Source organism: Phoenix dactylifera, chromosome 3 (genome assembly GCF_009389715.1).
Source record: "Phoenix dactylifera cultivar Barhee BC4 chromosome 3, palm_55x_up_171113_PBpolish2nd_filt_p, whole genome shotgun sequence".
NCBI classification, from domain to species: Eukaryota; Viridiplantae; Streptophyta; class Magnoliopsida; order Arecales; family Arecaceae; genus Phoenix; species Phoenix dactylifera.
The window spans coordinates 9,072,151-9,138,634 of record NC_052394.1 but is presented as its reverse complement, the minus strand read 5'-3'; the positions used below and the strand labels follow the sequence as shown (position 1 = coordinate 9,138,634).

At 40.5% G+C, this 66,484-nt stretch overlaps 4 protein-coding genes and 1 long non-coding RNA gene across 18 annotated transcripts in view; 1 reads left to right on the top strand and 4 right to left on the bottom strand.

Annotated features, from left to right (window-relative positions):
- The window catches only part of LOC120110065 (DNA-directed RNA polymerase subunit beta''-like), a 5,308-nt gene extending 5,225 nt beyond the window's left edge, over positions 1 to 83 (bottom strand). Inside the window, exon 1 of the mRNA XM_039124009.1 lies at positions 1 to 83. This exon is cut by the window's left edge and continues 616 nt beyond it. The gene's annotated coding sequence lies outside the window, so the exon portion shown is untranslated.
- Positions 84 to 11,942: 11,859 nt separating this feature from the next.
- LOC120110211 lies at positions 11,943 to 20,875 on the top strand. Of its 3 annotated transcripts, XR_005510978.1 has the most exons (3): positions 12,076 to 12,309; positions 15,704 to 15,975; positions 20,575 to 20,875. It is a non-coding gene; the product is annotated as an uncharacterized LOC120110211 (long non-coding RNA). The 3 variants fall into 3 exon arrangements; XR_005510976.1 differs by lacking the exon at positions 15,704 to 15,975 and having other exon boundaries at positions 11,943 to 12,309; XR_005510977.1 differs by lacking the exon at positions 15,704 to 15,975 and having other exon boundaries at positions 11,948 to 12,309; positions 20,595 to 20,875.
- LOC103715310 (beta-glucosidase 22-like) lies at positions 15,471 to 27,651 on the bottom strand. 2 transcript variants are annotated; one of them, XR_005510975.1, is made up of 13 exons: positions 27,380 to 27,651; positions 27,201 to 27,264; positions 26,096 to 26,154; positions 19,303 to 19,378; positions 19,147 to 19,218; positions 18,382 to 18,469; positions 18,041 to 18,296; positions 16,953 to 17,068; positions 16,660 to 16,880; positions 16,550 to 16,578; positions 16,348 to 16,467; positions 16,059 to 16,152; positions 15,471 to 15,958 (listed from the first exon to the last, which is right to left on the bottom strand). XR_005510975.1 is itself a non-coding variant. In XM_039124551.1 (13 exons), the coding sequence occupies exons 1-13, from the start codon at positions 27,524 to 27,526 to the stop codon at positions 15,730 to 15,732; spliced, it is 1,554 nt and encodes a 517-aa protein (XP_038980479.1). In that variant the 5' UTR covers positions 27,527 to 27,637; the 3' UTR covers positions 15,471 to 15,729. The 2 variants fall into 2 exon arrangements, 1 of the variants encoding a protein (XP_038980479.1); XM_039124551.1 differs by having other exon boundaries at positions 16,365 to 16,467; positions 27,380 to 27,637.
- A 9,002-nt stretch (positions 27,652 to 36,653) lies between these two features.
- On the bottom strand, positions 36,654 to 38,295 carry LOC103715299 (phytochrome A-associated F-box protein). Its single transcript, XM_008802885.4, has one exon. It carries the CDS (start codon positions 37,961 to 37,963, stop codon positions 36,962 to 36,964), a length of 1,002 nt encoding a protein of 333 aa, XP_008801107.2. The 5' UTR covers positions 37,964 to 38,295; the 3' UTR covers positions 36,654 to 36,961.
- A 2,772-nt stretch (positions 38,296 to 41,067) lies between these two features.
- Positions 41,068 to 54,829, bottom strand: LOC103715300 (serine/arginine-rich-splicing factor SR34). 11 transcript variants are annotated; one of them, XR_605368.4, is made up of 16 exons: positions 54,719 to 54,829; positions 54,236 to 54,327; positions 48,691 to 48,756; positions 48,455 to 48,529; positions 48,263 to 48,371; positions 48,133 to 48,179; positions 47,996 to 48,053; positions 46,541 to 46,590; positions 46,124 to 46,180; positions 45,910 to 46,019; positions 45,733 to 45,837; positions 42,436 to 42,524; positions 42,196 to 42,362; positions 41,810 to 41,922; positions 41,653 to 41,739; positions 41,068 to 41,557 (listed from the first exon to the last, which is right to left on the bottom strand). XR_605368.4 is itself a non-coding variant. In XM_008802886.4 (14 exons), the coding sequence occupies exons 2-14, from the start codon at positions 54,320 to 54,322 to the stop codon at positions 41,543 to 41,545; spliced, it is 900 nt and encodes a 299-aa protein (XP_008801108.1). In that variant the 5' UTR covers positions 54,323 to 54,327; positions 54,719 to 54,828; the 3' UTR covers positions 41,068 to 41,542. The 11 variants fall into 11 exon arrangements, 1 of the variants encoding a protein (XP_008801108.1); XR_605370.4 differs by having other exon boundaries at positions 41,810 to 41,843; XR_605369.4 differs by having other exon boundaries at positions 42,264 to 42,362.
- Positions 54,830 to 66,484: the final 11,655 nt, after the last annotated feature.

Here is a 66,484-nt window from a genome sequence, read left to right as displayed (position 1 = left end):
CGGTGTTTATCAGTGGTGGTATACAATCGGATTGCGCACCAATGAGGATCTTTATACAGGAGCTCTTTTTCTATTATTTCTTTCTGCTATATCCTTAATAGCGGGTTGGTTACATCTACAACCCAGATGGAAACCAAGTGTTTCGTGGTTCAAAAATGCCGAATCTCGTCTCAATCATCATTTGTCAGGACTTTTCGGAGTAAGTTCCTTGGCTTGGGCAGGACATTTAGTTCATATCGCTATTCCCGGATCCAGGGGAGAGAAATTCAGGATGCCGCAACTTCATCATCCCCTGAGTCACAGGCAGTCCCACGACAGGACCTGAAAATGAATGACGACTCCTCCAGAAAAACGAAGTTATTCAAGTTCTTTTTACCAAAGAAGTCCCGCTCTGACGGCCCGATTTATCATTCATGGACGTTGATAAGATCCTTCCATTTAGCAACACCTTAGGATGGCATAGCCTTAACGTTAATGGCGAGGTTCAAACGAGGAAAGGCTTACGGTGGATACCTAGGCACCCAGAGACGAGGAAGGGCGTAGCAAGCGACGAAATGCTTCGGGGAGTTGAAAATAAGCATAGATCCGGAGATTCCCGAATAGGTCAACCTTTCGAACTGCTCTCTTCGTTATGGAATTGGTATTTATCCTGATTGGATAAATACCAAAAGTGGAATTTTGATACCTAGGTTGAGCTTTCAAAGCGGGATCGTTCCAACGCGCCCACGCCTTACTGCTTATTCAGGGGCGGGCGAAAGCGCCTATGGGAGTTCAAATTTTTGATACTTGATGCTTTAGTATATTTGGAGGCTTGGTAGGCACAATAGGAGTTATGTTGCCTTGAGGGGCTGCGTGGAGGCAGTTATGGTGATGTACGGAAGCACGTCAAATTCTTGCTCTTGCTCTGCCCTTGTTTTTTCAGAACAAAAAAAAAGAAAGACATTAAGAAATGGAAGAAGTCCTAGACACAGACCCGAAACTTCAGGATCTGTTCGATGTTCCGGTTGTTATGAGGGACTGGAAGAAGCGTCCTGAGGAGAGTATTCTCTTTAGGTACGGTTTCCTCTCTTAGGTTCGGGAAACTTTAAAGATTTCTGGGGAAGGGAAGGTTTCCCCTCCCCCGAACCCCCTCCCCTTCCTATCTTTTATAGGATATTCTTACCCCCCTTCGGCCTACGGCCTCGTCCCCCTCAGGGGGAATCTTCCTATACTCTGAAATCCGGTTTCCCGGATTTTCAGCTTTAAGGAAAGGGAGGAAAGGAAACAGAACAACAGGAGAAGTATTCGGACAATTGCCCGGATACTGGTTTATTCCTAAGTTCGGGATAAGAAATCTTTAGTTTTTTTCCATACAGTATCCGGTGGTGAAGTGGAGAGAGAGAGCCCTCGTCCCTCTGTTAGGTAAGTAGAGGGTATAGATTCTCTACTTCTTATTAGCCTAGGTAATTATCACTAAAGGAAAGTTTCTTAAAGGAACAAGCAATTGAGAGAAAACCACATGCAGAACACATCAGCTGCATATTGTTTGAGACCATGGGTACCTACTACTGCAGATCATAATAGAATACCCTTCAAGATACCAAAAGTAGGGAAAGATTCCTATTTAGTTCGATCTCCAGATCGAAAGATAGGATTGGCAGATTCGGGGAGAAGGACTCGATTTTGGTACCAATCCATAACGGTCAAAGTCGAATCGCGAGCCTATTAATGAAGCAAATTCAATGAAACAACAACTGGTACCATATAGAAGCGGCCATAAACTAGAGAGTCTTGACCAATTCGAAAGATCATTCGATGTAGTTGAAATAACTGAATTGGGATGCTATTGAGCCTAAAAGAAAGAGTAGGGTCCCATTATGGAAGCGAAAAAGCAAATAGAAAAGTCTTTTAACAGAAGGGAAAAAACCTCATGGGGAGTTAGCTGCGCCTACGAATGATATAAATACTACTGTTGCTTTAGCTTTACCCACGTCAGCGGCATATTTTTATGCGGGTCTTACCAAAAAAGGATTGGGCTTGCTTCAGCAGAATGTGTTGTACAAGAGCATAGACACACTTAAGGCTGAGTATACTCCACTGTTGAGTTAGCATCAAAAATAACGTTTTAGAAAAAAAAAAGACCGGTCGGATCTGAGGCCGGTTGAAAACCAGAAGCAAGTCCCATCTAATTTTGCATTTCATTTTGTTAGTTATGGATGTAGCGCAGCTTGGTAGCGCGTTTGTTTTGGGTACAAAATGTCACGGGTTCAAATCCTGTCATCCCTACCTATTACTTCTCTTATGGGCAGTAACGAGGGATTAATATTAATTAAGATCGATTGAAATTGGACATACCAATGAGCTGGTTCGGAACTTTCATCTTTCTTCTGGTGCTGCCAAGGCCTCCCTTAGCTGCTCAAGGCAAGGCATTACAGAATAGTCTTCGCCTTCCTCGTTCGGCTGCCTCACTCGCAGCTCAGTAGGATATGAGGCCGAGTCTCCAAGCAAGGCAAACAAATCGTATGCTTTAACAGTAAGTAGGATTGTGTCTACATACTGGACTTCACTTTCCCTTACCGCTGTCCTCGTTCAGTCTACAGAAGGAAGGAGAAGAAGTCAAGAAATGATCAAAATTGAAATTCTTTTCAAATCCAATTTTTTTATTTTATTCCAAAATTACTTAAATATAATTTAATTTTTGAATGAAGTTACACGACACAGTTCTTATTACTATTACTTTACTCAACAAAGGAAGCATGAACCTCTTCTATAGAACCATTTTTTTCTTGGTCCCAATTCAATACTAAGCAAGTCCGAACTAATTGAATACTTGTGTGATAAATTCCTCGAATTGACTTGCCATTTCCATAAAGGATATAATTGACAACTCTAAGTTGGACATTATCCTTTTCCTGCAAGAGATCCCGAGGGAAAAGTGTTGCTAAATTTATCCCATCAGCTATTTCATATGTGACTACGGACCGAACCGAAACAAAATACTTTTTCTTGGTGGGTGTGATCCGTTGGACATAGATCCAATTTTTCAATTTTTTTGATTTCTTAGAATTTTTTTTTTTCGTCTCTGGTGGTATCAAAATGCCGCTGTGCCTGGATATCCTACTTTTGGTATTTATGGATTTTCCTTCCTTTTGCCACATTTCGCGACCTATTGCTTTAGTGAGAATGCATGGCAAACCAAAGAATTGTTGAAACGGTACATGCTATTCTTAGGGAAGACTAAATTGTGAGGAAGCATTGCATGCAAGTCGATAAAACCTAAAGGCAAGATGCGAAGATACGAGCTGGAAGTGTAGGACAAAAATCCACTGAAAATACATACATGTTAGTTAGTACCTCAAGGGCCGGACAGAAAAGGAAGTCGTAGGAATATCATCTGTTAAAGCTGCTGCGATTTTTCGACTGACTCGAAAGGTGGGTGAATAAAAAATGGCTCTGTTGGTGCATGCATTGGAATAAGCTGATTTCGAAAAACAAGTTAGCCATATCAAGCAATGAAATAAAAGAAGCAATGCTGGTTTACCCATTTTACCTGTAGAATGGGTGTTATGTTCTTAGAAACTGCAATGCATTATCAGCCATTGGTTAGAGATCAAATACTGCCTCCATCAACCTATTACCAGTGAAAGGGAAACAAACCTGTGAATTCAGCAAAGATATCTGCATTAAAGTCTCTAAGACCTGTCCTGGAATCATTGTAGTTGTCGCTGACATATGCTGAAAAATAGTGATTCAGACCAATGAAGTCAAATGAACCCTTCACCTGTTTGGACTGGTTTTTGATGAAGAGTGGGAGCCTTGAGCCAGCATTCTTCTTCACGACTTTCTGGGTAGTCCCCGAACACCAGGGGATTCATAATCCTGAAGTGGATGCCATGAGGTCAGTTGCTTGTATTCCTACTACTGTAGGTAGTATATATGCCTCGTACCTACCAGCCTATCATGAAGTCTAATGCTCTTTGGGCTGCTTCAACATCTACTGTTGAGTTTGTAAATGGATAAGACCAGAAGGTGTACACATTCAAGCCTATCCAGCCATTTTGTACAGCCTGCATTTAAGGATGTTAGCAATATTTTGTCTCTTCCTTCCCGATCTAAAGCTTGTGTATGGTGTAACTCTGGTCGATAATTACATGGACATGTTCTTCAAATAAAATGGAAATGTTGTCACATCAGAACCAGGTAGAAAAGGTATTTCTGTACATTATCTGAATGTGTGTCTGAGAGAGAGAGAGAGAGAGAGAGGTGATAAGAATTTTAAGCAAAGAGAAGAAAACCGTAGATAATGTTGGCGAAAACTGTGAAAGAATTTCAAGCGAGTTGGGGATGATGGGGGATGTAATATATTACTAAAGAGTGAAAAGATAACCAAAATTTTCCGTACCAGTTGGTACCAAACCGGTATGCAGTATCGTACCGTACCGACACTCGATATGCCTCGTCGTCTTATACCGTACCATGTATTAATACTGTAATAGGATGGTACTGTTCAAGATGGCGAATCTTAGTGAGAACACATAGCGGACCAAATAAATAAGGACTTGAGGCTTGTTATTTATGTTTAGGTTTAATGGACATTGTTAAGCCTTGCAATTCATGCCCACCAAGTAGATGTTGTCAAGTCTAATCATTGCAGATTACTTTAGATTAGGATATGACATCTCAACAACTTAAGCATTTCCCGTGGGAGATAGGTATCGGAGCATTTTTTGATGTGAGATATGTTGCATTCCGTATGGTACCAAATTCAGCATTACTGCAGTTGAGCATTTTCTGTGAGAGCTGATGACCAAGTGTCAGAGATTCTTGACAACAGACAAAGAGATGTTGAGAGTGATGGTGAATTCAAACTTATGAATAACGAGTTATAGTTTGTTGCAGCTCAATCTAATATTCATATTAGTAGATTATTCTACTTATAAACAATACAGTGCTTGTGTTATCGACAAATGTATACCTCTAACCCTGTTACTAGTATGCATGTGCATTGTACAGGTAGAGTCTGTATATGCACAAATATTTCCCATAGGACATATTCTCTTTGCAATTGTTTGTACTTGGCATTATACCCTAATGGCATCAAAAACATTCCTCCAGCACTTCCACTTTTCTACCTTAAGATTACATGCATAATGATGCAAACTTAGCCCCTTGGAAAGTCATTAAAGCATATGATCAACATCTAATTTCACAAATATAATCAATGATTTGAATAAAATGGCTTACTTGATATTTAGTCCGATATAGTTTGACAACTGATGCATGTGCTAAGAGGATGTTGTGAACTGCAATATATGGCTCTGTGGTGGAATTGCCAGCTGTGCAAGTGATGCCAAATGGATAAGAACATCGACTGGGTGGGAATTTTCCAGTGTCATTCGAGGCAATTGCCATAATGTTGGGTTCAGTAATGGTGGTCCAGTGGGAAACCCTGTCACCGAATTCCCAAAGCAGACATCTGCATATGCTGTGAAATCATCCCTGAATAACAGTTCTATATCTTAGAAGGTTAGATCATGAGTATTTGAAAGCAAAGCTAACTATTGAGAAGTGAAAGGAGTACACTATCTTAGGGCTCAACCATCCTCCATCTCATCTTAAAGTACTTGGGGAAGATCTAGATGATCGAGCGTAACATGTGGCTGAATTCCCAGTTCATTTAAAATAAAAAAAAATCAGAAAAGGAAAAGAGTTTTGCAGTAATTGTATTGCAAAGATATGCAGCTCTTCACGTGAGCGCAAATTCAAACTTTGTCATACTGTGGAGTGATTGATTAAAACCCTACTTGATTTTGATGAGCTCAAAGCATTTGAGTATATCTTTTGTTTACTAATGAATTCAATTGAGTGTTTCAGTGAAAATCTTGTCTAAGTGTTTCTAGACTTGGTTCAAGATATTTTGGATAAGTTAAGAAGTCAGTTTGAACCAAAGTCTGAGACTCGAGTCGACTCCGGGATATTACGAGTCGACTCCAAGCGTATCAGAATCACTGGCACGGGCTCGAGTCGACTCCGGATCATTACGAGCCGACTCCGACTGAGAACTGACAGACGAACAGAAAGACTCAACTCAAAACCTGTCAGCGAGTCGACTCCTGAAGTGCGCGAGTCGACTCCGATGATTACCAAGTCGACTCCGGAGTAGTATGAGTCGACTCCAAGGAGTTACAGACAGAAAAGTCAGAGAGCGATTTTCGACCCTGAGATTCGAGTCGACTCCTGTGGAACGCGAGTCGACTCCGATGGTTGGCAGGTCGACTCTCAGTGGTACACAAGGCAAAAGTCAGAGAGCAGTTTTCGGACTCTGAGATCCGAGTCGACTCCCGCAATGCGCGAGTCGACTCCGAGACAGCGCGACCCCAAAAAGACAGAAGACCGAATTATTGTCTCTGAGAGCCGAGTCGACTCCCAGACAGCTCGAGTCGACTCCAAGGCAGCGCTACATCAAAAAGGCAGAAGGCTGTGTTTCGGAAACTGAGAGCCGAGTCGACTCCGGAACAGTTCGAGTCGACTCCAAGACTGGACGAGCCAAAAGACAGAAGATCGGGAGTTCGGGCTCTGAGCGCCGAGTCGACTCCCAGGATTGTCGAGTCGACTCGAGTGGGCCAAGTTGAAAAATTAGCTCCATGGACTTCATGGGATGAGCCGACTCCGAAAATGGCAAGTCAGCTCCAGAAGTTGGCGAGTCGACTTCGGGTTAAGTCGAGTCGACTCCCAGTCGCGGAGGTCACTTTAATTCAAATCCGGAACAGTTGCCGAGCCGACTCCAGAAAAGCATGAGTCGACTCCCGCTACAGCCGAGTCGACTCCAGATCGCGCGAGTCGACTCCGACCCCAACAGACATATTGTCAGGATGTGCAGAGTGTGCAGAACGGGCAGAAAAAGGTGTCTAACGGCTAGTTTCCGTGGGGGATGGCTTAAATAGCCACAGAGGACTGTAGCAAGGCAGAGAAGCACCATTCCACTCAAAGAAATCAAGCATCCTATCTCTGCCAACTGGTTTTCAACAGAAAAGAAGGAAGAGCGCCATTAACTCCATCCAGCTACCTCTTCCCAGCATTTAAAGAAGTCTCCTCCTGCCTTCAAGTCGACCAGACATTCAAGAGGAGACTCACAGTTCAAGAAGCCCTTCTCTACTCCAACTCAAAAGTGTTTGAGGGCTCTTAACTTCTCTCTAGTTTATATTGCTATATATCTGCTTTTTAGAAGCTCTGTTTTTCTGTTTGTCCTTGTTCTTTCCATCTTGTCTTTGCTTGATTCAATCAGGGGATTGAATCAAGAGTGTAGAGGTTGGTTGGTGAGCCGAGGGTAAAACCAACGTGTAAGGGTTCGATTGTGATCCCGGAAAAACAATCGGGGTGGTTCTAGTCGGTGAGCCTGGGAAAACCGACCGAGTTCGTTGTGAGCTCGTAAAACAACAAGTTGGGTTGTGAGCTTGTAAAACAACCGGCTGTAATCCAAGGGGTTATAGTGAATTCCCAAGTGAGACTTGGGGAGTGGACGTAGGAGCAAGGGTTAGCTCGGAACCACTATAAACATTGTGTTTGTGATTGCTTGTGTCTCTCTCTCTCTCACTCTCATTTCACTCACAGCACATAGCAACTAATTAATCATCTTGCAAAAGTATTAATTAGTCATCCTCAAACGTTTTAATTGCAAAATTATTTTAAAACCCAATTCACCCCCCCTCTTGGGTTGTCTATCTGGGCAACACATACTAAGCTTGGCATATGACATTTATACTTTAAGAACTGATATGAGGTCTTGATCTCTCATAGCCGTGCATATGGATTGAGATAGGTTTCACATGATCATTGCTTGGTGTCTTTTTTACCCCTTCCTTTTAGTGTGCTGCAATGATGTTTAACCTCTCTTTTTAATGTGAGCTTATGGTAGATTATGAAGCTTACATTTTTTACTGCCCAAACAACTTCTAAGTTTCACCAAAAATCCTCTCTTGACTGGAGTTACCTTGTCCAGAAACTTAGAATCAGAGAGAATTGACATCAGGTTAAGAGTTGGTCTTAAAATTGTGGATTTCACCTCAGTTAATCAATTAATACCAGCTTGGAAAATTAGGCTTCCTTCTAGATTGATTTCTTTGATGATACTCTCCTTCAAAGGTAAAAGATAACTGTTCAATGATGTAGCTAATCTATCAGGAAGTTCATGTTTTACCATTCATGTAGAGGCTCGGTAAGCTAAAGGGCAGCTGATAACTTGATTCAGTACTCTAGATGTATTTCCTACAGTCGATTGGTTATGCCATCTGATTGTAAATTTATGCAATAAAACAAATATAATTTGGAGCATTTCTCCTTGTTCATAACTCAGAATTTTCATATATCAAATAAGCATAAGGATAAGAATAAAGCAAACTGACCATGCTTTAGTAGGTCATTGATGAGATTGTTGTAGAACTCGAAGCCTTTTGAATTGAGAGCGCCTCTCCCATCTGCAAAATCAGTTGCATCACATAAGCGAGGATTTTTTCCTCTACTTTGCAAAGGTAATGAGATTTTGAGAAGCCTTGGATAGTCTGTCATACTAGGAAGAAGCCTTGACCAAGAGATGGGAATTTGTAGGCCTCTAGTCCTGTATCTGTCATAAGCTTGACATCTTCTGGGCAAAGCATCGCTCTATAAGTCAGGTAAAAGCTAATGAATGAATGAAATTGTATGTCTTTAATGCAGATTAGTTGATACATGATTTTATGTTTACACTTTAGACCTTAGTGACCTTAGTGATCCTTCAGTTTATCAACATTTTTGTTTAAAAGAGTACAATCTCAGTACTTGAAAGAGTTGAGAACCAACAGGTCACCATTATGGACTGTGATCTTGCAATAGTACTATATAGGCCTGTATCAGGGAAATCAAGCACAACATATGATCAAGAGAGAGAAAGCTCTATCTATTATCAGATTAAGATTTGAAGTCCATTCATCACAAATTTGTTATTGAATTATGAAAACATAATGCTTGGGCATATCATGTACTCAATGACCACAAGCACATGTAAAGATGGGGAGGTCCAAGGGAAGCAATAAGTGAGGGTGCGAACTAGCGGAGTTGATAAAATCTCTTATTTTGACTCAAGGGGCCTATGTTCGATCCTGGCCTCCATCCGGTATTCATCCTTCCTCTAGGTTGCTAGTGCTCAAAAGAAAGAAAAATAGAAAATCTGAATGGAAGATGTAAGGACAAAGATATGATTGTAGTTGGAAATGGCGCAAGCAGCAAGAGTATTGATATCTTCACTGATTCACTGCAGAAGTTCCATGTTCAAGTTTCAAATGGGTAGTACAAGTTAGGAAGGAAAATGTTCTTCCTTTTTTAACGTTTTCTTTTGCTGCTTTTTTTTCCTGTCAATCTATTACCTAACATTTCTTTCAAGCAAGCTGTTAAACCTGATGAAATAAATATTAATAGATTATTGCTGGATGTGCATGTGCAACATTCATGTACCTGGTGAAATAGTACGAACGCAGATAACTGCTGTTATTTTTGTTATAATGAGCAATTATAACACTAAATAACCCACTGTTTTCCTCCATTATTATATATGTAATAAAATGGAAGCGGCCTGAAACCAAAGTAGAAGTGTTCTAAGCCTCAGTTCCTCTCTTGTGCAGGGTTCTGAATGAATCATGGCTGGAGCTTGCTAAGTATATAACATGGTGCCTCTCACAGCAGGTATAGTTGCCCTTTTTCTACAATACGTATGTATCTGATACCATTTACACTTACGTTGGCAAAATATTACTCAGCAGACCAGCGTCCGTCGCTATTTCCCCCTGTTCAGCATATAGGTGGAATTTAGTGTTGTCAAACCCTTGAAATTGCAGGCTGCATTTTGCTCCATTGTAGCTTATTCTATGCAGGGTTGGAGAATCAAAAAGTTGTTTGTTTAGTTATCAGATGAAGTTTTGGTCCCACGATTAGATCGTAGGTTTTGGCATCAACCTCCTCCCTGGACTGGATAGATATACTTAGGAAATGATGCTTAACTGCATTCTGAAAAAGAAAGAAAAAAAATCAAATAATGTAAAATGCAAGTTGGCAAAGTTGATAAAGTCACCAAATCAGCTTAAGGGAAAAAAAATACTCGAACACAGACATGCTAAAGACAATAATAAAGGAGAAAAAAGTGATACAATTTTTTTTTTTTTTTTTTTGGTTTGGCAGAATTTTTATTCTGATTAGAACAGCTCTAGGATTTAGCATACTTTGTCCATGCAAAAAGAGAAGGGTTAACAAGAGCCTTTTTCATAAGTAAGATTAGTGCAGCCCTTTCGGAATAAGAATAAGTAGGTTTGATTGGAATAAATATTCTTGTTTTATTTCTACTTTCCTTAACCCATGTGTGAGGAACAGTCTTATTCTAGACCTACTATTGTTTTATGTCTGAATCAAATGGAACCTTAAATCATGTATGCAGAACTTCTTGTAGCTTAGTAAATGCTGCTTAACTTTGGCTGGCAACATCCACCAATGGATGCACCAAAACAGCTGACGCTGAAACAAGCCGAAACGATATAGTGGGGCTTGCAAGGTCCTTCTTGGCAACTAAAGTTTCTGGATTTGTATATTTGATAGTGCATTTCCAGGTATTTGGATCTTGATCATCACAATACAGAAGAGTATGCTCCATTGCTTTCTGAAGAAAACAACAAAAATAGTTCAACCAGCATCTAAAATTGACCACACATAAGAAATTTTTCCATTAAGGTATTGTTATTGGCTTAAAAAACCTGCAGCCTTACATAAATAAGGTCTGAATTGCGCATTGGCCCTGTGATCATGTCGCTCAACTAACAAATGAAGATTGTTATGATATTCTTTTCTTGTATTGAGACCTGGACGCTATCCAGTTCTATGGTTTTTGGAGCAAACATTGCCTACTGACTTATCTTGTTTTGTGTCCACTAGCAGCTCAACTTGGGTCTTTTATAGACATGCATAGGTAATATAATACTTATAAGAAAAAGAAAAGAAAAGGTATTTTTTTTTCATGAGAGACAGCCAAGAGAGTTTTTAGTAGATTAAATAAATTTAAATGGTTAAACAAGTTAAGCAATTTGGGTTAGATAGGATGGAAACAAATTAAACAGATCTTAAACAAGTTAAATGGATCATGTCATGACCAGATCTAATTATTAAATAGGTTAAAACATATTAAAATAGATCGAAAGTGTAAACTTAAACTTGATTTGTTTAATAAATAGGCATAGATAGGTTGATCCATTTATAACCTAAGCCTATTTATATCAAATTCAAACCTATTTAAAGTGGGTTGTTTGTGAATTGAGTTGACAAAATTATAATTGCCATCCATAGTTTCTAGGAGGACCTAAAAATAATTTATCTTTTTGCTGCTTCCTCCGTATTGCATTTTTAAGGGTAGAACATTGTAAGCTTTTTTTTTCATTAAAGGTTTTTTGCAAAGGTAAATAATCACTTTTTGGTAAATTAATATGTACATTGTGGCTAGGGATGGTATGTTTTGTGCGGAAAAATAAAATTCATCCTCCTTCACACGAATCTATCATGAAATCATTTATCTCACAATTCATAAGATATTCCAAACTCGATCATGACACGTTGATGATCATTGGCAAGATAAATCCTACTTTCCACGCATAAAATACACCCCAAACACGTACATTATACAGGAACCTACAAGATTTTATTTTATTTTATGTTCTAGGTTCTAACTGATTGCAAAAGAAATTGTAGTGTTTTGCGGCCTCTTTACGTAGAATTAAGGCTGCAAATGGGTCAGGTTGACCCAGGAACCAACTTGACCCGACTCGGTTAGATTCGATCCGACCCATTTTAGAGGACCCATGGGACCGGGTTGGGTTCTAAAATTGGATCCGTTCTATTTTTCGGGTCGGATCTAGGTTTACTGAATCTGGACCCGGTCTGGACCCGACCCGACTCATTGTTTTTTGGATCAATTTTGGATCGTTTATCCAACGACCCGATCCAACCAGATTCAAACCCAAATTATCCATTTCGGCCCGCAGGCCCATATGTCGCAGCCGTAGGAAAAATCGCTCCACTCTTCATTGCTTCAAGCTTTTAGGCTTAGCCAGTTAGCCATTTGATTTTCCAAGTTTCCCTTTTCCACTTGGCATTCTAGTGCCCCTTGTTGGAGTAATGATAAGGGTTGCACAAGTTCTTCAAGAGTTTGCTCGATGTCGAGGTCGTCTGTAGATCCTCCATGAGTTCGATCGGATTCGAAGCGATGTTTGGATCGAAGAGAGTTGACGATGAGATGGAGCTCAAGAAGGAGAGAACCGTAAGGTGACTGCGCGCATCTTTATTATTGTTCTTTCTGAGCAAGACCTAGTTTTTTTTTATAAAAAAAGAAAAATCCAATCTTGATGCGGTTCTTAGCTTAGGAATTGAAGCTCGATAGAACTCATCGGTGATTTCATTCTTTTCGCATCTAGAAATGAACAAAACCCTTTACTTCTCTTGGATTTATACTTTTACGAACTGAGGGAGATTTGCAAGATAACAGTAGGCAAACCCTTGTTGCTTTCCTTTTTTGGAGAAGACGCGGTTAGAAAGTAGATATTTGATGTGGCTATGACATTGGGATTTAAACCCCAACAAAACCTGTTCTCTTAGTGCTATAGGCTTTGCTTGAATTTCTTGACTTTGTTTTACAGGATGAACTGAAAATTTGAAGAACCTTTATTGAACTGCTAATAATTTTATGGGTTCATATCAGTCATTTGATGTTTTTCCTAATGCAAATACAGAATGAAGCAAAAGACACCATTGTTGTATCTAACTCATTGCCAAAATTTAAGAACTCCCCCCTCTCTCCCTCTTAACAAGTCCATTTACCATTGTTGTAACTAACTCATTTGAGAAAGGTAATATTTCCTTCGATATTCTCTCCAGTTCATCTCTCCATATCTTATTTTTTCCCTCCTTTCTTTTTATTTCTACAACCAGGATGGGCGCAGGAATGAATCTAAATGTATCGTGCCTTATAATCCACCTGTATGGTTTAATCATCTATTATTTGTTGTACATCTTAATATAACCAATAAATGAACCATAACAATTTTAACATAACTCCTCATGCTAAATGTTGTAGTAGATTATATGCGAGTGGATGATAACCCGACCCGACCCAGATCCGAATTTTTTTGAGTCGGGTCCGGGTTATACATGGACCAACCCGACCCGATCTTTTATTAGGTTGTGTCTAGGTCCAAAACTAGAACCCGAACAAGGAACCGGGTTGGGTTGGGGTTACTCATGACCTGATCTAACCCGACCCCATTGCACCCCTATGTAGAACGTGCAACAAAGGGATCTGCAAAGAAATGAGAACCCATTTACAGGTCTGAATAAAAAAAAGTTTCTTTAATTTAACGCCCTCCCCAAGTCTAGGCTCCTCTTCGTCTTCCTCCATTGACGAGACCTGGGCGGCGGCGATCCACCCTCCCCCCTCGAGGAGGCCTCTTCGCCACCGAGGACGCGGCGGCGCCGCCACCTCCATGGACGAGGGAACAACGCAAGCTAGCCGGTGTGGAATCCTCTTCCCTTGGGTCTAAAATAACAACTTTCTCCAAAAAAACTGAATTTTCTGGTAATTTTCTCTTCGCCAAATGATTCTCCGAATTATCCTCAGATAAACAACTAATTTGATAATTTTTGGTAATATATTTCTATATGTTTGTGGGATTATATATTGGATTTAATAGTTGAGGTTTCTTTGTACAATGATCTTTGTGATTTGATGCTTGGTATACGAAATAGTAGATGTACGGGGTCAGCTGATATCATGAGAAAAGGAAATCACTCATTTAAGGTGAACAAACAGGGGTTTTACGGAATTTAAAGCAAAGATTGCATTACATAAGGTTGAAATGATTGCAATTTGGTCTTTGTCTGGACACTAGAGTTAAGAGCTTAATCTGAAATCATGACCAAGTCATAGCTATGAGAATATGTTTTTAAACTATATTTATTTTGGAGTACAAATATGTAATGCTAGAATATGCCATAGATTGTATATATTCCAAAGGAGATACTGTTTTAGTGACTCCTAATTTTTAGCAGATTCTGCCATGCAACAAGGGTTTTAGTGTCAAATATTTGGATTCAAGTTATGTCAAGTACAGGTTTTGTCATGAGAAAGCCATTCTCTGATGCTGGCCCTATGTTTGTATTTATGTGATTGAGGTTTTTCAAGGCTCACAATCGCATGTAGTTAACTAATTTAAGCATTGTCTGGGCATACAAAGTTATAAGCAAGGTTGAAGACTTTATAGGTTCATTGCTAAAATTTGTGAATAGTTGTAGGTGTCACCATTGTTGAACTTATCATGTTGGAACATTGATGACAAAATGTCATTAATTTGTCGGATTTTTTTGCAGTATTTTGGACAATACCGGGCTTGTAGCAAGCTGTTTCTGTAGCTGGAATTATGGATTTGAGCTTGAAAAAATATTGATGCTTGAATCGAATAAGAAACATAATTAAATTGAGATTTGTATATAAGTTGACGCATCTTAACTTCTTAAAAAAGCTCATATCTTTAAAATGCTGTGCTTGGGGTAGAACAAAAGTTTTGACTGTTTGTGTTAAATTTAGCAAAATGCCAAAAGAAAGTCATGCGGAAGTATATTGTTGGGCATGGTACAAGACAGATGTGTCAAATAGTGTATGCAACTATGCACTTTGTTATGATTATTATTTTAGAGACCTATTTGCATGACAAAATTATATTTGAAACTAAGGATGAGTAAACTAAAAAAAAAAAGAACATTTTTTATTAGTATATCCCCTTTTATCTGATCTGACTTTTGACATGTTTTTCATTACTTTGTTATCATTTGTCCTATGTAAAGTTTTTCTTTTAATTTTTTTTTTTTGTCTATATTAGAGTGTAGATCAGTATAAGATTCCACTCTTGGTGGCAACAGCCAAAATCTTGACATCAAATGAGCCAAGAGATTCCACAGAGCGGCACTATGAAATACGACTTGGCCATGTAAAGTGTTTGTGTGAATTCTGTGCAGATCTGTTATGTTCAGATGGAATAGAATATATGTTTACATTTGCATTATTGGTGGAGAAGGAAAACAAAAAAAATCTGTTTCTTCTTTGAATTATGAGATAAACATTGGTGTGAGAACTATTCCATGATCTAAGCATCAATCCTCTATAGTTTCAGCATCTCAAACCTATGAGGTTGGGGTTCCAATTATTAGTGTAGGAAATCAAAATATTATACTTCTGGTTGGGGTTTCTTTTCCATATCCGATAGATGCTATACTTATTGGATATAACCCACCAATTCTTTTTTTTTTTTTTAAGTTTTGTTCTGCAAGGCTTCCCCAAGTCTCTATCAAAATGTTTAACAGACAAATGACTGAAAATGATTCTAGGTGTCAGGAAAAGATATGTTGTCCTGTCACAAGAATAACTGGTGTGCTGGTGTGAAAATATAAGGGAAGAAGTGCATTGATAGCATAAATGCCACTGCATGGAAACTGAAATAGCTTACTGAACATTTACATGCAACTGGATTGTAACTTTCCCTGCTGATTATAACTTATTAATCTCATAACTTTGAATTACTGAGCCATTTAGGGAGTGCACATCACACATAATCTGATTTGGCAGAAGGTAGCTGTGTGCATTGACTTCTCGCTCTCCTCTCCATTGTAGGCCAAAAGGGATAATCTGAAGCAGTCTCACTGCTGAGCATGAGAGGTGGCATTTAGACCAGTCCTTTCTATGTTCATATCTTGCTTCTTCTTGAGGATGTTGGAGTACCAAAAGGCAGAGAGCTTTGGAACCCTTTCACGCTTCTCATCATCAAAATCCACAAAGTAGAGCCCAAAGCGTGATCTATACCCAGCCAAGAGCTCAAATACATCTAAAAATGACCACACAAAGTATCCTCTCACATCCGATCCATTCCTGCAGAAATGAACAAGGTGTTTAAAAGGTTTACAGCATAATTTTTCCTGCTCTTTGTTTTGGTGGCTTGTAGTGTATATCATCAAGACAGCAGCGTTACCTGACAGCATCTAGTGTGCTTCCAATGAAGCCACTCAAGAAATCTATCCTGGCGGTGTCATGGATTGTGTCGTTGAATATTCCTACTCCATAACCTGAGGGCAAAAATGCATTGTTGCAGACATAGACATCAGACATTCAAGCCTCACCTCAGACACTTAGGGTGGTTGACACATTCAAAAAGCATGGTTTATGGGGGTATAAAAACTTCAAACAAAGGTTTTCCAGGACATATTTTAATAACTGTTTGATTTTTGAAAAGTTGAAGATTTTAGGAGGTGCCTCATGACCTTGGAAGCGGACTGACCATTTTCTTGGATATAAATGGGAGGATTTCCATAGGCTTCTTTAAGATACTCCAACATATATTGCAGCCCTTGGGGATCTGCTGGTGCAGGAACTGGGATAAGCTGATTTCAAACACCTGAGTCAGCCACAACAAGTAGTGAACTAGTAACCAGCATTCAATAAAGGAATCATTTGCACTTTTACCTGATCAGTGGGTGTTATATTCTTTGATACTGCAATGAGATATCAGCCATTGGTTAGAGTACAGTCCACATAGTCTCCATCAGCCTATTACCAATGCAAGGAAACCAAACCTGTGAATTTTGCAAAGATATCTGCATTGTAGTCTCGAAGATCTGTCCTGGAACCATTGGAGTTATCACTGACATATGCCGAAAAATAGTGATTCAGACCAACAAAGTCGAATGAACCCTTCACTTGTTTGGACTGGTCTTTGTTGAAGGATGGTAGCCTTGAACCAGCGTTTTTCTTCATGACCTCAGGGTAGTCTCCAAATACTAGGGGATTTATGATCCTGAAGTGGATGCTAGGAGGTCAGCTGCTTATATCCATATCAGTGTGGGTACTATACATGCTATTCCCTTACCAGCCTATCATGAAGTCTAATGATCTTTGGGCTGCTTGAACATCTGCTGTGGAGTTTGTAAATGCATAAGCCCAGAAAGTATACACATTCAAGCCTATCCAGCCATTTTGCATAACCTGAATTTAAGGATGTCAGCAGCATTGCCTCCCTTCTTTCTTGATCTAAAGCATGCATTTTTAATGAAATTTGATAGACTATTATATGGATATTGTTCCAATAAAATGATAGTGTTGTCAAGAAGAACTGAGTAAAACTACATAGTGCTGTATGCATGAACTGAAAATTCTTCATAAATATTGACTTTGAACTAGGATAGAAAGGAGGAGGAAACCTCACTCAGAAGCTGTGAGAACAAAATTCATAGAAGCTCGGTATAAGGATGTCTCGTGCAGTGGGTTTGAATGGCAAGGAATGAAAACTAAAAGTTAACCAAATTGGTAGGCTCTTAAAGCTCGTTAGTCATAGTTATAGGCAGAATAAAAGTTATATGTTAATGGTCATATTTAGCCTTGCATTTCAAGGTGTTAAACAAGTAGATGTCTTCAATTTTCGTTATGATACATTACTCTAGGTTAAATACAACATTTCAATGACTTGCTTGTGCCGTTTTCGATGCTGTACCAAATTCGGAATCATTAGAGTAGAGCATTTTCCTGGAGAGATTATGACCTGAACAAAACATTCTTTGGATAATCAATGAAGAGATGAGAGCCATCCTGTTTTAAATTTTTAGTCACTAATATCTTTTGAACATTCATTATAGTAGATTCTTTATTTAAAAAATGTGACACCTGTTTTCGCCACTCGCAGATAATTCACCCCTATTACAATCATGTATATGAACTGTACAGATAGAGTCTGTCTATGGTTCTATAATATACGTATTTAGCATGTTTTCTTGGAGGGTTCAACACCTTTGCAACTGCATAAATTTGGAAGCGTGTCCTCACAATTATAAAGCATTCACTCAAACACTTCTGCTTTTCCATTCTGAAAGATAGATGTATGTTGATAGAAGCCTGGCCCCTTATGGAAGTCACTAGAATTGATACTTAATTTAAGAAAATGATTTGAACAAAATGACTTACTTGATATTTAGTCCGATACAGTGTGACAGCTGATGCATGTGCCAGTAGGGCATGGTGATTCACGATGTATGGCTCTACACTGGAATTGCCTGCTGTACAATTGATGCCAAATGGATAAGAACACCGATTGGGTGGGAATGTTCCGCTGTCATAGGCAGCAATCGCCATGATGTTGGGTTCTATAATGGTGGTCCAGTGGGAAACTCTGTCACCAAATTCCCTAAAACACACATCTGCGTATGCTGTGAAATCATCTCTGTTATCAATTTGAAGGGGTTAGGACATTAGATCACTTGTATTTTGGTAGGAAAGTTTAGAACATCAAATAAGAAAAGGATTACACAATCTTAGGGCTCAGCCATCCTCCATACTCATCTTCAAGTACTTGGGGAAGATCTAGATGATAGAGTGAAGCATGTGGCTGAATTCCTATATCATTCAAAAGAAAACAGAACTGAGAAGAAGATATAATCAAATGCAGTTCATCTTAGGAGCACAAGATTGACATCTTCGGTATCTACGGTACGACATTTACACTTAGAACTGACACCTGGTTTCAGTTCTCATCCTCTCATATATATTCATATAGTGAGATAGTCTTTACGTGATGTTGAAACATCAGGCATTACTTATGTGATGATGGTGTTCTATTTCTTGTCCGACTCTATGTTAGATTTTTTGATAGTACATTTATTTTACTGTCATCCATCTGATTTTCATGAACAACCATGCCTGACTGAAGTTATCTTAGTAGAAATTGAGCACCATTTCAAAGGGCACAGAGTAACACCTTCTTGGTATGGTTAGTCTTGCCTGTGAAATTGACTCATTTGATGATCCTTTCCCTGAAAGGTGAGAGAGGTATGTTGTAGTGTGGCTAATTTATCAGAAAGTTACTGAAACTGTCGTTTATGGAAAGGCTGAGCAATTTTTAGAGCTTTTGATAACTTAATTGACATGTATTTCCCACTGTTGATCTCTTGTGCCTTTTTATGGTATGACGCACACAACAAAGAATGTATGGCTTTAGAATTTTGTGACTTCGTAATTTTGAATTTCGTTTATCAATAAACTGATAAGAGCAAATTAGAACAAACTGAGCTGACCATGTTTTAACAGCTCGTTGATGAGATTGTTATAAAACTCAAGGCCTTTTGGATTGACAGCTCCTCTCCCATCTACAAAATAAGAGACAGCACACAAGTAAGGAACATTTTTATAGTGCACAGCTGTAATCAGAAGCATTGGTTTGTTTGTGATACTTGGGAGAAGTCTTGACCAAGAGATGGAGAATTTGTAGGCCTCCAGTCCTGTATCTGTCATAAGCTTGACATCTTCCTGAAAGATTACATTGGAAGTTAGAAAAGTGTGACAAACAATCGTAGATTCACATCTTTGCTGCAAAGGTTTGATGCATGACTTTACATCTCAATTCTTCAGGCTGTTTTGTTTTTTCCTTAAAAAATTCTGATCACAAAAGCTAAGTTACTATGCATTTAGAAGATGAGACCCACAGTTCACCATTACAAGATGCAAATAATGGTATCTAGGCATGGACCATAAATGACTCCATATATTTTACTCCTCGACCGAACAACAGATTTCCCCAAGCTCTCCTAGAGAAGGTGTCCGCTGCTGGACCCCCCCCCCCCCCCCCCCCCCCTCCTCTCTCTCTCTCTCTCTCTCCCTCCCCCTCTCCCTCCTCTTATTCCCTTCCTATCTTCATCCCTCGTCCCTTATTTTCTGCTACCGTTGCTGATAAGATTTAGTCGTTGGCTACAATGCTCTCAAATCCGAGCCCCTCTATCTATCTTTCTCTCTTTCATCCTTGCTTGTCCCATCTGCTCCTTCCTCATGCTCTCTTTCTCTCTCTCTGCGATGGTCACTCTCTACCCATGCTATCCTTCCTTTTTCTCTTCAATGTGAATGCCTCCCATTAGTCTCAACTTCCCTTCCTTCCCCTCTCCCTTCTCTCTCTATGAGAGCTCAATTAGCAGATTGCTTTACTGGCATCGATGGTCTAGTTGTGCTCTTTCTTGATGTTTTTCAGTGTCTTAATCTGCATGCTTATCTATGCACTAATCTTTGGCAAGTCATCCAGTAGTGGAGTAGACTGCAGTCAAAATTTGAATTTTAAGTTTTAAATTTGAATGAGGTATATGGTTTGTATGGGAGGTATTTGGAATTTTAAGTTGTGAATTTCAGAGTCTTATTTAATGGAAGTATGGGATTTTCCAGCTTTTGTGCTCTTCTCTTCTTGTACTCCTTGATTACCTTAATGAAATATAGGGGTGGGTCTCCCTCCCTTTTCATCAAAAAAAAAAGGACTCCATATATTCAAATAGAGTTATAATCTTTAACTAGAAAAAATAGGTGCAACAAAGAGGAAAAGTTTGATGTATATATAATTTTAACTATAATAGGATTTGAAGAGTCTTCATCAGTATTTTGCTATCATGAAGATGGTGCTATTTTCTGTTCATCAATACATAAAAACGTCTTACTTGGTTAATTATGTCTTGTATTTTGACAAGGACCATTGACACATGCGCAGTAAATTGGGGAAGTGAAAGTCAAGAAAGAAGGATAAGAAGAAAGGGATCTTATTGATTCAAGTTCAGGCTGCATCTAATACCTGCTAAATTTTCTCATAAAAAATGTAAATGTTTCAAACCTTTCTTCTTGTATTGGCCTGCAAAAGAATCATGCTATTTTTTTATGACAAACATGTAAACATATGCAGGCTGAAGCTCCACATAAGCCAAACTCTTGAAACTTGCAAAATGAAATGGCAGCTTGGCTTGGCTTGATAGCAAGCTCGCTGTGGTTTGGTAATTTACAAATAAGCGCAACAAGAATATATATTGGGTTAAGTTTGAGCTAGGCTTGAGCGCAATATATTCTTCTAGACTCGTTTGGTTCGTGGAAAGAATTTTTTCTCACTATAATATTTTTACTGAGAAGATTTCTGAAAATATAATGCTTGAGAAAATGGTTTTGGTATATTTGGTTGATCATGAGAAAGTGGCATATTACGGAGTGGCTTATATTTGGTTGAACATTTACTTTTTGAAAAAAATTTATATGAAATACCTATTATACTCTTAATAAAGGGAAAATCTTATCCATGGATTTTGATGACTTAAAGGGTACTTTGGGAAAAAAAAAGAACCCCAATTTCCAACCGGTGAAAAAGTAGCTTTCACATGTTTTTCATGGGTTTTTTTTTCCATGAAACATAGAGATCTTATTCTCATGGAAATGCTACTTTTCTTCTCTCTCCTTTGAAAACTCCAACCAAACAAGAGGTATTTTTTTTTTTGACTCAAGGGGCCTATGTTCAATCCTGGCCTCCATCCAGTATTCATTCTGCCTCTAGGTTGCTAGTTCTAAAAAGAAAGAAAAATAGAAAATCTGAATGGAAGATGCAAGGACAAAGATCTGATTGTAGTTGGAAATGGTGCAAGCAGCAAGAGTATTGATATCTTCGCTGATTCACTGCAGAAGTTCCAAATGGGTAGAACAAGTTAGGAAGGAAAATGTTCTTCCTTTTCCTCCATTATTATATATAGAATAAAATGGAAGTGGCCTGAAACCATTAAAGTAGAAGTGTTCTAAGCCTCAGTTCCTATCTTGGGCAGGGTTTTGAATGAATCATGACTGGAGCTTGCTAAGTATATAACATGGTGCCTCTCACAGCAGGTATGGTTGCTCTTTTTCTACAATACGTGTATGTCTGATACCATTTACACTAACGTTGGCAAAATTTTAGTCAGCAGACCAGTGTCCGTTGCTATTTCCCCCTGTTCAGCATATAGGTGGAATTTAGTGTTGTCAAACCCTTGAAATTGCAGGCTGCATTTTGCTGCATTGTAGCTTATTCTATTCAGGGTTGGAGAACCAAAAAGTTGATTGTTTAGTTATCAGATGAAGTTTTGGTCCCACGGATATTGCTGAAAATTAGATATTGGTATATTTATATCCATATCCATTTATATTTTGCAAATATGGATACAAATACATATATTAATTGGATACGAATATTTATATTTATATTTATTTTAAATAGATATTGATACAAACCAGATATTGAACGTATGGATTCACCGGGTACAACAATCAACAGGGAGGCGCTAGAGTTTGGGAGAGGTTGGACAAAGTCTTCGCCACGGCAGGATTGTTGCAGAATCATCCAGACTTCTGCGTGAGTCACCTGCCCCGGATCACCTATCGGTGAGAGGAGATGCCATGTACAGAGTCTCCCGCAAACTTGAGCTTACCAAGCAACGGCTGAGGTGCTGGAACCAGGAGGAGGTGGGAAACATATTCAGGAGGCTCGAGGAGGTCGAAACTACTGTTGGAGATCTACAGGCCTAGGAGGAGCATAATGGAGGGTTGACGGAGGACCTGAGGGAGCTCAGATCCAAGTTGGCCACTCATGACTCTCTTCTTTGGCAACAGGAGACTCTGTGGAGACAGAAATTCTGGATTCAGTGGATTATGGAGGAGGACCGGAACACCAGATTCTTCCACCAGTCTGCGGTCATCCGGAGGCAAAGGAACATGATCAGAGTGATGAGGGGTACTGATGGACAGCTAACAGAGGATCTGAAGGCCATCAGATGGGTGCTCGACCAGTTCTTCAAGGCTAGGTGGATAGAGCAGAAAGACAATAAGAGACCCCCCTATGCCGGTGCCCCAGACTTTAGTATTGGAGGAGGAGAATGAAACCCTGATCAGGCTAGTGTCTAATGAAGAAATCCAGGAGGTTGTCCGGTCCTTAGCAGAGGACAAGGCACCGAAGCCGGACGATTTTCTCCCACTCTTTAGATGATTTTGGGGGGTAGTCCGTCAGGATGTGATCGAGGCTATGCGACACTTCTTCGATACAGCTGTGATGGCCGAGGATTGGAAACAGACTTACGTCATCCTAATCCCGAAGAGAGTGGATGCGACGGAGTCGAGACACTTTCGTCCAATCAGTCTTTGTACCACCCTATACAAGGCAACGACAAAGGTCTTGGTAGACAGATTGAGGAGTATTCTTCCGATGATCATCAACCCAGAGTAGGGTGCTTTTGTGGAGGGGAGGAGTATCTATGAAACTGTTTTGATTGCACAGGAGTTTATGTGTGACCTCCGGAGAGCTCCATCTCGAACGAGTCTGATGGCAATCAAGCTGGATATGGAAAGGGCATATGACAGGATGAGTTGGAGCTTTCTGAGGAGCATTCTTGTGAGTTTTGGTTTTCATGAGAGATGGATCAGTTGGGTGATAGGGTGTGTTAGCTCCCCGTCCTTTGTCATTTTGGTGAACGGCATGCCCTCCCGCTTCATTGACTCTTCGGTTGGACTTCGGCAGGGATACCCGCTATCTTCTTTATTGTTCATCTTGTGTGCAGATGCTCTGTCCAGAGTTCTTCGGCGTGCTATGGAGACCCAGATGCTAGAGGTCTATATACCGAGACCGGAGACCATTCAAATATCACACTTACTTTTTGCGGATGATTGCATGATATTGGCTTGGGCTACCAGGCAAGGGGCGTTGGTCATCCGGAAGGTCTTGGAGAAGTATTGTGCCACCTCAGGCCAACGGGTCAACTTGGCCAAGTTAGTCATTTATTTTAGCCTGAAGACCAAGCTTCAGGTGAAGAGCTCTATCAAGCAGATCATGGGAGTGGGGGAGCAAGAGGGTACATTGCAGTATTTGGGAGTTCCGATTACTAGTCCTCGTTTGCGTCGCAGTGACTGCTATGCCATTGAGCACAGTGTCAGACATAGCCTTGAGGGTTGACAGATGGATGCTCTTTCGATAATGGGTAGGGTGACACTGGTTAGGTCGGTTCTCAGCTTCATGTTGATATACTTATTGTCAAATACCATAGTGTTGGTGGCGCCGATGAGGTCCATGGAGCAGCTATTCATGAACTTCATCTGGGGTAGGCGACAGGGCAGAGGTAGTATCAATCTGGTAGCATGGGAGGTTATATGTCAGCCGGTCAGAATAGGTGGGCTAGGAGTGCACTCCCTAGTGGCGAGGCAGGAGATTCTAGTAGTGAGACACGTGGCTAGGTATTTGCTAGAGCCAGACAGCTTGTGATGTGCCCTCATGAGAGGCAAGTATGGCGATTGCTTGGTGATGTCTGATTTTCAGGTGGGCCGACATGCCTCCTTCATCTGGAAGGAGATTTGTGACCATGTCCCGATGGTACTTCCAGCAATCAGGTGGGCGATTGACGATGGACAGTCCGTTGATTTTTTTCGGGATGCCTGGGTGACCGAGCAGCCGCTGGAGAGGATACCCACATTGGTAGATTCAGCAAGATTGACGGGGTGCAGAGTCAGGGACCTGATTATTCCTGAGGAGGGCAGATGGGATGAGGCACTAATCCGGGAGACCTTTGGGGAGCAGCTGGCAGAGAGAATCCTGACTATTCCGCTAACTGCTGGAGAGGTGGGTGATAAACTGCTGTGTGCCCCAACAGGGAAGGCGAGGGTGCAGGCCAGAGATTTGCAGGCGTTGTTGGGTAGGGAGACCACCTGGCAGATTGAGGGCAAGTGGATATGGAGGCTGCAAGTGCACCTCCGAGTGGCCTTATTCATTTAAAAGGTGGCTTGGAGGTGTCTACCGATCCGAGGTGTGTTGACGAGGGGTGTCAGAGTTACTCTGATGCGCGAGGAGTGTGCTACTATGGAGGAGACTATCAGCCACACCCTTCTAGGACGCCTCCGGGCAACACAGGTCTGGCAGTGGACGCCTGTTACCTTGCCGCAGGTTGTGGGGTCGGCGGAGGTTCTGCTGGATCACTTGAGGAGGTTGGCGAGTAGACCAGAGACCATGGAGCGAGGCATCACTTGTGCTTACATGGCGTATCATATCTGGTTGGATAGGAATGTCCATACATTTGAGGAGAGGAGGGCATCCCCAAGGACAGTGGTGGACATAACCATTCGTCATGTGACCGAGATCATTGCCGCTACCCAGTCGCCTTCACCGGAGTGAATCAGGGACACCTGGGGTTTCCAAACCGCTTCTACAGTGCCCTGCTTGAATTTTGTCTCTTGGGAGCCCCCACCCTCTGGTCACCTCAAGGTGAACTTTGACAGTAGTGTCTTAGCAGGCGGAGACAGAGGAGAGATAGGATTTGTGATTCAGGACTACAGTTTCAGATTGATTGCGGCAGGCGGGCGGCGCACCAGCGATATGACTGCTATTGGAGCTGAGCTCAGGGCAACATGGGAGGGGATCACCTATGCGAGGAGTGTCCTAGGAGCTTATCGCATCATCTTGGAGGGAGGCTCTTCGACGGTGATTGAGTGGATCCGGCAGGCTGAGCGGTAGGGCGATGACCACCCATTACTCAAGGATTTTCGGAGATTGGTATCTAGTTACATTTCTATCTAGGTTGCTCATGTATATCGGGAGGCGACCAAAGCGGCTGATTAGGTTGCCTCTTTTGCTGCTCATTACTTGGAGGAGGTCCTGTGGACAGAGTCTGACCCTGTCCCTACACCTTTGTGTTATTTTATTTCTCTTGATATTGCTGGTTGTACTCACACTCGTTTGACGTGAATTACCATTGTATCAAAAAAAAAAAAGAGAGGATATAGATAGAAATATAAGCCAGATGGTTAATCTTTGTAGCTATAAAAATAAAAAAAATACTGAATAGAAGATAAATTAAGTCAGAAACATGTTAATACGATCATCTTTTTTTTTTAAAAAAAAATGAAGGGCGTTATATAAAGTTAAATAAGATTATAAATAAAATCGAATACTAGAATATGGATCGGATAATTGGTTATCTATATCAGTATCTATATTCTTTCAATGGTTATGGATATAGTAGGATGCTTCTCTTTTTTTATAGTCTCGGATACCAAAATGAATATTCTGTTTTTTTTTTATATATATACTAAGTGTTGGGGCAGGGTACTAAATTATCACATTCTCAAAGAATTAAAAAAAGGGGGAAAGTGATATATCCAATGGTGGTTCGGTGTAATCACAGAATTGAGAGGATAGATTCGTGTGGAAGAGTTGGAGGCCGTTACCTTGTATTTGTGGTACCCATCGGAAGCCACATCGCCCGTGCTCTTGTCCGGCATCTTTCCTGTCAAGGTATGATAAACAATGGCAATCCTTTTTATTTTATCTTCAGATTAGAAGAAAAGATGCAGGCTTTGCTAAAAAAGTGCACGGAAGCAGGATTATGAGTATAGCGGCTGCATCTAGTTAGAAAGCGTTTTCCTATTGGCCTATATATTCAGAGGCAATCTTTTTCTTTTGAGAGAATATTATTCACATGCAATGAAACATTTAATTTAATAATGGAAGATATTTGAAATAGGACTTCATTAAGTTCGAACTATTCTGAAATGTTCTTGGGAAAAAAAGTAAAAGTTTTTATCACGATCAAGATCTCAGCGAGGATCGTGCAATATAGGATACATAAGAATCCAATATATGAAAATTCTCGACTTTTGTTATCTTGACTAATATAATTGATAAATTTTGAGATATTGACTAATATGATGTTACTATATGGAATGATGTTTTCTATCTAAATATTTTAGGTACAATATCTTAAACATTGTTATTGATTTTGGATTTATCATATCAGTCAAGAATTTGGTATGTTGGTTCTAATATGACAACTGAACTTAAAAGTTTCATTTCTTTGTAAATTTGTCATGTTCCCTCTCGGTAGGGATAGACTGAGTTGCCGTTTTATTTTAGTGTCAATTATTCATGGAGATGGCTGATATCCCAACTTCTAAAAGTTGGTTAAAGATCACTATAACTATAAGTCAGTCAAATATGCATCAAGAAGTCGGAATAGTAGTAACCAATAGCCTATACAATCAATCTCTCGGGCTGCATGAAGCAAAGAACACCTAGAGTTGATTTTTTTTTAAGTATCAGGCTGCTGGTTATGTCGTCTTAGAAGCAAGAATTTTTTCTCCATGAGGGCCTTCAAGATAAAATTTGAGATTTGCAACAGAAGCATGGTGGTCCAATATATATTATTATCCATTCCTTCACTGCTGAAGTTTGTGGATTCAATTGATTAGCTTTCATGGTACCATAACTTTAGCACAGCCATGTCAAATCGCTCCCCCCCTCTGCTGTTCAATACAAAATAGCAGTAAAAATCACCTGCATGAGTAAAAGTATCCCAAATGCAAGGACTCCTTCCATCCTCAGCTGCTGCTCCCTCCACCTACGAGTTTAGCATCCATATGTTGTTCTTTTAGCATCAGCAGTGACTATGTCACCTTTTGTCTTTGTGTTATCTTGTGACGTTTGAGACAGGAGGAAACTGAAAGGAAACTAACCTGGTATGCCGAGGTTCCGGCACCGAAGACGAAGTCCGGTGGGAAGTCGTCCCTACTATAGTGTAGGGCACTTTGGCCCCCATCAATCTCTAGTATTAGCAGCAGCTCTAGAAGAAGCCAAGCTGCTACGCTTCCTCTCATCTCCATCTCTCGTCAAGTTGTGACCTTCTGAGCCTCCCCAAGTTCAGTTACTATAAGCCTCCTCTTCTTATATTTCCACTGACATGAAGTTGGCCCGACATCACAACCAGGAAAAATTTTCGCCAACCTAGAATTTTCTTGAGAAAATGACAAAAGTTTGCATGGAAGATTTGAAGGCAAAGTCCAGTCTCCGGGGAATGCGTTAGGAGGTAACAATGAAGAGAGACGAGACAAATTAAGGGACAAAAAGAGAGAGAAGCATCCAAAAAGTTTGATGTCATGCATGATGAGCGCGTATGAAAAACTTGTGGCGATGCACGGCAAAGTAGTTTTGGAAGTCAATGCAAAAAAAAAAAAAAAAGTAGTTTTGGAACTTGTCGTCTGGTACGTGAGCTGGAGCCGCTTTTTTTGGTTGGAAACGTATGGAGCTAATCTCTCAAATTATTCCATGAGGGACTAGTTATTTCTTGGACAAACACATTGCCACTCCAGCCAAAGAGCCCACTCTAGCCACCAAGGTGGTAGCCTAGTGGTACTGGTGTAATTTCTATCCTCATGATCCCAAATTTAAGTCCCTGCGGCATTGATTAAAATGTGGCTCAGCCACTACTTGGACATGAGGCATAGAAATGCTTCTTGGATCTCTAGTAGTCAGGGTGGTGCCAGGTGTAATGTACTCACACGTAGAACTCGAGCCAGAGCCTAGAGGGGTAGCTGAACCGGGCCCATGGGTAGGGAGGGTATGAGTAAAACCGATTGGGATGCCCAACACACGGCCATTTCTGTCCGCATCGAATATTCTCCTGGCGGGACGGAAGCCCAGTGGGGGCTGCTACGTAGGGGTGGGCTTGTCCCTCCCCCCCTCCTAGCAAAAAAAAAAAGGAGCCCACTCTCAAGAGCCACACTTCATCACAACCAACTAATGATTCTAATAAATTATTTGGGACAAGCAAGAGCGAAACCCATCCATCCAAGACGCTCGAGATCATTCAATCCAATGCTTGCTTCAATCTACTCGAAGGCAACCCATGGCAATCACCACTCCTGACCAGCTAAACCACTTTGGTGATAAATACACTGGGAGACTTCAATGGAGAGAGGTGCTCAAATGAAATAAAAAATAATGACTCCATATTCCCTAACGACTTGTTCTTGGAGGAGAGCCAAGCTTCAAGAGTTGGATTGTTGCTTTAAAACGAATAATAATGAAGTAGGATAATTTGTGACCACATACATATTTCAAAAAGAACTCCGATGTCAATTTCGATGGTTACGTTTGATGGTGGTAGGCGGGGCGGTGCTGGTTTTGTGATCAGAGATCTAGACTCTAAGATGGTTACGGTTGGAGGTTGCCAGATTTTTGACACCTCAATTCTTAGGCGAAGCTGAAGGCGGCATGGGTCGGGCTTAGTTATGCTCAGCGAGTGTTGCAGTGTAGCGCGGTGCTACTTAAGGAAGACTCACTACGATGATCGGATGGATTCAGAAGAGGTTGGCGGTGCGGATGTGCCACCTTCTGATCTGAGATATTAGAGCTTTGGTCTATGATAGAGTGGCTTTTCAAGCCATGCATGTTTATAGATAGGCCAACAGAGTTGCGAATTGGATGGCTACATACGTGGCTAACCACTCTGGGGGCACTATTGGGGTTGGGAAGAGTGAGCTGCCTAATGTGTTTTGAGATATATTGTATTTTGACTTTTTTTAATGTATCTGTATTAGATCTGTATAAACCATCCGTTTTAGTTAAAATAAAAATAAAAAAGCTACGACAACCTCACCTTGCCGGTGGTATGGCGAGTGAAATCTAATTCATGAGGGCAAAAAATCCTCCTTGCTATTGTGGTGGCAACCTCTTTTTGTTTGGAAAAGCTCTAATTACCAACACTTTGGTACGAGCACCTAGAAATTATGTGACCTTGTTAGGAAGAAGAGATTTTTTTTGAGAAAAAATAAAGAAGAGGTTGCCATCATCCTTCATCAAATGCTGAGCTTGTCCTTTGTGGCCGACCTCGATCATTGTTTCTTGAGGGTTCTTTCGGAAGTAGTTGCTGAAAGTACGATGTCTCATCTTTTTATAATTCAAGAGTAGTTTTCACAAGGCAAAATGTCAGTGTTCGCCAAGGACTGGCAGAAATTTAATTTCAAACCAGCATGCATGTGTTGTTTGGCATGCGATGCAAGAGAAGTAATATTAAGTTCCAGAAAAGATTTGATAGTGAACCATTAGATTAAGTTTTTTTTTCTAGGTAGTTAACTTTAGATTAAGTTTGATCCTCAGATCAAACAACTGTCTTAAGGGCCTATTTAATTGAACCAACGATTCTCCAAATTCTGGATTAAAAAAGGCCCTGATAATGAGATTCTTGTGCTTATGTATTCATCTGTATTATAATTAACTATGCCTTTTAATATTGGAGAATAATGAGAAAAGGTAGAAAATACCAGTTCTTCCCATCCTATAATGGCTATTATAATGTAACAAAGGATAAATAATGGAAATGGACTGATAACCATTGACAATGTTATTTCAGCTGTTATTTCAACTATAGATATTAAGTAGTTTTACAAAAAATAAATATTCTTTTCAGCTTCAGAACATCAAAACATCCCCAAAAGTTTGGCTTTACCATATGTAAGTTTATATTCTAAATATCTTGATATCTTTAAAGGCTCAACCGAAGAAGGATACTGAGCAGGAATTCATTCTTTCTGCTGGAGTTCAGAGTTCAAGAATATTTGAATATCACTCAATGCAGTCAATCAAGGGTTATAGGTTCTGATGGTTTGAAATTAAATTTCTAAAACTACTTAATATGAATGGTTGAAATAACAGCAGAAATAACATTGTCCATGATTATCAGTCAATTCCCATTATTTACCCTTTGTCATATTATAATAGTTATTCTAGGATGTGAAGAACTGGTATTCTTTTTCGATTATTCTCAATCCTCAAAAGAATATCTTTCAGATTTAGATCCTCATGGCACAGAAAAGAGAAAGAGGGAGATTGGGTAGAACCCGATACTTGCTGCTTCATTAATGATATTAGTTAGTGAGATTTTAGTTTCATAACCTTTCTTCTTTTCTTTGTCACAACAGATATCGTTCTTGAATAAAATCTGATTTTTAATACAAAGAGACATACGTCTAGTAATTACCTACCATATCACCGCTCTGTTCACTGTCACAATTCTGCTACCGTTGCGTTAGACCGATGAATGGATTCTGTGATATCAGTAGTTGAGAAGAGGACCGTTAGGTATGTAGATGTTTCAAAATTTCAGAAGAGCTAAGTAGAGTTTTGTCGGAGTTGCATTAATCTAAACAGGGAATGATTATTTTGGTTTCAATCCTCCAAAGGCCAATATAACAACCCAACAAAAACATTAACAACGATTATTCTAGTTTCGATTCCCACAATAACAACCGTAATAACATTAACAATGATTATTTTGTTTTCGAATCCCATTTGGTTTCAATAGAGTCCGAGATAATACCCAAAATAACATAAATAATGATTATTTTAGTTTTGATTCACACACATGGAGGGAGACTGAAATAACAGGCGAAATAACATTAATGATGATTATTTTGGATTTGATTCGCGCACACACAAAGAGACCGAAATACCAGCAGAAATAGCATTATCAATGATTATTTTGGTTTCAACACAGAGAGAGAAACAGACACACACACACAGAGAGAGAGAGAGAGAGAGAGAGAGAGAGAGAGAGAAACCAGCAGAAATAGCATTAACAATGATTATTTTGGTTTCAACTCCGATTTGATTTCAATGTTCAAACACAGAGATTGAAATAATAGCCGAAACAACATTAACAATGACTATTTTGATATCGATCGACATACAAAGACGCATAGAGACTGAACCAATGAACACTCCAAATCGCTTGCTGGAATGCATGCATGCATGCATTCCAAATTGCACGCACACATGCACATGTGCACATGCACGCGCGTGCATGCACACAAAAACAAAACTTCCACAAACAATTAAACAATCTGCTCTCAACAATCTATTTTACTATAAAAATAGTGACCATAAAAAAAAAACCATTATTGTTATCCATTATGTTTTTATTAACCATTACAGCAGCCACCGTTATATATAGATTGTGTTCTGATTAACATTTTACCTCTATATCCCCTATTCTGCTTATTTCCTCTCATCAAATGAAACACCACGACAGTCTGTGCCTATGCAACACTGCATTACCAAGGGCATCCCCAGATCTTCACAGCTTATGCTCATACCATTTCAGTCACTTCTCCATCACTTTCTCCTTACTAATACAACTGTTATTCTTTTCCAGAAAACCCTTCAACCTTTAAATCCACGCGTATCTCAACCTCATCATACATACAATACCCATATTACGAAGCAATGGACCCCCTTTGCCAATATTTGAATTCACACAGAATTGCCAACCTCAGCATTGTCTTGTAATTTTCCCTCCCACAAGTCTCTCTACTGTATGGCGATCAAACCACACCCCACAGGCTGACAACCACATCCACATATAATTTTACAACAGTACAACCACTAGGAATAACAAGGCATGGGTATTTGCCATGAACTCTGACTATGACACATTTTATATATTCTCATGGAGCTTCATTTTATTACCTTTAACCTCATATGACCAGAAACCCCTGCCACATTGATATCTGCAGAACAAACACTCAACAATCCCCTTGATGGCCTGCATTGTTTCCTCATTTTAGTAGAGAATGTTTAAGTAGTATTTAAAACATCATTATATTATATAACAGGAATGCTGACTAGTTCTTTATTTTTCACAGGGCATAAAGCAATCTAACCAAGTGAGAGATCAATAGCACCTGTAATATAGGCAGGGGCCGAAAGCGATTTATAATGTACAGACAGAGGATCTTTGTGAGAGACCTAAAGGTTATTTATTTAAAGCAAGATTCCATGCATTGATGAGCTTTAACCCAGATAACATTTGTATAGTGCAACAACAGCCTTGAATAGTAGATTGATAATTTGCGTAGAAGGGCCATAAAAGAGAAGGAACAAATAAGAGCTGGAGGAAGATGTCCAAGAGTGTCTCATGAACATCCACTGACTAAATGTATAAAATAAACGACTGTCAATGGAAAAGATTGAATATGAATGGATTATGTAATGGGAGTATGGGACAGGATAAAGCCTGTTTGTTTTGCTATGAAGCTTCAGTTCAAATTGATGACCAAATATATGCCAAGATATGTAATGCTGAAGACTAATACCAGATTGATCGCCAGGGAATTACAAAGTTATTTTCAAGAGCACAGTACCACGACACCGGTAAACGGGAAGGGGGGAATGCTGCAAACCTGCAATTGTGACCAGAACAACTACCAAGAGATGCAACTAAACTACAAAGAGAGATGTATTCTGTGGAATGTTTGTGTACCTACTTAAAACTGATGAAAGTGAACTAAAGAAAAGCTAATGGAATGGGCAATAAGATAAAAGAAACTAAAGCAATTAGCTATAGAAAAACAACTCACATGGTATGACTACAGAGAGAATGTTCAGATAGGTGTTGCAAAGAAGTTAAGTTGTGAAAAAGGATAGTGCAAATGCTCAATATGCTGTCTGAAAATGGCATTGAGTTGAAATTAGAGGCCAAAATTATATAAGTAGTTTCCACTACAATCCACAGCATGTGCCTACCAAATATATCAGATCTTTTCCTCAGATTACTTTAGCAACTGTGCATTCAATGCATAGGTTCAGGGAAAGTTCTGTGCTAACTGCATCTTAGGTCAAAAGATCTAGATGGAGAACAATAGAATAGCAAAAACAGTGCGAGCAACATTCCAAGAATGGTTGAACAATGATTCATATATACATTAGGATTAGATCCATGGCCAGATGATAGAATAAAAGGAATATGGGTAATGAAAGCAAATAAGGTTATATCAGATGAAGGGAAGATATCTGAAACATAATAAAAGTAAATTAGCATTAAAAAGGGAGTGGGAAAAAAATGGCATTAAAAAGAAAAATAAGTGACCTGGTCAACTAGCACTGCAACAGAACCTGATAAAAAGAAAGCAAATATATGAACTAGAAGCATCTGATGCCCATTATTCAAGCAATGCTTCCCAACAAAGATAATGTGCATCATTTGGAAAAGTCTTGTAGCTAAGCATAATGAACAGCTCCATCCTTATGAGGATTTCACAACCTGCCAGTGGGTCACTACTTAGTGGAAGACTGCCCACACTAGTTGTTGTACCATTGGTGGCTGCATTGGAGAAAGAAGTGAATAGATCTCGATTTTTTCTCACAAGTCAGTAGTCACCAGCACAAACACAGAAAAAATAATCAAAATGCAAAGCAACAATGTGCTTACAGTTTAGCATTGACTGTCCTACTAAGGCTCCAGTCATTTGCATCAGCCTTCACATGCACAATGATCAATTTCTTGATCAAAGACAAGAATGGCGACATACACAAAATATAGTATGAAAGCCTTCACTTAGTACATGGTGGAAACCAGCACAGCATGGTTTGCACATGTGAAGAACTTTAAGATGCAGACTTTCACATTTCCGGTGATCTGTGAAACCACTTTGGTGTAATTAAAAATATTATCGTTGAAAATTTATAAAAGTTACCTACATAAATTATGTTTGCAAAATTGAAAAGAAAAAAGTTCTGGCATTCAACAAAAGCTGATCAAGACGTGTTGATTTAACTGACACATGTTATGAAACCAAAGTTTGGACCTGGATCAAGGTTTAATGACTATAATACACAATGCAAGTAATAGTTCTGGGATGAAAAGACATCCACCTACCTGTAATTTACCCATGTAAAAAAACTATCATCAAGGTTAGACGGAACTCAACAAGTACTTCTAACAAAAATATGGAAACCTACCTTACATTTACCTAGAAGGAAGACAGAGAAAGGGAGAATGAGACAAGCATGTGTGCGCGTGCATGCACGAGAGAGAGAGAGAGAGAGAGAGAGAGAGAGAGAGAGAGTTAAAACTTTTAAATATAGATCAAATACCAAAATTTGCACATGTAAGGGAAGAGCAAGAATTTGACCTCTGCTTCACAAGAACTACAATAAGTTAATTAATGCAGCTCTTGCAGAGATTACCATCTTGGTTTACTCTAATTTGGAAAAAAGTAAAGGAAGGGGCTTAAATTTCAGTAATCAATATATAAGTAGCAACCAAAGGTATAAACACAAGTAAAAAACACACAAAAAAGGGACAAATGTAAGATCTGTCAACCTAAGAAAGCACAAAACCTCGAGCAACTATTGAGTTTTGAATGACATACACACTAAATATTGACAAGTATGCAATCCAGGCTTGCTGCATTGGTACCTTACCAGTACGATACAGTATGTTGGTATAGTACGGGGTGTATCATACCGTACCAATTCGGTACCAATATCCAGTACGAATGGCATACCGACACTCGGTATGCCGAAAAAATCTCGTACTATCCATACCGACATAGTACTAGTGTGTCATCGATACGAGGTCCGATACCAAGACAGTGAATCTTGTGTCTCACTATCAAGTTTAGATGTGTATGATCATGGATAGAAAGCTGTTAAGTAAGGATCGTTGTACAACCCTCAACTACACGGTTCAGGATGTACTGAGTCGTACTAAGGCTAACCGGCGCGATTCTAACTCTCGATTCGAGAAACGAGCGAGGGAATGAGAGAGGGAGAAAGAAAGAGAGGAAAAGAGGGAGGGTTCAAAACTAGGGCTCCGCGCAGCGCCCTCTGCGGACGAGCGGAGAGGAGGGCTTCCGAGCCTCCTCGCACCCTCTCTCGGCATCTTCCTCGCTCCCTCTCCCTCCCTCTCTTCAACCCAAGCCCCTGTTTCAAAAAAAATAGGGGTCCCGCCCAATGGCTTGGGCAGAGGAAGGCTTCCGAGCCCCCTCTCTCCCTCTCATAGCATCTCTCTTCTCCCTCCCTTTTTTTCTCTGCGGTGGGAAACTATCCCTCGATGAAGAGGGCAATATCCACTTTTTATAACGTTTTCCACTCTCTCCTTCTCCCTCTCCCCTAGCTCTCCGGTTTTCCTTCACCGGTACATGCCAGAATGGCATGCTACTAGCCTATTGGCATAGGTGCCAATTTCGATACTGCGGAATTTGCTGTTGAGTAATCCACAAAGTGTGATTTTCCGGTAACCTATAGAGATTTGTTTGGAGTTGTTAGTAGGAAGTTTGAATAATAAAGGGCATGGAATTACATCCTTGTACAACAACACTGGAAACATGATTTCGATGCCAAGATACTGCATGCAATAATCGATTGGCAATAAGTAATCATGCAATGATGCTAGTCAGAAAATATAGATGTCCAATAACCGATGGGCACTATATTCATAAAGATTGCAGACAGCAGTACTCAAATTGATTAATTCAAACACACACAGCTGTAAATTCAGAGACTATTATTACCATGTATTGTAAATGTTGTTCAAAAATGAACTACACAATAATGATGTTCTATCATGTTCTTTGCCTCAAAAACAGATATTCTATCATGTTCTTTTCAACTTGTGACTTCACATGGATTCTGTCGTGGGGGGTGAAAATACATGGTGATCTCTTAATGGTTGGGAGAAGCAAAATCTATTTTCTTAATGGCATTAATAATATTCATCAACTGCATTACCCATGTTGCAAAAAAAATGTTGACCGTGTAAATAACAATACCATAGCATGCCTTTCAAGACACCATCATGATCACTAGCTGCGAGTAAACAAGAAGAAAGGGCAATTTAACATTAACAGATATGAAGTGTCAACTATTGACAATGCAACACACCAGATGGTTAAACTACATATTACCATAGGAGGGAAGATGACACCTACCAGTTGAGCAGCACGGAGATCTTATTATGTTACAATATTTACAAGATGCTACGATCAGATCATGGTTAATCTTTAAAGTGGTTCCTGCTCAATATACTGACATCATGATTCAAACAGTTATAGGAGATTAAAAAAATGGGAAGTCACCTGACCATCAACATGCACACTGCTGCAACAGTACAAGTATAGTCATCCATACCAGGTCTATCATTGATCACACTTTTCAACACAACCCAGTGGTGATATGAAGATTAATATAACAATTAGCAAGTACATTGAAGTCCAAATGACAATAAAAAAAATCACATATTACCAAGGAAAATAATAGAAAAATCTCCATCAGCATACATCGCAGATAAAATAAACACCAGAACTTATAGCATATTCTATAAAAGTTGATCACTTTTCATCCAAGACGACAATAGCAATTAACAAGCCTAACACCATCATCACTAGCAGCAGTACATAATCCCATATAAGCATTATATAATTACTCAAACTTAGAGCAAAATACGCACTCAAGACTAAGTAAAGGAGCAAGCTTCATTATCAAACATACATCGGCCTCTCGGTCCACGCCCCCGAGACATGCCCATTCTCGCAGACATAAGCCCGGACCACCGGCTCCCCATCATCATGAAACCCAAACACCCTCCTCAAGCAAAATGCCGAGTGGAGATCCCAGGCCTCATTGCAAGAACAGAAGGCACAGTCCAGCTCAATCGTCCCCCGATTCGAGTCGCTGATCGTCCTCCACACCCTCGACCGCTTGAAATTCTTGAACACCCCTCTGAACAGCATGTACCTCCGCTTCTCCTCGACGTGGACACAGCCGGGCCACTCGCAGATATAGAGGCAGTCGCCTCTGAACCGGCTGGCCAGGAGCTTGTTCCCCTGTTCCCGGCTTAGGGTCCAGGACCCGGAGGCGAGGTGGGCGTCGACGGGGCCGACCCGCTGCTTCCTTCGCTTCTTCGAGGGCTCCCGGGGGATCAAGATCGGATTTTTAGCAGCGGAATCGGGGTCGGGGGGCGGAAAGGTGGGATTTTGGGAGGATTCGGAGGGGTCGTAGACTGTGTCGAAGTAGAGGTCGTCGAAGAGGGACCAGCAGGGGAGTGAAACGGGGTCATCGCCGGTGACCGGTGGTGGAGAGGGATCGGAGGCGGCTGCCGCGGCGGTGGCGGCGGTAGAGGGAGAATTGGGATGACGAGGGGGCAGGGAGAGGTCGGGGCCGATGTCGCGCTCGAGGCCGAAGTCGGAGTGCTCGAGGAGGACGCCGGCGCGGAGGAGGCCAGGGCAGCAGACAGAGAGCTTGTGGAGGGCGGCGGGGGAAGCGTCAGAGGGGAGGAGGTCGGCGGCAGCGGAGGGGAGGGCGCGGGCGCAGCGGGAGCGGCAGCAGACGCCGCGGACGAGGCCGGCGAAGCGGGCAGAGGTGCAGGCGAGGCGGGCCCAGTCGCGAGGGTCCGCCTCCAGCATCGCCAGGATATTCAGCACGATGTCCTCCGACAGAAGCGCGAAGGGCGACGCCGACGACGAGGACGAGGCGCTGGCCATTTTCGATTCTTCCACAAAATCTTGTTTGCTGTTTCTTTTCCCTTTTTCTATTTGGTTGGTTGAGGACCAAAAGGGGACTTGGGGTGGGATTTTGGGGGTTTAATCAGTTTAGGGATTTGATAGGTTGTTGTGATCGAGGAGGAGAAGGGAAGGAGAGAAGTGAGGAGGAGAGAGCGGTGATGGTGTGGGGGTTTTAGAGGCTATTATTTGATTTAATCTGCTAAGGTCGGTGATGGTTGGATTTTACTTCCTATATTTCTCTTTCCTTCTATGGGGGCCGGAAGAAGAGGAGCGACAAAAATGGTGGGGGCGAGAGAGAGAGAGAGAGGGGGGGGGGGGGGGGGGGGGGGGGGGGGGGCGCGGGGGAGAGGGAGGAAGAGAGCCGAAGAGAAAAGATGGTGCACGGTAACGAGAAGGTGGACCCGCGGTTTAGGGTTAAATGTCCGTGCATTGAACTCAACACGTAAAAGGACGCGAACGGGTCGAGTGAATTGGCCAGACTAGTCTACAATCCTTAACCCAATTTCGGGCCTTGTACTAGTGTTCGGCCACATTTGATGAGCCCAATCTCGTCACCCACAAAAAGGGAAAGCGGTTTAGGTCCCAGTGCAATGTATTGGAGATGAGGTATGTCGCGGTTATCACCCCCGACACCACCGCTCACGATGAATTTGTGCTGGTGTCAAGAGACTATTTAGTTAATGAGGAGAAATCATACCCTACGCTCCTGTGCATGAGGCGAATCATTAGCTCTTCATTTTATTTTTTATTTTAGAGATGCATCAAGATAAATACTTGATAAATACTTGATAAATGAGGCTATAAAATAGAGCAATTGTAATACTTGATAATTGAGTGTAGCGTATAATTTTTTATTAACTCGAAGGAGGAAGAGAAATGATAGAGTTTGGAGTACTTTGAAATCTTTGAGGTGGATGGTAGATTCGGTGTGAAGGAAGGCGAATCTTCTTTCCCCGGTCACCCTGTCATGCTTTGTCAAGCATCTTGTAACAACTAACAACTATACAGTTCTAACCAAGGATTCTATAATAGACCATTAGAACCATTTTCAATATTGAAGTTAAATAATTTATCCAGGAAGACATGATGGTCATGTGTATCTATCAACTATTCATTTTTGCGTGCAGTCTAAGCCTCGCTCAGAATGAACCATACTTAGATTGAGCGTGATCTAGTTTGCTTAAGCCCCACTTCTTGGCCTTGTGATGGAATGATACATCTTTATTTAACTTCATTCTGAAATGTAAGGGAATGTAAGGGACAGAAAAAAAAAAGAAGGTGGGTGCAAGCGCATGGAACGCAGATGAATAGCGTCCAAGAAAGCGGTGTCAAAGAGGAGAGTGGTGTTTCTCTTGACGTAAGTGTTGATCTGTGGTTGGTGTTGGTTTGGGACAAAAGAACGAGGACGACATGGTGGGAGAAAAGATAACGAGAGTGGGGCACCTTATGTGGCTTCCGAATGAGGGCCACAAAAGAAGGTGGTTGTGTGCGGATTCTGATGCTGCTCCTTTCTGGCGAGTCCCCTTCCTTCCCCACAGCCGGATGTCACCGTGGCACGCTTTCCTTCACTCGTGGAACAACAGCTGGGAGGATAGATACCATGTTTGAAAGTGCTGAGTTCTAGGACCTTGTAAGTAATCATTTTCCTCAGCTATTTCTGTTATTATAATGCAGATTATTCCAAAACTTTGTTGCCGTTGTGAACTTTAATCCATGGTGAGCCATTGCCATCTGTTAGCAAGAGAAATAATCCAAAACTTCCTCAGAAGTTGTTTGGATTGGGCTCGGATACGAAAGCATGAACGGGTTCAAAACTAGTATACTATGTATTTCGAACCCCAACCCTGAATGTAAGAAATTAAATATAATTTGTCAATAATGTGTTCTTGATTATAATTGCGTATGATTATCAATAAAATATTATATAAAATATATTTTCCAAAATATTTGAATATTATTTTCTACTATTTTTATTGCATAATATGTTTGCAATGTAATTAGGTAATCAATTTATACATATTTATTATGATTTATCTCTGGATTATTTTTCACCTGATTTGACTTGAAAAATTCGATGGATTACAAAAATCAATATTAAATCCAAACCGAAAAATGATTAAATCTGGATTCTCCAATTTTTTGTTGGTCCGATCCAAATATTACTTGGGTTTGAGTTGTGCGGCATGAGTGCAACGAACAAATTAAGAATCCTGCAATACCAAACAGAATTAGATGGTCTCCATACAGTGGAGATGTTTGCAAGGTGCTCATGTCACGCTATAGTTATATAATTTCAACCATCTAGGGTAAAATTTGAAGAATTGTCGATTTTAGACTATAACATTAAGTCAGATGGGTAGGCATCTAGTTAAATTGGATTACCTTTGAGATTATTGGCACCTAAAATATATTAAACAAGTAAACAACAATAGTTTTCTGAAGGAGATGATAACGAAAAGAGTTTAAAAAAAAATTAAACGCCATCAGAATAGCCTGATCTTTGTTAACCAAAAGCAATCAAGCACCCTGATTCCTCACTTTATGCCCCCGGGTGCTCGACCACTGTCCCACCCTCTGAAACAACTACTTCCTTGCCCCAAAAAGTTCCAATCAAAATGACAACACTTCACAAGAGCCCACCAAATTTCACTGCCTGCTGTACCAATTCATTAGCCCATCCTTTCAGCACCGCACCAATCCATATAATTAACTTCAATGAACCGACCCCATCCTCGCGTCCAAAGGATGGTATCATCCCCGACTACTTCCGTAAAGCAATAAGCTCCGAAAAAGAACAAAAGGGAAAAGAAAGCTGGTGGCAAAGCATTCCAGGCTCTGAACTTATGGGAAACTTCATAAAGACGATCCACCACTTGATTCTTCAGCTTTTTTTTCTTTTTTTGATTCTTCTGGTTGAAAAGCAGCAATTGATTGAAAAATTTAGTCCAAAAAAAAACATTTGATTGAAAAATAAACCATAGCATGCTCATACGAGGAAACAAAAACAACAATTATTTAACATCCAATCTAAATAAACCAAAGAGGTCTACATAAAGCTTGGAAAGAGAAATCAAGAGGCGGAATGAAAAGTATAGTTCAAACTTGTTTTGCCTTCGAAACTCAATATAGCATACACACTCCGAGACACAACGAATCAAACATCAAGCTTTCCTGATCCCTGAGCACATTAAGAAAACCCATGCCGCCGTACTTCACAAATCAATCCCACAGAAATGACAATTTGTAAGTGAAAGCGGGGGCGGGAACAGCTCTACTTGAGTGTCTGATGCAAAGGTCTAATCTGTATTAATTAAGCAACTACTACAACAGTACCAACAATCGTCATCTAGGAGAGGATAAAATAAACAGCAATTCTGGCATTCGGTTTTGTTTTCCTAACATAAGTTCAGCATAGTTCCAAATTTTAACAGCACAACCAACAGTCTTGGTGCCCTAGATGGTGGCCAAGCAAAACAGTTTTCTCCGGTAATCCATAACCTTCCCAATCCACACAAATATGTGGCTTCCTATTTGACCATCTTGGGAAACAGATCAGCTTTAATCAGACTTAGCCTGTCCAGGGGCATAAAGAAAGCAAAAAAAAACATCAAACAAGTAAATATTATCGCAAAATCAGAAATTGAGTAAAAAGGAATAGTTGTTTATACAGCAGGGGATCGAGAACGCGATGAACTCCTGCTCCTACTAGGACCGTGCTTCCTTGGACTTCTGCTCGCAGGTTTGCTACGGCGTGGCTGCACAAGCACAGTTTCAGTTGAACAAATATGGAAAAATAATAAGATCTAATTTCATGGTGTAACTTACAGAAATCAAGGGTGATCTGGATTTCGATTGTGATCTGCAAAAAGTTCCAGAAACAACTCAATTCAATATCCACATGGCTGCTTTAACAGCTTGATCCAAAAGCCTCGACACCTCTTCCACGTCAGAGTTACCATATTGAAAGGAAAAAAAGGCTACTTAAAAACTTGGAAAGGATGCAATTCTCAAAGGAAATTTAACACATGCATAGCAATCCAATAATGTGACGTAAAAAAATATCATTAAAAAGGTCGGTGATATTTAAGCCATAGTCAAAAGTCAACAAACTATAATTAGAACTACCAATGACCAGAGTAATTTAAAAACCTAGGCAGCAACAAATAATCCGTAATGAATAATAGAGATGAGATGTATCATTTTCATTATACCACCAAAATCCAAATCCAGAATCCAACCGCAAATAATGTTGAAGATCGAAGGTGAAACTTGTTTCTACCACTGTTTTGGTGAGTCCCAATTCCACATAGTGCATGGAAATCCAGCTCTATGGTCGCAACCCATCCTTTCTGCCCCACTGAACTCCAATGGGTATCAGCTAAAGGCCAAAAGGCATAAAAGTTAATATGCTTTCTGGATTTCCGAAGCTGCTCGCTTATGAAACAGCATACCTCACACAACCAAAAGAATTGCAGGCACTTGCACCAAATCCCATCAAGATCCTAATATGCAATCCCCAGATCACCGCATAGGTCCAAATCTAGAAAACAGACAAGGCAACTTTCAAAAACACAGGATGATAACTGGACAGTATCGAACGTTCTTACACACGGGCAGCCATGCTTAAAGAAAATTTTCAATTGGAGGAAAGCTCACAAAATGAGGGGGGCAGGGGGGACAAGCATAATGGCAGGGGCACTAGAATCAACTAATTTTTCATGAACACATCAATCATAAAGCACACTATCAAAAAACCTACAAAAAATTGTGAATGCAAAGCTACTGCTAGAGAAACAAAATTTTATTTCATAAATAATAATATCCAAAATAAAGCACAAAGTGATTTGTAGCATGACAATGTACAATAAGTTACAGTCACGTTAACAATCTTCCAAACTGAAAGGAAATAACAGCTGTAAATTGAACCTGCCAACCCCAGTATAGTGGAAATGATGTTAAAGGTCAAAGTACCACCACAAGTGCAGAAGATCACTTGCAACTGCGTGGTTAGGCATGCATGAGTTTGAATTACAGTATCAACCAGAAAGAATTGTGCAGACAGAGGCAACATAAGATTTATTTATGCAGCTGTGAAAATTAAGTCAAGACTGGTTGACAAGCTTTGTGTTATAGTCACTTCATTAAGGATTTCACACCAACAAAATGCAACTGGTAAAAAAAACCAACATCTAGATCTAATAAGACCAAAATATATTCACAATTTATACCTAATTTTAACGTGCCTGCTGCATCATCACTGCCCCTCTCTAGTCTCATCCCTCTTAGCCCCTGAAACTGCTCTGCTCAAACTGCTGCAACTACTCTCTGTTGCTATCCTCTTCGACATTGCAACCTCCAAGTAACTGACAGGTATTTTCTACAATTACATGAATACAAATTCTGGAGTACAGATACTTGTACACTTGGACACAACATAGCCCACTGACAACCCTTGGCAAACCTAAAATAGAGCGCCCTCCATACTCAGCTAGAAATGTCTGCACTAGGCACAAGCTCGTGGGAATGCCATGTCATTACACACTTCATGAAACACCCAGAGAAGTAGAGCACCTCCCCATTTTCGCCCTGCTTCTCCCTATCTTCCTTTATTCCTTTATTTTCCATCCTTCTAGTGTTTGATCAAATGAGGAAGGAGGCTGGAATCTCACCCGCCTCCCTTCTTTGGTTGCCAGTGGTGGGGAGCTGGACCTTGCATCCCTGCCATTTTTGGCACTGTCCTGTTAAGGAGGCTGGGAGTCGCATCCTGTTAAGGAGGATTGCCTTAATATCCGAACCAGCAAGGGAAGGGGCAGCTACCCATCTTCGCCGGAGACACACAAGAGGCGCTGTACATATTTCCTTTTTCCACCATCCCACCCATCCACCCCCCACCTTGCCCCCCAACAAAAAAAAAAAAAACTTTCTTATTCTTCTCCTTTCTCCCCTGGTTTGCCATCACCACCTCCTCTATACTCACTCTTCCTCTGTGTTCTCTTTTTCTCCAGCGCCCCTGTTCCAAGGAGGCCTTTCGAAAATCATCAGCACTACTGTCGCTACCTCACCGGCCAGCACATCCTCTCCACTGGGTTCTCTCGATCAATCAATCAAGAGCCTTCCCCTTTCCTAATCCATCTCTCACTCTCTGTTCTCATTCTCTAATGCTCTCAGTAGAAAATGCCCGGACACATAAGGTTAATTATTTGGGACTTCAAATGTTAAGAATGCAAGCACCATTACCTGCACAAGTGTCCTTCAACAGGAAACTCTGAAAAGTATCAGAACTTTCAGACAACTTGAGCAGGATATTCCAATTCCAGAGTGCTAGGTAGAATATTATTGTGTCTCATCATATCCAGGTGTAGATGTAGATGCTACATAGTTGGTTCTCATCCTTCAGAGACTAGAAGTATAATACGAGCATCTGTTGACAAAAGGATCATCCTAAGATGATCATATCATGGCCATTGAAAACAAATCAAATCAGACTATTAATGTGATTATTCCAACTAGATTGAGTATTACATATATGATGATAATAGTAGTGATTGTTTCTCTTAGACCCGCTATTTAAATAACTAGAAAAAACCTTCTAGTTCAGTCAGAAAAGAACTATCATTGTCGATCTCAAAAATCTGATTTTCAATATCAAAACATACAGAAAAACTGTCACCATCACTATCCCTAACTAAAAAAGTATCATCAAAGATCAAACTCCAAATATCCCTAATATCAAATAAATAATCAACATTTCTGAAACTACAACTGCCACTACCCTGACTAGAAATGTTTTCTCCGTACCATTGAGAATGGGTTCTTCATTGATTTATTTAGTCCACACCTATGTTCTAACTTATCATTAGACAACATCGAATTGAACCATTTTTTACATGGTCTTCTTGCCCCCTATTTGACGAAAATACAATAGATGAATGGTCATTCCATGAATAATCAATTTACTATTTTATTTCCTATTGGAAATTAAGCATATGAATCCAATCATTAGGATTGTTAAGATCACCAACTAATCGACACACTTAATGAACCAAGAACGCAAGAGAAAACCATGAGGTCAAATCTATCAATAGCACCAATCAATCCACTCACAACAACATCGAACACAATTTCCCATGAGCCAAAACCATCCAAATATTGTCTGAACCCTAATAAAAAGTGGATTATCGATAGATTTCATAAGATCTAAAATATCCAATTGTCATATTATATGTGGTCCATGGGATAAGGCAGGTCAGCATAACAAACAAACACACACACACAGCCTGCACCTGCTAATAACAGTAGCAGCAGTGGCAACTCTAAGTAATCAATTTGCCAAGAAAACGTCAACAAGCTAAAAGAAAAGGCAAATTTAAGCTGACTAGTAAATGCTATTTCAACATAGCAGGAAATATCATATTTGAATGCTGACAAGTAAAGGTGTAGCAAGTGCATATCACCCCTTATACAAATCAAATAAACACTGCAAATCATCCCCAACTTATCCTTCAATATAGCAAGACACCATTGCAATTTCTATAATTTCTCAGACATGTAACATGCAACTCATGAGCAAGATTGCTGCACCTTACAAGACCATGTAAAGTATGATATCCCCAACTAAATACAATTTTGAATGGCCCTTTCAGGGCCTTTACAAGAAACTTTATGGTAAACTATGAACCATAAAACAAGTACATGCAATTTATTCTAGGTAAACAAACTCAGAATCATCTGAAAAGACAAAGGCATACCTTGACAAGGAGCGCCCCCTTGATCCTGAACGAGATCGAGAAGACACAGATCTTGATCTAGATCTCGACAAAGAACGGCGTGATGATCTAGCCTTCGGAGACTTGCTGCAAATATTCAATTTATGTTAAAAGACATCACATTTTATCACAATAATGGCAAATAAATCTACACCCAACCTTTGGCTCCGGCTGACACTTCTACTGCGACTAGGACTCCGGCTTCTTGAGTAGGAACGGCTACGGCTTCGGCTCCTAGATAAGCTTCTCCTAGAATCATACTCCCTCACCTATAGAACAAAAATATTGGAAATTGGATGAGAAATTCAGCATACTCGACATGTTGCAGAAAAAAAGAAAGAAGCAGCTGCCAATGATTTGCAAAAGGTCAGACCCTTATATATGCCCGAGAAAATGCATTGCGAAACTCAGAGTCATCGAGCTTTCTGATCTGCCAATGGAGAAAAATACTATCAGAAGAATTTTTTTACAAAAATAAAGACAAAATTAAATATTACGAAATCTAAAAAAGGGAAAGAATGAAAGAAAGAAAGAAAGAAAGAATTCTTAACAGAAGGAGCTATAGTAAAACATCATCATTCTTTACCCAAAAGCCTTTTCCCATCAATATGATATTAGCTACAGAGCATAATAACTAGAGGAGGCTCCAAGGAAAACTTAGATTTCTGATAAAGGCCTTTTCCCACATTGAAGTGAGTATTACATTACTTAAATGGCCAGCGGTTCCATACCATTACATGCCACTTTGCAAGTACAAGCAGATCACAGGCAGAAGACATGATCGACCTACCGCATATTTCATATCCTCATAGTTTGTATAATCCACAATTCCTGTAGTACCTGCACAAGCAAAAAAGAATGAATAATATATCAATTATTTAACTCAGAATTCTTGATTACAAGATAAATAAAATCCACAGCCCCTTCATCTTATACAAGAGGCCAAATTATGAAATCATGCGTCAATATGTAAGTGATGTGCATGTGAAGAGAGAGGGAGGAGAGAGAGTAGTTGCACATAAAAGGTGAAGAAAAAGGCACAACTGGTGAAAAAAAGAAAAATCATTCCCAATGTAGGCCTTATCCTCTAGAAGAAACAAGAGAAAACAATGGTACAATGCCACTGCCACCATAGGTATCATCACCACCGCTACCTCCAAGCATTGTTCGTGGAGATGCAGATGACAAAGGTCATCTTGTTGAGATTGTGCAAGAGTTTCAAAAGTGGTACAATGTCAACAACTTCGCAGGAAAATACAACTCGACTACCAGTGTTTTATTCAAGAAAGTTGCCAATATTGAGTTACAGTTCAAGCAATACAAAGTACAAACTGCTTGTTTTGATGCAAGTCATGTAGCTAAGCTAATGTCCAATTGTCAAACTGGCCTTACAGAGATCGGGAGGCAAGGAACACCCAGGCCATAATCATTGCACAGAGGACGCAAGAATTTTAACGTTTGGCAGTTAGATCAATCAAGTTAAACAAAAAAAGGATACTTAACATTAGGTTAGAATGAGACTTTCGAAGGACTAGAATAAATCAAAGCATGAATACACACACACATGTACATGCTAATATCTGTATATGAGTCTGTATGTGTTTTATGTAGATACGTCCATGCATATAACGGTGCATATGAAAATTCAAGATCTACTGCACCAAATGAATTTCTAAATCCATTCTCAGCTGATAAAAAAAAAAGAAAGCCTAATCAGAAAATCTTTAACAATGAAAAGAATATTTAATGAAAACATTTGAGAACAAGCTCAAATTACCTATATATGGCCTCAAATACTCCCTCCAATCTAGGTGGCAATTTTGGCAAAAAAAATTACAAAAAGGAAAGAGCAAAAAGGCAACCAGATCATGCTAAACCACAATACCTTAAGCACTTTCTTCCACAACTTCCTACACATTATCATTGGCTAAACCAAAGAAGAGAAAACTCTTGATCTTCTTTTCTTCCATTTAACTATTTCCTTCTTTTTCATTTGATCAAATGTTTTATGTAAACTAGAATTCGAAAACTTGCTCCATTTCACCAATATCACTAAGTAGAACATTTTACATACATATAAGCATACATGAGCCCATATACCAACTCACTCGCGCACACATAGTTGCAAACAGGTCATTCAAAGACTGGAGTCACTGGACAGAGTTTTTCAAAGCTACCTCCTGATCATTTTAAGTTAAACACAAACCTTTTTTTATATATCAAATAGAGATCTAGAGCAGCTCACCTCCACCATCACGGAACACTTCAGAGAAACAAACATCACCAGCTCGGCGCATATGATCCTGAATTTGGAGAATTTCAAAACCACAGTATCCAGAAAAGGGGAAAATTTAGAATGAAAATACTACCATATTTCCAAACCTTTAGATCTTGCCAAGATGCAGACGAAGGTAGACCAGTGACAAGAACTGCATGAAATAACATATAACAAACCTCAAAAGCAAAATTCATATTTAGGATTACAATCACACAACTTTAGCCAAGAACGCACCACGATACTCTGAACGCCTCGAGACACCACCACGGCGTCCCCCACTATTATAACTGCTATGTCGTTCAAATGATGAAGACTGGCCTCGTCCACCATGTGCAAGTTCCACCTGTATGCAAGAAAAAGAACTTAGCTGTAAAATAACAAGAGATCAGTAGAAATACTAACAACTTTGTCGATAAAAATGCCTACTCTTAATCTATGACCGTCAAAATTATATCCATCACGACCACGAATAGCATCTTCAGCATCACGAGCATCTTCAAACTGCAAGAAACAGAAATATACTGTGAATGCTAACCAGCATTATTTTTTATTTTATTTTGTTTAGCAACAAAAATAAGTGAACTACAATTAGCACAAATATTCTGGTTTTTTTTATACAGGGTAGAATTTCCCATAACATTTGGTCATGAGGATAACACTACCTCAACAAAAGCATAACCAGGAGGCCTTGGAGGAATCTTCAGATCAATATCAACAATGGGCCCATACTGCAAAACACATTTAAATCAGATATTAAATGTCATCAGAAATATGAAGCAGAAAACTATCAATATTTGCAATCCCTTTTTGGTAGCATAATATCTACAATACTGTAAACTGTTCACAATAATAGATGGTACAGTTTTAAAATGTGGTGCATAAGGCCGCATATGCAAGCGCAACCCCTTGACCGCGCTGCATTGCCCATATGCAGTTAGCATATGTGGTCATAGTGCTTGTGGGCAGAAAAGTTGGTCCATTTAACATTATGAAGCTGTACATGTAGTTCAACTAGCATTGTACAGCTGCATATGTGGCCCACTTAGCATTATGGAACCAAATATATGGCCCATTCTTATGTGGACCTGCGCAGATGGAGCATATTCAAACTAATGGTTCGGTATGATGTGGTTTCAATTATGTGATAACTGCTACTAGTATTACATAATAAGTAATAAGCACTAACCTTTAATTATCATTGTTACTCATAATTATGATTATTTATCCCAAAAAAATTACTATCATTATTGTTGTTTATATTGTATAATAAACTTTATTTATCTTGATATAGTTTCAAAAAAAATACTAACTGCATATAGGCCCACATATGCTGCCCGAATACAGCATAAGTGCTATAGAGTCCCTTGAGGCCTTGACACCTGCAAACACAAGCCACTTTTTAAAACACTGATAGATGGTGTAGTTGCTAATGCTATTGCTCCACAGGTTATTGGTCTTTGCTAGAGCCTCTATTAAAGCCTAGAAAATTTGATTAGAAACCTCAATTATATTGTTTCATATACAATATAACTGAATATGTTCAATGGACAATTAACACTTATCTTTTATTAGAGAAGTTATCAACATGTTCAACTCAAAATTAAACAACAACCTTTCCCTGTGCTGAATTCAATAGAGAAGATAAATAAATGCAGAGTGTCTATACCTCCATTCAAGATATATCTATGGTCAGGCTTCCATCCTTAAAGTTGTCTATTTTCATATCTCCAATCTCGTCAAGATAATTGTGGGAACTGATTTCTTTTGTGCAAATAATTCTCCTGATTTTTATTCCGAATAGCATAATTCGTGTGTCCTGTCAGTATTGTCAAACATGTTCCAAATTTGACACTTCTTTTGCCACCAACAACAAAAAAAAACTACTTGTTTAATGAGTTTAACATTTCTAATATCACAATGAACACATCAAATTATTATTTTAATAGCTTAATCCATTGTAGTCTCCTGCATTCTTGATTCAGCAACTCCACCTTTTACACCACAACCCTAAACTTGCAAATGGAGTGCGCTAGCTTTCTTTCAGTCAATGATTTAAAAGGCATATATTTCATATTACACGAGAAAGTACTTAGTTTTTTTTTGGTACAACAACGGCTCCCACTCAACGAGTGTGAATACGGCCAACAAGATCAAAAAATAAAAGACTACATAAGGCACAAGCACTGACATGTGGTTCGCCCAAATGAAACCTCCAGAATGGTGGGTTGCATAGGAGGCAACCCAGTCTGCAACACTGTCTGCCCCCCTGTATACATGCGTGGCCTGATAGAAGACACTCCCCCAGCAATCTGCGGACGTCATGGAGCAGCGGCCTCCCCTCCGCACGACATCTCCGACCCCGAACCCACTCAATCACCATGGCCAAGTCTCCCTCGAGGAGGATGCGTTCAGTGCCCAACACCAACCTCACATAGGAAATGCCCTCCCATGCCGCTCTAAGCTCGACGCAAACAACAAATGTGTCGAAGATACTTAGTTGAAAATGTATATTGCCTTCTTAAGTGGATCAGTTATTTAAATTCACTATGAGTTAGAATAAAATAAACCATCTGAAACATGCACACTTTCATAATCAATTGGTAAGAAATCTTACACTCCAATCTTTTCTCCATTGTAGATTCCAAGAAAAGGTTAATAACTTCTAGAACCTAGTTGTAACTCGATCCCTTCATAATGGTTAAATGCTTCTTCCTAATTCATTTTCCAATTTCAGACTCAAAACTTGCTTGCTTTAAATGATTCGAAGTCATTTGAACTTGTTGCATAGCCATAAATATCCAAAACAGGAACAAATCTTTATCAAAACATTTTTTGTACAAAGGCACAACAACATTATGTGTGCAAATATCTAGGTTAATCAAGTGAGTAAATTCCCATGTACTGAAATCTCTTTTCAAATCTAAACAGGAACAAATCTCTTTTCAAATCACTAGTTTCCACGATACATTAGCAATAAAGTAATTTTCCATTATCTATGCACAACCATCAAGAAACATATCTGTAACCATCTTTATCCAACAATAGTGACTAAAATCATATAAAGAACAGAAGCCTTTTGAAATAGTAGTACAACATCCAGTCCCAATATTAAAAAAATCTCCACACACATTATAGAACAATAAGTATTCATGTTCAATCAACTGTCTTGACAATTTGAACTATTAGCATCACTCCAGAATTGTAGACTTAAACCCACCTGTCGCATGCAAGAAGCTCCCAAGAATTATATTCATCTTTTAAAAGGTTTAGTCTATTACAATCTACCTTTATCTGATCTTACTACACGAACAACACCTTTTCTTAATTCATAAAGGAGTCTTCTTTGCTTACATCAGTTATCACAATGTGATTCTTTTTTCAGCTTCAACTCCAACAAAATAAGTCAGCTGAACTTGATTGATTCTTGCTTCAATCCTCCAAAACCCATTTATTCAATAACTATTCCAATTTCCAAGGTTTATTTGAAATAGTCTATGGTATGCTTGACTAAAAAGTTCATAAAATTGCTCGGTAGTACATATCATGCATGACGAGTATACCCACAACACATTTAACCCCATATTCTTAGGTTCATTTTCTACTTAAAACACATTAAGGCTACAATTCCTTATTACACCCCTTACTAACAACTTAGTAGTACAGAACTTTGAAACAAAAAACTTTGAAAACTTACACATGTCGATAAGCCTCTTATGGAAGCATTATAAAAACACCTAGGTAGTAATTCTGTTTCAAAAACTAGAGTGAATAGTCCCATGATAGTCCTAATCACCAGTTGTCACCATATAGGCTCCATGCAATTTGTCAGAAGAAGCAATTTAACATGGTTTAGAAACCCTACTGGGCTAACAGTGCTTCATGACCATATCAAATTGTGTGACCCCAACCATGTATTGAGTTTGCTCCTCCACGATGAGCAATTGAACCTGTTCAAAATCTCAACTTTATGAAGTTGTCTACCTGAATCTCTTCTGCATTTAGCATCTCCACAAACTTATTGACCGTTTTTGAGAAGTTCAAACAACTGAGTAACATATATAGTAATGAGATTCTAACCAAGAATGGTATTTATAATACTCTGACATCCTTGAAATCCCCAAATTCAATGCATTCTTGCTTTCCATTTGCTAATATAAACATGTCAAAACACATGCACTTTTCATCATGTCCTTTTCGGTAAACCAATTGAAGTTCTCGCAATCATATATTACTTTCATCTCTTAAATTTGATCTGAACCCATGAGATGAGATTTTGTTGTAAACAAGGATACAAAAACTGAAAAAGCATTTATTTAAAGTAAATATTGGATATCTATATATATATACACACACAAATACACAATCAAAAGACACCTTACACCCCAAAAATACTAGCAATAGCCCCATTATAAGGCACATCAAGTAAATTTGTCTTGGAACTAAATAAGATCTGTCAACAATAGATCTTACATAATCATGGCTTAGGATGTTATATCACCTAAATCATCACGTATCAACAACAGAACTTATTGTACATGCTGCTGCTACACACTAAAAATTTTTGAAACTCTAGTCCAAATGGGCATGAATTATCCTTTCAAATTCAACATCTTTGTCCCCCCCCCCCAAAAAAGCAAGTTATTAACTTGGCCATTTGTAGTTAGGCCTGTTAACAGGCCAAGCCGAGCCCGAGCCTGGGAGGTTCGGGCTCGGCTCGTTTCACAGAATCTTGGGCTCGGGCTCGGTACCAAGCTTTGTATTGGGCTCAAGCTCGGGCTTGCTTGACAAAGCAAAAGCTCGGGCTTGAGCTCGTAAAGCTCGTTTCAGTTACGAGCCTGAGCCCGAGCCTGAGCCCGAGCTTGGGCTTGCTCTTCCTCCGGTTTCAAATAAAAAGCCTTTACATTTAAGTGCTTTGTTTGCAGGCACTGTGCTTCCCGAGGCTGCCCTGCCTCCCTGTAACACTAAGAAATTTCTCTGACGGGGTTATGAGCAACAAAAACCAAAGAAAAGTATAGGTGTTAATCCTAGTACTAGTATCAATAGTAGTAGGTTGGTAGGGACTGCAAAAGATATAATGGAGCCCTCTGGGACTAGCCGTACCCTGGACCTGGGTCTAGAGATAGAGAGTGTTGTGGTGACAACCCCCACAAGAAATGAACAGTCACGTCGCCCTTGCCACCGCCTTTTTTGTGCTTACGGCCTTCGCCTCCCTGCATCTTTTCCGTTTCGGCCGGGCAGTGAAGTTGTCGCCTGTTAGGGAGGAGAAACAAAGTTACTTTGGTTTTTGTTGTGTTCGTCTTTTAAGGGGACGTTTGATTGCTTTTTGCTGCGGCGAGTAACAGTGCAGATCTTTTGCTTGTGGGAAGAGGAGAGCGCCCCAGTTTCCGTCGATACACGAATATGGAAGCACTGGTCCTATACGGCAACTGGGTGTGAAAAAAAGCTGGCAAGTACGGGTGGGGGGAGGGAAGGGGGAAAACAAAGGAGGTCCAACGCCAGAACCAAATTCAAAATGATGGGAAACTGGCCCGACCTGCTCCGTGCACCGTGCTTGGTGCCAGGCAATTTTAAGTCACGAGCCTAAATGGGCTCGTGAGCTGCTCGGGCTCGGGCTCGGGCTCGAGCTTGAATTTAAATGGGCCTCATTTTGGGCTCGAGCTCGAGCTCGTTTGACTAACGAGCCGAGCTTTTACTGGGCCGAGCCCGAGCAGCTCGGCCTGTTAACAGGTCCATTTGTAGTAATAAAAATCCAAAATAAGTCCAATTTCAACAGCCTTCAACACTGTTTCACAAAACAAGTATTGCACCAAATTACCCTGAGAAGCAAGCTAAAAGTTCAAAGACATTTAAGTCTGGCAGCACATAAACAGCCCAACCACATAAGAATCAAAATAAATCTCCATAAAAATAAAAAGAAGAGTTCATTTAAAAAAAAACCTAATCCTAAAATTGTATAAGGCACACAAAGTGGGCTTATTATTTTTCCAGAAATCATAAGCCGTGCTTAACCTGTCACATTTGCATGTTATTTTACATCAAAAAAAATATATACGATGACTTTTTGCCTCTTACGCAGATTCTCTGAGAACTTTTAATGGGAATATCAGAAAATTCTATATTCCTACAATAAAAGATCAAAATAGTAACTACTTCTTGCTCTCATACCAAATAGGCCACATCAATAAGCTTCAATCAAAACTCACAAACCTTGTAAAACAGATCTTCAACTTCCCTCTCGCGGATGTCTCCGGGGAGATTGCCAACATATAGGGTTCGACTGGAACGCTTGCTCATATTTCCTGCAGTCCGAGAAAAAATCAAACAACGACCAGCAAATGAGAAGAAAATCCTATAAAAAACGCAAAAAAACGAACCTTGAGTCAAGAAATCAACCATCGAGAAAAACGAATTCACAAAAAAGGGATAAGTCCATTACCCATCTCAATTTTCAAGAAAAAATCACGGCTTAAACCTAGAAATATCTTCAAGATAAACGATGCGATCAAGAGAACATATAGCTTCAAGAAATCGAAACCTTAACAGTAAAACCCTAGAATCGAAACAGAAAAATTCCACCGTTGAAACGGGTAGCTAAAAAGGACCATAAAGAGGGCAAATTAGGGGGTTTTGCCCTACGATTTGTACGATTCGGACCGGGAGGCGGGGGGGTGGCGGGCGATGAACTCTCACCTGGGCGTCGGAGAAGAGACCGAGGACGGCTGCCTTGTTCGGGGCTTACCAAGGAAAGGGGCTAATGTTGTAGGATTTGGGTGAGAGCGGGGCGACGGCATAAATAGAGGCGCCGCTGCTTCAAGATTCGGGTGTTACGTTCTGACCGTTGATTCGGATATCTTCATACCCCGGCTAGTGTTGAGCGCGTCCGTTGCGCGAGAGGATTGTGGACGGTTGTGATTGCCTGTTAGGTTAAGATTTTTAGACTGATTGTAATTTCCCTTCTAAGTCATGCTGGCTGAACTTTTTATACCACATCCCGGTTTCGAGGCCGGGTTGTGTCGGAGGATTCACCTTCACTCGCATGAATTTACTATTAAATCATATGATGATCTCTTTAAGATCCACGCAGATAGACTGATGAAGAAATTTGGAGTGCTTTAAAAGTTGTGCAAAATATGATCCGATAGTTGAAGCTATGAAAAAATATCGATCGTTCTTTCGCACGAGAGATACAACCCGAATTCTAGTTTTGATGGTGTAATTGTGTAAAGATTAAACAGACAATCAGATAAAAGATTGGATATTAAGTTCTCGTTCTCTTATGAGATCATCTTCTCAATAAAATAACAAACTCTTCTTAACCTATTATTTCCCTAATAAAATTATTTTCCTTTTAGAAAAGCATTTTTAACATATTATATTCCTACCAAAAAAATCTTCACCTCTATTTTTTTCAAAAAAAAAATCTAGCCTCTATTTCTTCATGGTTAATGAAGGTTTAATTAGTTCAATGGCCTAAGCTATATAGTTTTCCTATTGTTTCTTCAATTATTTACTTGTTTTTATAATGGAAATAATTGAAGTGTTGTAGGTATCAATCATAATAACGAAAACAAGTGGGAGGCCTGAAACAAATTTTCTTGCCTTTACTTCTTTTTGCATTTGACATACCAATCGATGTCAAGCCAATCGAAGCAATTGAGAGGGTTAGTATCGTTGTATTTTTACATGATTAATCAGGGTTTTATTAAAACAATAACCTAAGTTGAATAGTTTTTGTGTTTTCTTTCAATTATTCATTTGTTTTTATAATGGAAACGATTAATGTATTGTAGGCACTAGTTGAAATTATTTGAAATTTGAAATTGGATTGCTACAGCTAGCTAGAAGCGAGGCTTAGGCCCTATTTGGAGGAGCTGTTACTAGTAGAGCTTTTGGATGTAGAGCTGTTAGAAGTAGAGCTGTCTGAAGCAGAGCGTTTATAAAAAGCTGTTTGCTGTTTGGTAACTACATTTCTAAAGTGCTGTGGTACTTTAACATGTGTTTGGTAAACAAACTGAGAAAGTACTTTTGTGTGACAAAATGACCATAAAGGACATTACCAGTATTATACAACAAAGCATAATAAAATATAATATGTATTAATACATAAATATATGATATAGTATAATATTAATGTAATGTAATATAATATTATTATAATATAGTACTATAACATTATGTATTATAGAATAATAATTTAATATAATATTAAATTATTTAACATAACATATCAATATATTATGATATAATGTAATATAATATTATATTTATAGAATAATACAATAATAAATATATAAAATATTATAATTATTAGTGTAAATTAATTTTTCATCCTTCTAATAACCATTTATCTTTCTAATAAATTTTCTAGCTAGGTGATAAAATTGGTTAAATAATTACTAATATTATTTATTTATTTAGATTAGATTATTTGCCACTTACCCATTATTTTTCTTTTTATTTATTTTATTTAGTTATTTATTTATTTATTATTTTATTTCATTGAAATATAGAGGGGTCGCCGGCCATGGGTGGTGGCCGGCATGGTGGCTGCCACCATGGGCAACCATAAGCTCCCAAAACAAAAAAAAAAGAAAAAAAAAAAGAAGAGGAAGAAGGAACAGTGACAGCGGCGTTGAGAGGAAGAAGAAGAAAAAGAGGGAGAGGAAGGGGATGGGTGAGAGAGGAAGAGGCGGGATGAGGATTTTGGGGGGAAAAAGTGAGATTTAAATGGGGTATTTTGGTCCAAAAAGCAGCTTCCCGACAAAGCTGAAAATAGCATTTTCGGAAAGCTCCAAATTGGAGCTTCTCCCCAAAAGCTGTTTTCAGCTTCCCACAAAAGCTGAAACAACTTTCCAAAAATTTTACCAAACACCATTTTTTATCTAAAAGTACTTTTGGAGAGCCCGAAAGTGCTTTTTGGCCTTCCAAAAGCTCCCCCAAATAGGGCCTTAGTAATTTTGTGAATTTAAGGCAAGTTACTATGTTGCCATATATACCATGTGATATACAAAATAAAACTTGTTGCTTAGACCACTCATAATCAACTGTTTTGTATGATATAGACATTCTTTTAAAAAAAATAAATAAATAAAAATTCTTCTTGCTTGGTGCATTTTCTCCGCATCATTGACTACTTGATTTTCATTAAATTGAATTTATTGTGAACTCTTGAAAAAAAAATCAAAACAAAGGCATGTCATCTAGCTTACTGGTAATCAACTATTTTACAAGATGTGGGCATCGGTTTTTTAAAAAATAAATGAATGAAGAATTCTACTTCCATGTTCTTAACTACTTGCTTTTATTTACATTGAATTCGATTTAAAGACTTCAAAAAACGAAATAAGAGGTTCCTGTTATTTGCATATTAAAAATATGTTTCATAAACAACACATAATCGACTATTTTGCATGATATGGACATCCTTTTAAAAAAAATAAAAAATAAATGAAGTAATCTTCTATTTTAATTTATGTTCTTCAGGTTATTGGTACTTACATCACATCTCAACAATTTAGCTAGCGGCCAGAAATAAGAGCTACAAGGATTAAATTTGATAAAAATAGGGTAGGGGAGAATCATGTGACTCTTACTAAGATTGGGTAGAATTCAGCTATGAAATCAAACTAAAGGTAGAGAGCCAAGCCAAATAGATAGAATTCTGCCTTAATATAGATAAGCAGGCCAAAGATAAAGTATTGGCCGTGAAAGATGACCGGTGGAAGAATAAGACAATTATGCATGTCACAAAAATTTCAAGGGACAGAATATTATATTATAGGCCGAGCGAAAAGAGACGGTCAGCATAAGCCAAAAGCTAATAGAATTTGATTATCGGTCTAACAGTATAGTGAAAGGATAATTGGTGACGGTTACCAAAACTAGCAAAAGTGGAGTCTAGATGTAAGGAGCTATCCAAGCAAACAATTAGTATATTTAAGAAAATTGTTATGCATTAGTATAAATAGCAGAATTGTAATCTATAAAATGAACCCTTCAACAATCAATCTAATTATATCGCATCATTTTTATCTTAATGTTTTTTCCAAAGAGTAGATGTAACTTAGATTTTCTACCATAGTCCAGTACTATAATTTTATTGTTGCTTAGCACTGCACTCTTCTACCGTAGTCGACGTGGCACCTCTATTCAGTTCAATCTCCTGATGGTGTGACAATGGTGAAAGTCCATAAAGGTGTCTCCCTCTAACATGATCCTTTTACAATTAAGCATAGTGGCAACAGCTTTGAGAGCTTCTCATGCATCTCGCAGCTCAACCGGAGGCATGGAGCTAGCGATGAGACATTTAGCATGAGCAAGAAGTATTTTCCCATTATAATCTCTGATGAGAAACCCAGCACCTCCTTGACCATTGGCGGGTATCAGAATAGAATCTGTTTGAAGAAATTTGAGGGAGACACCTTTATGGAACTCGATGGCCATCTTAATTGACTAATCAACTCCATTATATCAACTCCATCCAGTATAGGCATTAATAGAAAGAATTACTAGCTCATGCCTATGAGAAAAGAATGAATCAAAGAGTCCACTGTATCAAACTCATGATAAAAGGAATATTGGAGTCCCATGCATCCTCTAATATATTGATCCTCCTACCGTCACCAATCTGCCGTTGAAAACAAAAACGTAACCAAGCTCCAGATTATCGAGGTTCTTCGATCTGCTACTAGGACATTCATCCCACAAATCTTGGAAGTAGAGATTCCACTGCTTGCGAAGAGGAAATAGTTGTAGATCAAGATAGCCATGATCGGGATTCCTCTAAGGCACCGGAGGCTTCAAATGGGGATCGAAATTACAAAGAAGCGCATGTTATATTGATTCAAGAGATCAAGAAGAACAAGGATTATTATGAGATTCTTGGGGTGGAGAAGAGTTGCTCCATGGAGGAAATTAGGAAGGCCTACAGGAAGCTGTCTCTTAAGGTTCATCCTGACCAGAACAAGGCCCCGGGAGCGGAGGAGACGTTCAAGGCTGTTTGCAAGGCTTTCAAGTGCTTGAGTGATGAGGAGTCGAGGCGGCAATCCGATCAAACAGGGATAGTTGAAGACTCTGATTTCCACCAGCAATATAGTGTCATGAGGAGGCAGTGAAGGGCAGACTACCATGGGAGAGGTGATGCTATGTATCGTGTGTCTTGTCTATTGGAGCTGACGAAGAGAAGGTTGAAAAGGTGGAACCGGAAGGAGGTGGGGAATATTTTTAGGAGGATTGAGGAGGCCGAGGAGGCCATTGCCAAGCTACAGACTCAGGAGGCCGGGGAGGGAGGCTTGGCAGAGGAGGAGTTGGGGGAGCTCAGGTCACTTCTAGCCATGCATGATTCCCTTTTGAGACAGCAGGAGATCCTGTGGAGACAGAAATCGAGGGTACAGTGGATCCAGGAGGGGGACCGGAATACTAGATTTTTCCACCAGGCGGCAGTAATTAGGAGGCATCGGAACAGGATCAGGGCGATCAGGGATGAGGATGGGCAGCTAGTGGAGGACCCAGATATGATTCGTAGGGTGTTGGAGGGCTTTTTCAGGGCTAGATGGTCTGAGCAGACGGGCCCCGTGGCTTCAGAGGGTCCTGTGCCACCTTCGATACGGGTGGTGGAGGAGGATACAGCAGCACTGATTAGGCCGGTATCGGCTAGGGAGATTCAGGAGGTGATGTGGTCCCTTGAGGGGGACAAGGCACCCGGCCCAGACGGCTTTCCACCATTTTTCTTTCGGAGGTATTGGATGCTTGTGGGACAGAGGGTGACGGAGGCCATACAGCAGTATTTTAGTACAGCCGTGATGTCTACAGATTGGCAGAGGACCCTAGTCACCCTGATACCGAAGCGACAGGATGCTTCTGAGCCGAGTCACTTTCGCCCGATCAGCCTGTGTACTACTTTGTACAAGGTGACGGCGAAGATACTAGCTTTGAGATTGAGAGATATTCTACCGAGACTGATTAGCCCGGAGCAGGGGGCTTTTGTGGGAGGGCGGAGTATTACAGATAATGTCCTTATTGCGCAGGAGTTTATGTTTGATCTTGGTAGGGCCTCTAGTAGGAGGAGTTTGATGGGGATCAAGCTTGACATGGAGAGAGCATATGATAGGATGAGATGGGATTTTGTGCAGCAGTCCTTGCAGGGATTTGGTTTTCCTGAGGCATGGATCAGATGGGTTATGGGATGCATCAGAGCCCCCTCTTTTGCCATCCTGGTAAATGGATCGCCTTCACGGTATTTTGAGTCTTCTGGGGGATTGCGTCAGGGATGCCCCCTCTCTCCACTGTTGTTTATTATACGCGCAGATGCACTTTCCCGGGCCCTTCGACATGCAGTGAGCTCCCAGGAGCTGGAGGTCTATAGGCCGGTGGCGGAGGCTACACCGATTTCACATTTGCTTTTTGCCGATGACTGCCTTTTGTTAGTCCGGGCGACTAGGCAGGCTGCACTGAGTATTTGGAGGATTCTTCGAGATTATTGCTCTATGTCTGGTCAACGGGTCAATTTATCTAAGTCAGCAATTATTTTCAGCCCGAAGACCAAACTGACTGTGAAGACCTCCATTTTGGAGATTCTGGGAGTGGGTGAGCAGGAGGGCACGTTGAGGTATTTGGGAGTACCGATCTCCGGTCAGCGCTTACGCAGCAGTGATTGTACTTCTCTCGAGCTCAGTATCAGGCGCAGGTTGGAGGGATGGCAGATACACTCATTATCCATGATGGGCAGGATTACTCTGGTACGGTCAGTTCTTTCCTCTATCCCTGTCTATCTACTAACTCCCTTATTCCAGTAGCGACAGTGAGGAAAATTGAGCAGATCTATAGGAACTTTATTTGGGGAAGGAACAGAGACGGGGGGGTATCCCTCTTATGGCTTGGGAGGTTGTATGTCAGCCCACGAGATATGGTGGATTGGGGGTGCAGTCCTTGGTGGCGAGACGGGAGGTCCTAGCGGCACGGCACGCTGCTAGATTTGTGCTGGAGCCTAGTGGCATGTGGTCTTCACTGATGAGGGCCAAGTATGGCGTCCTAGTGCCTGGGTCCTATGCTGGTCGTCGCCATTCACCGGTTTGGAGAGAGATTTGTGCCAGGGCAGGGCTGGTGCTTCCCGCGATTAGATGGGCCATTGGAGATGGGCGGTCCATTGATGTGTTGGAGGATTGCTGGGTGACGGAGCAGCCTATTAGCAGATTACCAGTTATGGTGGATACTTCGAGGTTAGCCGGCCTCAGGGTCAGAGATCTTATGGAGCCAGAGGGTGATCGCTGGAGGATGGAGTTGATCAGAGAGACCTTTGGGGAGCAGTTGGCAGAGATGATCCTGGCCCTACATATCCCTGCCCGAGGGGGGTTGGATAGACTAGTTTGGATGCCGTCAGGGCGATCTCAGGTGCGGGCCAGGGATATTCACACTTTTCTGTGCCGAGAGCCAGCACGGCAGATAGAGGGAGGATGGATTTGGAGGTTGCGGGTTCACCCGCGGGTGGCGCTCTTCATCTGGAAGGTGGCATGGGGCTGCCTACCGACCAGGAGCTTGCTTGTTAGGCGAGGTATGAGGATTACTCAGTGTTGTGAGGAGTGCTCGGAAACTGAGGAGACGATTGATCACGCTCTTCTGCAGTGTCCCAGAGCTAGGGAGATTTGGCGCCTATCACCATCAGTATTACCCCATTCAGTCGAGTCGACACAGGATCTGATTCACTGGTTGAGGGTTTCCATGAGGAGGCCTAGCACTGTTGAGGCCGGCATTTGCTGGGTATATATGGCTTATTCTATTTGGTTGGACAGGAATGCTAGCATCTTTGAGGGTAGGCGATTACCCCCACGGAGGGTGGTGGACAGAGCCATGCGTTATGCCAGGGAGGTTACCACAGCTGCCATTAGCTTCACTTCTGAGATAGCCAGGGACATCTGGGGTACTCTTTCAGCTGCCACAGCGCCCAGGTTTGCCCTAGTTTCTTGGGTACCCCCACCCCTTGGTTATTTAAAAGTGAATTTTGATGGTAGTATGTCGGTGGACGGGGTGTCAGGAGGAGCTGGCTTTGTTATCAGAGACCATCGGGGTAGGCTGATTGCTGCTGGTGGGTGCCGTACGCCGGGATTTACCGCAGTTGGGGCAGAGCTGCGGGCAGCCTGGGAGGGCATAGCATATGCGAGGCGGGTACTTCGTGCTGAGCATATATGTCTTAAGGGAGACTCCTCTGTGGTGATCGATTGGATACGAGGAGTGGACAGATTTGGTGATGGTCATCCCCTCATCCGTGAGGTTAGGCGATTGGCTCAGGAGCTGAGTGACTTCCAGGCCGCACATGTTCTTCGGGAGGCGAACAGTGTGGCAGACTGGGTTGCCTCTTTTGTTGCCCGGCATTCAGGGGAGGTCATATGGACATCTGTAGGAGATATTCCTCCCACCTTTTACTCTTTGCTTTCCTTTGATTTGGCTGGATGTACTCAAGTTAGAGTTATATGAAATGCCGTTTCTACCAAAAAAAAAAAAAAAAAAAAAGGGCAGACTACCATCGAAATTCAACTTGAGATGGATAGAAAGTAGGAGCTCCCAAGAAACAAGGACATACCTGTTGCTTGCAGTGAGGGAGGGGGGCGGGGGCGACGTACCTTCGAGGCTTCAGCTTTTGGAGCCGAGCTCAAGGCAGCATGGAAGGGACTCTCCTATGCAAGACGTGTTAGAGGCTGAGTGTATCATTCTTGAGGGGACTCAGCCATGGTGATTGAGCACATACTAAAGGAGAGGTGGGAGGGGAGAACACCTGCTACTAGGCGACATCCGAGGACTGCTAAGGGAGTGTAGTGCTTTTCAGACCGTGTATGTGTATCGTGAGACAAACAAAGCTGCTGATTGGGTCATCTCATTTGCTGCCCAACATTCTGAAGAGATCCTTTAGACTCGACATAATTATGTTCCTCCACTACTGTGTTGTTTTCTTTATATTGATTCAGTTGGCTATGCTTACGCGATATTAGTGTGAGCAGTCAATGTACCCCCAAAAAAAGGGCTAATAGAAGTGACATTTTTAATAAAAATTTTGATCCCAATGAAATCTTCACGTCTTTCTTCTTACGTTTTTAGACAAAATGGGGCCGATGGGTAGGCAACAAGCAAAATGTGATGTTTGGGGAGGAGGGCCTAGTTTAATATACTCGTTTGGTATGCGACAATGATTTTTTCTCACTGAAATATTTTTTTGAGTAGATGATTTTTAGAAATATGACGTCTGAGAAAATAATTTTAGCATATTTTGTTGATCAAGAAAAAATGGCGCATTTTAGAATGGCTTATATTTGGTCGAGTATCTACTTTTCCAAAAAAATTATATGAAATCAGCTGAACAACCCATTGTACATAGATGGATGGCGGCAGGAGGGGTGGTGCGGGCTTCGTTGTCAGGGACCCGGACTACAGGGTGATCACAGTTGGGGGCTGCTATTTATTCGATACCTCAGTACCAGGGGCAGAGTTGAGAGCGGTCTGGTCTGGTTTGTGGTACGTACGACGTGCCTTACAGGGGAGAGAGGTCCTACTAGAAGGCGATTCAGTGATAGTCACCGGATGGATTCTACAGGTTTCGGGGGGGAGGGGGGTCGGCGATTACTACCCACTTTTGAGAGATATTTGGGCCATGGTGAGTAGGGGGTGGTGCTTCAAGCGAAGCATGTATTTATAGAGGCTAATAGGGCCGTGGGTTAGGTGGCGTCCTTTGTTGCCAACCACTCCGGGGACCACCTCTGGGTGGAAGAGGCGGAGTTGCCTAGTGCTCTACGAGATGTCTTATTTTTTGACATTCTTGGCTGTATCCATACACGTTATGTATGATACTTTCGTTTTCAGCACAAAATTTTTTTTATATAAAATACATATTATATTCTTAATAAAGAAAAATGTCTTACCCATAGATTTGATGGCTTAAGGATACTTTTAGAAAAAAAAGGACTCAATTTTCAATCGATGAGAAAGTAGTTTTTCCATGTCCTCCATCAATTTTTTTATGGAAATCTTATTTCCATAAAAATGTTACTTTCTTGTTTCTCTTTTTTGAAACTCCAACCAAATAAGTACCATTTCTTTATTTTCTTATTGGACATAATTTTCTTCCTTTCTTTTTCTACGAACCAAACGAGTCCTCAGTCATTACCCATCTTGCTTTTCTTCCTTCTTGCATACATTCCTCTTTCAGACCCACACTACTCACTGCAGAAGAATTATACCTATCAGATCCCTAAGGTGATAGTGAAACATGGAGTGGAGTATTTTGTCAAAACAGAAGATTTTGATCAGAAGTTCCCAGAAGGAAGTTCATCGGGAGATGATCATGAACATAATGTTTTGAGAGACTAGAAAAGCATCCTTGGGCGGCTCTGTCGCATGGAACTTCAAAGACGCTCTTGGATGAGAACTTATCCTACGCCTCATTGTGGTAAGCTCCGGAGTCCTGAAGTGTCATGAAAATGTTAATGAGGTGAATTTCATTATTTCCTCCATTACTTATCTTCTTCTTCAACAACAATATACTTTTACACCTTCTTTTGATATAAATTGCACTTTGCTGTTCAGGACCTTCAGGTATGGTTACATTATGTGTGTTCACTTATCAGACTGACTATATTCACGCCTCATTGATTTTTAAAATTTGCTGCCAATTAGTATTGGCACAAATCGAGTCAAAAATGATGTTTGGGAGGATGGTTCATACTTTTCAGAAGATATAGTGGTACAGAAATAAGCACTTTGAAAATAAAATAAGAGAAGCTTACATGAGCATGGGAAGGTAACTTGAATTTAAACAAAATTGTACAATTTGGCGCCTGACTCTAGTTCATCATAATCTAGTTACTGGAAGTCAACTTGCTGCATGGGTTACATAGTAATTGAAGGAATCAGGTTGACTTTCATTTTGTTGGATGGAACACCTTTTATTCACTAATGTATATTTCCCCCCCTACAATGATTATCTGACTTGATTAGAATTAGTGAGTTTATATAAGCCGTGGCCTACTACTAACATTGTTGCTCATAAGGATGGTTTCACAGAATTATCGCTGTCATTATTTTTTTGTTATTTAGCGTGACCATGTAAGGTTGCTTACTCATTATAATGGCTGATCTATTGGATGCTTTTTGTCTATATTTAGAGATCGAAGAGAAGTGAGCTCATTCTGTATTATTAGTGAATCTTAGAGGTGATCACGGGCCTTCTGGCCCGCCCAGCCCGCCCGGTCCGGGCCGAAATTTTTCGGGCTTGGGCATTGAAAAAGAGCCCATTGGTCGGGCCGGGGCAGGAAAAGCGGCCCGACCAAAAAAATCGGGCCGGGCCTGGAAACGTTAAAAATAGTCCGGTTCGGCCCGGCCCGACTATAAAATCCTGTTATAAATTATAATATATTAAAAAAATTTAACAAAAACCCTAACCTTTGGGCTTTCCCTTCCCTTCCCTTCCCTTCCCCTCCCTCGCTGAGACTGAGAGCCGCCGCCGCCCCCCCCTCCCTCGCCCCCCCTCCCTCGCTGAGAGCCGCCGCCGCCCTCCCTCGCTGAGAGCCGCCGCCACACCCCCCCTCCCTCGCTGAGACTGAGAGCCGCCGCCGCCGGCCCCCCTCCCTCGCTGAGACTGAGAGCCGCCGCCGCCCCCCCTCCCTCGCTGAGAGCCGCCGCCGCCCTCCCTCGCTGAGAGCCGCCGCCCCCGCCCCCCTTTTCCCTCGCTGAGAGCCTGATAGCCGCCTCCTCTCGGTGTCGTCGCCTCTTCAACGACCGGCCGGCGGCTCTTCGCGTCCTTCTCCCCCGGACGGCAACCTCCGCGGCTCCGGTCACCGACTCACAGTCACCGGTAAGAGTTTTCTCCTCCTCCTCCTCCTCTTCGAGCTCGATCTCGGTAGATTTTGCCCAAGCCCGAAGAGAGAAAGAGAGAGAGAGAGAGAGGTGGGGGGGTAGCGAGAGAGCTCGGAACAGTGGGAGAGTGGGGAGTGGGGACAGTGGTTTTGTTTTGGGTGGAGACGGGAGACAGAGAAAGAGAGGAGGGATCTTTCATCCCTTCTCTTTTTTGGTTTTGGTCTTGGTTTTCCTTCCCTCACAATCACAGTGCTCCAGTAACCCAGTTCGAGCTGGGCCATCAGGAAGAAAGATCGGGGGATTGGAGATGGACTTCTTGGAGGGTGGAGATTCTCTGAATTTTCTCCTCTCAGTTTCTTCTCCCCTGATTTTTTTTTTTTTTCGGTTGGATGGTGCTTTATTTGTATTATGATAATTCTTATGAACTGAATTTTTTTATAATTAGTTGTATAATTTTTTTGATAGGCTAACAATTGTAGTCATTTAGATATTCTATTAATAACTCTAATAATTATTCATGTTCAATCAACAATTGCTAATGTTTCAATTTTGTGTTTGTAGGTTTTTTGAGTTAGAAGATGCAAGGATGTTCTACAGTTTTCTATTATGAAAGTGGCT

Excerpts from the sequence above, each read along its gene's own strand:
- LOC103715299 (XM_008802885.4), bottom strand. The coding sequence starts at position 37,963 with ATGGCCAGCGCCTCGTCCTCGTCGTCGGCGTCGCCCTTCGCGCTTCTG.
- LOC103715300 (XM_008802886.4), bottom strand. The coding sequence starts at position 54,322 with ATGAGCAAGCGTTCCAGTCGAACCCTATATGTTGGCAATCTCCCCGGA. Across the intron at positions 48,054-48,132 it reads CATCTTGGCAAGATCTAAAG|GATCATATGCGCCGAGCTGG; the intron begins GTTTGGAAATAT and ends CTCCAAATTCAG. Across the intron at positions 46,181-46,540 it reads ATGAGGATATGAAATATGCG|ATCAGAAAGCTCGATGACTC; the intron begins GTAGGTCGATCA and ends CTCCATTGGCAG.
- LOC103715310 (XM_039124551.1), bottom strand. The coding sequence starts at position 27,526 with ATGGAGATGAGAGGAAGCGTAGCAGCTTGGCTTCTTCTAGAGCTGCTG. Across the intron at positions 18,297-18,381 it reads TGGCTGAGCCCTAAGATTGT|AGATGATTTCACAGCATACG; the intron begins GTAATCCTTTTC and ends AATTGATAACAG. Across the intron at positions 17,069-18,040 it reads TGTATCGGACTAAATATCAA|GTTATGCAAAATGGCTGGAT; the intron begins GTAAGTCATTTT and ends CCTTAAATTCAG.